Raw genomic sequence first — 72,089 nt, 5'->3', positions numbered from 1 at the left:
TGTCCAGAAGATCTAGCTAAGAAAATTAATGAAGATGGCTGCAATAAACAACTTACTTTAGATGAAACAGATTTACTGGAAGAATATTCCATCTATGACTTTAATACCTACTGAGGAAAAAGCAGTGTCTGGCTTCAAAGCTTCAATGGACGGGCAGATTCTCTTGCTAGGGACTAATATAGCTGGTGACTTTAAAGGGAAGCCAGTGCTCATTTTCCACGCTGAAAATCCTAGGGTGTGATGGGTCCTGGCTGGCAGGATCTGTGTATGTCATGGCTGCTAATGAACAAATACACATGGACTATAGAAATCCTGTGGAAAAAAAGGATGCCATGGCCACTCTCTAAGTGAGAGAGAGGGCCTCAACCCCCACCTAGACAAGCTTTTATTGTTTTCCTGGGTACATTACAAGGAGGGCAGTCCTCATTTACTATGCACAGGTTTGCATTAGGTGGCTACCTTTCACAGACAACAAAGGAGAAGATGTTGCTAATTACATCAAAGAAGGAAGATATTTGCAAATGTAAAGGGAAAAGTGGTTGGATTGTTAACACTTCATACTTGGGAGATTTAGCTCGGATTTTAGGAAGTTGTAGTAAGCCATTTCTGCCTCAATTCAGGGTGAGGGAGTTTTAGTAAAAGCAAGCCTCATATCGGTCTAGGTAAAATGCAGGCCTGATTCCCCATGGGAAAATCTCTCCATGTGCATGGTCCTGTGTGCCAGCTTGCTCCCTACTGGTTTTCCACATGAGTGCTAAGCTACAACTCTGTGACATGTGAAACAGTTCCCTACACTAGGGCCCTTAAGAATTATGCTAATTCTACTCTGCCTTTGCTCTATAAAAGGAACAATAAAGTCTGAATGACAGAACATCTTTTTATAATGATTTACTGAATATTTTTTTAAACTTTATTTATTTATCTTTAGAGGGGAAGGGAAGGAGAGGGGGAGAGAAATATCAATATATTGTTGCCTCTCATGTGTCCCGTGCTGGGAACTGGCCTGCAACCCAGGCATGTGCCCTGACTGGGAATCGAACTGCGATCGTGTGGTTTGCAGGCCCATGCTCAATCCACTGAGCTACACCAGCCAGGGCTATTTACTGAATATTTTTAAGCCCACTGTTGAGCTTAAATGGACTACTCAGAAAAAATGATTCCTTTCAAAATAAGACTACTCCTTGACATGCCACCTGGTTACCCAAGAGGTCTGATGGAAATGTACAGTGAGATTAATATTGTTTTCATAGTTACTAACCCAAAATTCATCCTGTAGCCCATGGATCAAGAAGCAATTTCAATTTTCAAGCCTTACTATATTAAAAATACATTCCATAAGGCCATAGCTGCCATAGATGGTGACTCCTCTGATGGATCTGTGCAAAATAAGTTGAAAACCTTCTGGAGTAAATTCACCATTCTCAATGCCATCAAAAACATTTGTGATCACGGGAAGAGGTCACTATATCAACATTAACAGGAGTTGGGGAGAAGTTGACTACAACCCTTTGGTGGAGGAAGTAACTACAGATAGACTGAAACAGCAAGAGAACCACAATTAGGAGTGCAGCCTCAAGGTGTGACTGAACTGCCGCAATCTCCTGATTAAACTTTAATGGATGAAGAGTTGCTTCTTGATGAGACAGGAAAGTAGTTTCTTGAGATGGAATCCACTCCTGGTGAAGATGCTATGAAGACTATTGAAATGACAACAAAGGATTTAGAAGACTACATAAACTTTATTGATAAAGTAGTGGGTTGAAAGGATTGACTCCAATTTTGAAAGATGTTATATTATGGGTAAAATGCTATCAAACAGCATCACATGCCACAGAGAACTCACTCATAAAAGGGAGAACCAATTGAGTTGGCACACTTCATTGCTATCTTATTTTAAGAAGTTGGCACAGCCACCCCAGTCTTCAGTAACTGCCACCCTGATCAGTTAGCCGCCATCAACACTGAGGCCAGACCCTCTACCAGTGAAAAGATTGTGACTTGCTGAAGGCTCAGATGCTGGCAAGCATTTTTAGCAATACGTATTTTAACATTAAGCTTTGTGTGTGTATGTGTATATTAGACAAGAAAGAGGCTATTACACACTGAACAGACTACAGCTCACTGTAAACATCAGTTGTATGTGCACTGGGAAACCATAACATTTGTGTGACTCACTTTAACTTAGTCTTTGCTTCAGTGTGGTGGTCTGGAACCAAACACACAATCTATCCTCAGTATAGCTGTTCCTCTGAGAGTCCTGTGAGATAATAAAAAATCAACCATTTTTAATTTGGATTAATAACCTCTTCGTGTTTGGGTTCTTTTTATGCAGCAGTATTTACTATCCCTCCACAACCCCTAAAACTGCCTATGAGAGGTAGTACTGGAACTTTGTCCTTCTCTTTAGATGAGCATAGATTTTTCTTGTGGTTTAGAAAATGCTTTAACTTTTTCATGTTATTCTTCATTTCTAACTCACATTGAACTTGAAACATCTTTTCATTTGCTGACTCCCTTAATACAGTTCTTCCTTACACTTGCAGATTCTGGGTCTTAAGTTTCCTTTTCCACACATCCAGATTCTTGGTAATTTATATTTGATACTTTCAATGTCATTAAAATAAACATATAAGGCATTTGGTATAATTTTTGTCCTTATTTTCAAGTCCACAGTTTGTGTGTGTATATTCCACTCCTCTGCCTGCTTTGATTGGCATCAACACCTGTGTTCATCTGCTCTGTGTCAGGAGTTGTCAAAAGGTGGGGATAGGCAGGGTAGTAAGTCAGTGTATGTGGTCTCAGGAGAATGGACTTGGTATCCACTTGTCTCCACCTGTCTACTGCTTCATGCCCCAAGGGATTTTGCCCTGTCCTTCTCAGTACTGAATCAATCCACATTGGGTACCTTAAAGGTACGGACTGAATAAGTCAGGGCTCAGGTATAAAGAAATATTATGACCAATACATATTGCTGCTTACTGATTCTTCTATTGATTAAAGAAAAGAATAAAATTTTATATTATATTAAGGAAAAATATGGTCAAAGTAACTACAATAGAAAGAAAAAAAGATATCAGGTGCCAGTGTTAGCTATGGTAAATAATTGTAACTGTTGTGAGAGATAAATGCTTAAATCTCAGTAGATTAACACAATTAAATTTCATATATTACTTATGCCACAGGTCAGTAAAGACTGTAAATGGGGCATTTGTCAAGGTAGACAGTCTTCTTTCATATAGCTACTTCAAGATTACTTAGGGAAAGTTGTATATTGGACCCTGTCTCTGGTGAAAAGACACGAGAAGAGAGACAGTGTGGAGAAAAGGCATTTACTCACCTCAGTCCAGAGGGGACATACATAATTTCTACTCGCACAATATTGATGAAAACTAGTCAGATGGCACACAGAGAAATGCAGACAATCTGTGTGGGAAAAGAGCAGAAAATATTGGGAAACAATTCCCTTATGGCAGGTAACATTTTCTAAAATGCATCCATATTGCTAGCTAACAAGTCTACAGAATGGGAAAAAACATTTCACAGGTGCACCAGTACCTCCTGTTACAAAACTCTGTTGCAACCTAGTTACCTGAATATAGTCTTTTGGCTGTGGACTGCCATATGCAAAAGGAAGAACTTAAAGGAGGAAGAGTGGAAGTGTTTTCTACTCTTGCTGCGAATGCTTGGCTCTAGAGTCAGCTTCTTGACACCATGGTCCCTTTCTTCATTCCTGAAGCCACAGATTTTACTAAACCAGCATATTTTTAATAACTGCAACTCTTATAATCATTTATACACACATATCACTTCATTATGAAGTACCATATGTGGAAATCTCTGGGAAAATTAATTATCTATGCAAACATTAGCCTTTCTATACAAACAGATTTATATTAATTTTTTCTGCTTCTGATCAGCTATAATGTTCTTTGAGGTATATGCCTGTGAAGACAAGAAATGATATTTATAAATAAATTAATTAATATTGGTACCATGCTTTATTAAAACATTTAGGAATCCCAAAGCTGTTTCTTTTCTCCCAAGAAAGTATCTGAGACTCACAATATAATATTGATAATATTTCCATCTCCCACTTCTAGCCATTTAAACAGCACTGAAAATAGAGAACAGGTTGGTAGTTGCAAGAGATGAGGGTGGGTGAGTGGTGAAATGAGTGAAAATGGTGAAAGGTAAGAACTTCCAGTTACAAGATGAATAAATTCTAGGGCTGTAATGCACAACATAGTGACTATGGTTAACAACATCTATTGCATATTTGAAAGAGAGATCTTAGAAGTTTGCATCATGAGAAAAAAAATGAAAAGTATGTGACGTGATGGTTAAATAAAATTATTGTAGTAATCATTTCATAACACATACATATACCAAATCATGTCATATACCTTAAGCTTATACAATGTAATATATTAATTATATCAGTAAAACCAGAAAAATAGCACTGGATACGCCTACTAAGAAAAATTCATGTTGGATGGTCATTTCTAAAAACCCCTCATAGGTATAGGTATTGCTGGTTGGGAGCCCTTGAATCCTCCTGTGAGGTCCTAGACATGTCATATAATGTTTCTAATTTCACTTTCAAAAGTGTTTTGAAAAAATGTGAAACTAATAAGACCTAACTCAAAGTGTTGTTTGGAAAATCTCATTACATAAATGTAATTTATGGAAACACTCTGAAATGCATGAAATGTTTTTAGAAAATATTTGCTAGTGTAGCTATGTAGTGTGTACTCCCCCTTTTCTTGGTAAAACTATCTGGATTTACACTTGAATATCCATCGGCTCCTTATGCTTCTGGGGAGACTGAGTCTACCCAGGACTCTTGGGGGTGGAACAGCATGTGGCTGCTCCTAAACAAATCAGCGTATCTCTAATCCCCAGTCAACGTTCATTGTTCAGGAGTGAAGGGATGAGTGGCAAGTGACCAGGTTGAAACAATCAGACTGAGGTCCACAGCTTTTGTATGACATAGGAGGAAGGGATTCACTCTTCAAGTCATATGTTCTCAAGGAAGCATTTAGTCCAGGATTGAATGGCAGTAATTTTTGGATTATGAAAGGGAAAGATACTGAATATAGAACCCTCACTAAAGAAGCAGCGGTAATAAATGGAAGAATAAACTGCTTTGGTAATATCATTTAACTATAAACTCTAGCCTCATCTAAAAACCTCTCTATATTTGAACTTCCCAGGTGTATGAGATAATGTTTTCATTATTATTTTAGACAGCTTGGGATTCCCCTCCTGGCAATTAAGAGCATTCCTGCTAGCACAATTGTTAGTGTAGCTAGCTAGTTAGTACTAATAAAGGAAGGGAGCAAATGGCATCAGACATTAAACCTAATGAACTAGGGAGCTGAATTGGACATTAATCCTAATTTACTAGGAAGCCATAACATTCACAGTCTCCCCAGGGAACAGCTGCATCCTCTGCCCTCTGGACTTAATCCCTGAGCAATCCCCAACAGGGCAGGGCAGAATTTCCCCGGGAAACAACTTGCTTGGTACCCAGATCATGGGAGAGGGGGAGCAGGGGGTAAATTCCTTTGGGCCCAAGTGCAGTAGAAACCAAGATGGCACAGGGGGAGGTGAGTGCACACGCAGTAGAAACCAGATGACACAGCAAACCTTTGGGGCACGTGCAGAAGGAGCCGAAATGGGGACATAAAGGGGTGGAGCCTAGCTTGGGAAAAGAATCAGATTAGAATAGGGCACGGAACTCTGAATGGTCCAGGAAAGGGGTTGGGTAGGGGAAGGGTCCAGTGAAAACCTAAAAAAACCTTTGAAGTAGGTTGGATAGTTTGAATGACAGCCTGCTCTCTCCCCAAACCAAGAAAATATTCAGAGGATTATCAAGGATCTTGAGGCAGTTGCTACTAGAGTTGCCCACATCTACATCCTCGAGGGCTTATTATTTCCCTTCACCCCAATAAACCTTGCCACAATGCTTAAAATTCTTCCACCCATGTGCTCTTTGAAATTGCTTTCTTGTATCACTGCAAGAACCAAGTTTCACTGGCAATACAATGTTGTGTAAACATAAGGCATTTAAAACATTACTAACTTGCATGTAGATTAAAGACTGAACATGATAAGTGCATTTGTTTTACAAATGTTTTGTGTTAATAATAATCATTAATTATTTTATATATAATGAACAAAAATTCTGTCATCCTGAAGCTGCTTTTTTGATATGGACTCAGAAAGAAACTTTGACCCTTCACTTGTTTCCTGCCCAAGAGATTGAGACAGAGAAAACTACTTTAGGAAGGAGAACCTCAGGCTAATTTGTATTGACTAGGGTGAACCAGAGGGCTTGAGACAGATGCTCATTAACTGAATACCCGCTGGGTCCCACTGTTTCTGAGTTGCCTGGCAAAGGTTTTCCTGTCAGGTGTGTCCACTCTTCCTTAACTACCTGTAAATCATCTATTCTCACTCCTGAAATCTAATACTCCATTCCCCTACTTCCTCTTTTGTTCAAAAATGTCTTCTATATCAAGTGTTGCTGTGTTGTCTTTGGAATTTTCATGAAATTATTGTGTTTATGGGAATGCCCCATGCACATGTATTAAACTTTGATTTTTCTCTTATTAAACTGTCTCTGTTAATTTGGTTATTATCCAAGCCTGGAAGATTTTAGAAGGTAGAAGGAAAAGTATTCATATTTCTTTTAGTCCCCACAATAACAACAGTAAAATATAGCAATAAAAATAATGACCACTTATGTCATCATCCCCATCACCTACAAATGCACAGTTCATGTCTTAATAGAACATGAATAGACCCCTGGCTGTTGAACTTGTTCCCTTTCATATTTAGAGAACCTATGCTTCTCTTATTCATTATTTAAAACTTTCTCTCATATTTCAGCTTCTTTGTAGGAATCCTAAAAGGGTACCGCCACATTTTTTAGGAAAATTGGTCATCTGGGCTTAATCACACATTTCTAATCCCAATACTTCTTCCTGTCTACAAGTACAGCTGTACCTCAGTACCTGTCGACTTCAGAACTTGTCAAACCCTGTACTCATTGCATTTTGATGAGAAAAAAATGTTTCAGTACTCAGCTCGGCGCTTGCTCGAGACTTGTTGCACTTGCTAGAGCTTGTATGAGTCACGCTGCTGCCTTGCAAGAGAAAATGCTGCCTTGTTCGGTACTCATCAGTTTTGGCACTCAGCTGTAGTTCCATATGATTATGAGGAGTACTGAGGTACCACTGTGTGTATGATCTTTAATGGCACTCCTCAATTGCCATGAATCTTTAAAGTTTTTCCTGAGCTCACAGCAATTTGAGTTCTATGGAGAATTTTTGCTTGTTTTTGTTTGCAAGGGTTCCAAAGCAGAAATTTTTCATAGCATCTTGCTCAGTCATCTTTGCCATGTTGCTTTATGATTATTACTAACAGTTAAGTATCCCATTTGGTTTAGTCATAACTTCTCCTGCTGACATCATAGCTCATTCCTCCCTCCCATACTTTAGCAGCAAAGAGCAATTCTTTTCCATTTTCTGAAGGTGACAATGTAAGCACTGACTCAATTCTCACTCAGCCTGCTTTCTCCTCAGCTGAATCATCCTAATGCCCACTGGACAGATTGAGACTGTCCGGTTTATTTTTAAGGTACTTCTAGCAACAGAGAACTTAAAAAAAAAACACCACCTCTAATTCTAGGTAGGGTCACTTCCTGCCAGGAAGAGCAATATTCTTTCTTCTTCTGAAGCACTAGAATTGTAGTAGGCAGTAAGATAGGCATGAGCAGAGCAAGGGCAATAGACCAGGTATAGAAGGTCACCAGGGCAGAAAGCCCTGAGTGCCTAGCAATGGCAAAACTGGGAAAACAAAGACCTCATCCTAGGGTAAATGTGCCTCTCTCAGCATATCGCTGGCCACGTGCTTTAGACTCTGTGACCTTTTATATCACTTGTCATGCAGTTTGGACCCTCCCTTGACCTTTTGTCCCCTAGCATGTCAATAGCCATGTGGCAGACCCCCTTAGAGGAGGAACAAAGGGGCCAGAGAATAGCTTCATATGACTCCCACACAAGCCCTTGCACAACCCCTCCTTTAAGTGTTAAGCCCTCGAGACAATAAGGTTCTGGCCCAAATCAAATAATCTTAGGAACGAAGGTTATTGTTGATCTTTGGATCTGTTGATCACAGACAGAGTTTTGGTCAAACCAGACATAACAACTAGGCCTCAGTTGTGTTTCAGCTCCAGGCCCAGAAAAGCAGCAAAACCAGAGGGAGTGATGCCATGGCTGACATCAGGACCAGCTGCAATGACTAATGACCCCTCCCCTAACACCAACCAATCAGTAGAGACCAGAACCCTGAAAGGACACACCTGGAAAAGCTGATAAATATTATACTGAGTGCCTCCCCCGGGACCTACCCTAAGATCCCCACCCTTAGAGAGGGGATAAAACCCTTGAGACAGAGGACCCAGCATGCATTTTCTCTCTCTCTCTGGAGCATGTCCATGCCTTTCCCCCGTCTTCTTCCTCTAGACATGTTACCTTTGCTTTGCTTTCTCTTCAGCTCCAAGTGTTCTTCTTTTACCTCTGTAACTTGTTTCCTGAGCCCATGCAGCCCATCTGGCTCACTTCTTCCATGGCTCACTTCTCCGTGACTTTCTAAATAAACTTTTGCTTGTATTTGAGTCTTGACTCTAAATTCTTTCTTGGCAAGAACTCAAGTACTGAGGTTGCCAAACTGAGGTCCAATTGCTGGTAACATTCTGGTGCTGTTCATCACTAACAGAATCCCCAAAGAGAGAGAATGAGTCCCAGGCTTCTCTCACACTGCTTCTTCAGGCGGTCACTAAAGCCCTACTCTTACATTGCTTGCCTTCTTTCTTTGGATGTACAGGTAAAGAGAAGGTCCCAGTGCCTGTCTTTTAGTAGTTCTAGTATCCATTGGGAGATAAATGTTATTTAAGTGGTATAATTGGGAGCCATTTCTGGTGTAAGAGCTAACATAAATTTTATTTTAACTCTATGAGAAAGGCTTTATATCTAAACTGAATCTTTGATGCTATTACCAAGTTCATGAGTTAATAGAAGTATTTATTACAGTTCTCTGGGGGAGGATGATACAAAGTGGGATGAAACCAAAGGATGAATGTCTCATGACTATGTAAGACACCTGAGCTAGGGATGAGATAAGAGGCCTTGGGGCTTCATGAGTTTAGTGCGGGGGGAGCAGCTGGTCAGCCATTAATAGTTATCTCCAAGAATCTTATTATGAGCAAGGCCTCTAATTCAAGTTCTGGGTAGTTAAGGCAGGAACAGAAGTTTCTCTTGAGTCCAGAGCTAAAGTTACCTTTAGCTAGAAAAAAAATCCACATACTGCAGAGGCACATTATGGGGTGACTTGCTCTGGACCCCCATATTCATAAGGCACTTCTCTAGCCATGAGGGTATATTATAAACAAAACAGACAAAAAGAGTCAGTGAGTGAATTACATAAGTAAACATAAAAATTTAAATAGTGTAAGTTCTATAGAGAAAGTTATAGCAGGAGAGGGAGATATGAATTTTGGGGGCTTCTAAAAGTATAATGGAAAGTGAATGAGGACCCAGAGGCTGAGAGATGGAGAGACTTGTTCGCGCTTGGGCAGTGGGTTAGAGCAATGGCTCCTTGACCCTGTGTTCGTTCCTTTACTCCTTCTGCATGTCCCAAGGTCAGAAGCACCCTTACGAAAGTCACTGCATCCTGACTTACATGATGAGAGTCAACAGGCAAAAACTCTAACAATGTCTTTTCTCAAAATATAAATACATTAACCTTGATTTTGATTATAGAGTAAAATTAAATTTACAGGTAAATTTGAGGAGTGGCAGGATATATAAAGAGAATAGCTATGCCTTAAACTTCAACTTATAAATAGAAATAATGCAATGCTTATAATATATATGATTTATAATTCACAAAGCATTCTCCCATTCTTTTATCTGATATTTATGACAATATGAGAAATAAGCAAATTTTTTTCACGTTATTATCCCCATTTTTAGTAAGTGAAGAAACTGAGGCCCATAGAGAGTGAGTGATAAAATTGACAATTGTGTGGGTCTCTCTTTCTCTCTCTGTCTGTGTGTATATAAATATAAATATAAATATAAATATAAATATAAATATAAATGTATATATATCTCCTCCCATCAAGTTCTTCTGACCAGGCTAATAATCAAGTTACCAGGAGGAAATTAGTTTTAATACATATGCATGGGGAATCCACATAGGCATGAATATTCCAAAGATGCTGAGGCAACATTGTGTGTATAAGACATTTTTCAACGAAAGAAAAGGGTGGAGGAATGGGGTATTCATTTTCAGAAATGAGAATGGGCAATTTACAGGTAGTTGGGGAAGAATGAACACAGATGGCAGGAAAGTCCTTGCTGGGTGACTCAGAAACAGCGGGACACAGGGGTATCTAGCTAACAGGCATCTACCTAAAGCCCTCCATTTACTATACTAAATTCAAATTAGGCTAAAGTGACATGCTAAGATTTCCTTCCCGAAGCAGGTTTCTCTGAATCTCTTCAGCAGAAAAGGCAGGTAGGTCAACATTTCTTTGAGTCTCAGTTCTCAATAAACAGCTTAAAATCAATATCCTATAAAGCAGCTTCGGGGTGGCAAAACTTTGGTTCCCTTCACAAAGAAAGAAATATCCAAACCTGTAGGGAATTTTTATAAGATTTTATTTGCACCAAATTGATGACATACTAGGAGCAAGATCTCAAATGCTCCAGAGAATAACAGTTTCTTGTATGCATTTGAAATTAAGGAGGAAATAAGGAAAATTACCTGAGGTGGGATAACACGAGGCGACATTAGATTACAGCACAGTGAAGATTACTGCTCTCTTGAGGGTGTCAGCTCTAGAAGATAGAGTCTGAAAGGGGGCATCGCAAAAGTGTGGTAACCTAGATGCACAAGGCTCTGCTTAAGGCAGAGCTATGCCTTGTACCAAAAATAATTATATGCCTGCCCAGTTAGGAGTTTATGATCAGATCAGCCCGTGAGGTTACTTTTCATAGAACCCCCTTTTTTATTCACAAAACTCATTCTGATAAAGTTCTCACAATAATGAATGGCCTCTGTGGTTGGGGATAAGTCGCTCTCTCCCCTAATCAGTGACTGAGGTAGGATGTGTGCACAAGACTCTGTACCTAAGGCTGTTAACTCATGCAGCCATGTTGCCTATTTGCTCTCATGCACAGAACTGATTGGTGACTAAGTGCAGTCATAGTAATGTGTATGGAGGAGAAGGTTGTATTGGGGAATGGTAACTTGATCATGCACATGAGAGAAAAATTTTCTTAGGATAGAAGGTTGTTACAGAAGTTTCATTGGAATTGTTTGGAGTCTTTTGCCATCCAAACTTAGGTTTCCTATCATAGCCCTGCATGGGAACATGTCCCTTGGAGACAGGACTGAGGAAGGATGGATCAAGCAGAGGTGTCTCCCCTGGCCACCTATCTGCTATTAATTTCCATCTTCATACCAACAAAGAGGTGGGTGTAGGGGAACCGGTCATTCCAATCAGCAGGCAATACAAGTCATTTTGGATTAGGTTTCAATAAGCACCCAATGACAGTCTTCACCCCTGGAAGATGCATACAATTAATTTGGTTTGGTTTATAAAGACTATGAAGTCAGTTTATATTTCCTAAGACTGTTGGGGCCCTGCATGTTTTAGAGCAGTCAGCAGAATATGTGCTGAGCAAGGGTGAGAAGGGGGCTGGAGATGGAAAGTTCACCTTGGAAAGCTGCCTAAGTACGAACTGATGCCTAGGTAATTGACTGTTTTCAGGGTTTCATGAGGAAATATTGTTTCATCACAATAAAGAATTAATGAGCCTCTGAAATGGAAGAAATCTGAGACATCATTTGTAACATTCATAACTTTAAACCCTTCTCTAGTGATTAATAAGTGCAAGCATTCTTTTCTGCTCTTTACATAGAAGAATTCATTCAATGCCCACAGAGAGCTCACAAAGTGAATATTATTATTATTGAACAAGATGACCTTAACATCCCCTTTGAGTTAACTTTAGTTTCGCTTATTTCTGACTCGAGCCCCTTGACCTCCATTTTCATAGAGCATTTACTTCAGAAAACTTGCCTTTGTAAATTCTTCCTTGGCCCCGTTGAGATGTAAGTCTCCCTGGAGACTCTTACCAGTTTTACAACTCTAGGATCTCTCTCTCAAGGACAGAGAGCCGTCTCTGTGAAACATAACCCTTGAAGATTGGCCAACTTTGGGAGGCTAGGAACCTAATATCTGAACATGCCTAGTTCCAAGTTGTAAAACTATCTCCTCTAATAAAGTTATGAGAGAGATTTCCCCTCGGGATAAATTAGCAAATACAGGTATGGCATGTGACCTCTCCTAAGGTCCTCCAGTACTTTTCCATGATTTCCCTGTAGATCTTAAAAATTCTATCACCCTTGCTTCAGCAGAGATGACTTCAGACCTAATTCTGGCCTCTCTTCCCTACTGGAATGGCCATGTAAAAATTCTTTCTAGTCTGCTTAACTTTGGTGCAAATTTTACTTTGACACTATCCACAGTTTATCGATTAAGCATCTGAGGCACAGAAAAATGGAGCAACATGCTGAAGAGCACATGTTAGTGAGTGGAGTTCTAGTCCCACCTCCTCGCTTTACTGAGAAGTAGATGCTGTCATCAGGGCTGTCTGTCTGAAATATTCTTGAATAAACATTACTGCGTTAAAAGCAGTTTCATGCCATTATTTTGTTTGATTCAACCTGACGTACTAGGCAGGACAGGTATTTTTGTATCCTTACTTTACGGTTGCAAATTTAGGAAGCTCAAACACCTTGCCTAAATCACACAGTTGACTAGTGAATGACTGAGGCAAACATGTTTGTTTTCATGAGTTCAGGGCCCCAAGGTTTAGAGTTCGATCCTCTCTGAACTCTTGAGCTGTGAATGTAACTAGAACCAGACAGCAGGGAAGGGCTAAGTCCCATCGAACTGTGGAAACCTAGCCCTCTCCCAGTCAGCTAATTACCTGTAATCCCTTCATCGGAGTTCCAATAGTCCCCCCAACTCCCCTCTTCCACAACAGCCTCCGGAGGCCTTTCTGGAGACCAGAAAAGCCATCTCCTAAAGCCTTCTCCACCCACATTGCTTGGCTTTGAACCAGCCCCCTGTAATGATCCTGCCTTTCCCCAGCCTCTTGGGATTCACTGAGGAACTCTGATTTATAGATGGACACCTGCCACTTTGCCCTGTGAGGCCACAACTATGAGCTCCAGCCTGTTTCCTGCGGGGGTCCTCTCTCCCAAACCGACTTCTCTTCCCTGAAATAGAGCTAGCTTCCCAAATAGCCCAGGATGGCAATGGAATGATGGGGTAGGTAGGAGTAGCCCAGGCAGAGATAAATCAGCTCTGAAACGGTGTTGGTGCAGGAGGACTGGGTGTGGAAACGCTTGACAATCAGAGAAAGGATCTAACAGAAAAAATTCCCCACTCAGGTCTGGGGACCCGACCTCTATCTAGCTCTAGCTGCTGGCATGTGATTTTGGTCACGTTCATTTCCTTTCTCTGGCCCCTTCCGCCGCCGACCCCCGCCGCCCCCCCCCCCCCCTTTACAATCAGACCACTGGGCTAGTCCTTTCAAGCTGTGATATTCTGGGATGTTCCGGCCTCGGTTTTCTCAGCGGGAAAGAAGGGATTTACCCGTTCCCTGCTGGGCTCACAGGGGACTCGGTTGTCCCGATGGGAGGCGGCTTGTCTTGTAAAGAACAGAAGAGCCACAATCTTGGAGCTTTAAGAGGACCGCGGTGGCTGTGCGGCGCCTCACTGATGGAGCGCCGCATTGCCAGGCATCTGATGTGTTTTTCGTAAACGCTGCACGTTCTGCCCCCCCTCCCCCACCCACGGGCCAGAGAGGCGGGCACTGCCCAACCCCCCCCGGGGACTGTTATCTGTTGTCGGGCTGCGACCTGCCCCGGAGCTGGGTCTGACCCTCCCCAGACAAGGCAGGGACAGTCTGTGGCTGGGAGGCTGACAGAGGAGCCCCGCTCTCCTTGGGAGGGAGGTCGAGCCCACGTGCGTGTTGGAGAACCCAGGTGGGACGCTTTTGTTCCAGGGCTAAGAATAGAACCTTCCGCAAACGATTCTGATTCAGCGTCAGAGTTCTTCCGAATCTGCCTGGGAGGGGCCGTGGAGGCTGAATGCGTTGCTTTTCCTCCTCCCTGGCGTTGCTTGTGCCAATGCCGCAGTCGCTCCTCACGGGCTGTGCGCACGGAGGAAGGGAGCAAAGGAGGGAATCTGGACCATACCCCACCTCCAAGTGCTGTTCCCACCTCCCGCCAGACGAGCCTTCAGTCACTCATTCCTGTATCTAACCGTAGTTTCTGGCGAAGCTGAATGTACGGATTGCCTCATTCCGCAGCCCCAACCCGTCTCCTCCACGAGATGGGGTCAAACGTGCTGTGAGTCTCTTGGGCTCTTTGAATGACAAAAGTCGCAGGTCCTTCTGTTCCCTCTCATGAAAAAGATGTCCTTAACGTTCTCCCAGCGTGACGAAATTTCGGACAGGCTTTTTCTAGCCGCTAGCTCCTGATCGCTCTTTAGAGGATTTTATTATAAATCCTTTCTTTGTTCTTTCGAGGTGTAAATCTTCTCCCTGCCTCGTCTGGCTGAACCCGAGAACCCTGTCTCTACAATGTAAACGTGAGGGAAGTTAGTGTCCTGTCTCCCAGTTTCTACGGAAGGGTAGGAGCCTAACTGCAGTGCCGGCGTCGGGGAGACCCTGGCTCCAAGTCGCAAAACTACCTCCTTTCCAGAGGATACCAGAAAGTTTACTTTTTCCTTTGGCTAAGGCCAGCTGCTGAACACAGGTGTCTACGATTCCCCCAGCCCCGCTCTTAAAATCCTGCAGCCTGTTGTTTCCACCCAGATTTCGTCTGAGCTTCCTCCCCTGTTGCTGGTGATAATATAAGAATAAAGTCACCCGCTCTCAGCTCCTGGTAGCTGGTTTTTTTTTAAAATTTAACACTCATCTGGTTACAATTTCCCTCAAATCCCTCTCTTCTAGTCTGTGCTGCTTTGCAACTTATTAAGCAACCAAGTAATACATTACTGGAGTGTGTGTGTGCGCGTGTGTGCAAGAGAGAGAGAGAGAGAGAGAGAGAGAGAGAGAGAGAGAGAGCGCGTCTCTCACTCTACTAAAATTTCCTTGGGAGAGCAATGTACCCAGAAGATGTCTGTACCACATACTACCTGGTAGGGCACTGTCGGTGCTCAAGCCCTGTTTGCTTTCTTTCTTCTCACCCTCCCCTCCCTTTCTAAGACTCACGATACAAGGTATGTTACCCCTGCTGGCTCTGTTGCACATATCCACTCATTTTTAAATTTTCCCACTTTTAAAATTGCTGTACTTCAGCTAATGTCTTTGGTTGATCTGTCAATCTTTCATCTTGCTAATTCACTAATTTTATCTTGTCGATTATCCAATCTTTTGCTGAATAGTTCCATTGAGTTTAATAAATTGTATTTTTCAGCTCTAAAATGTTCATTAATTATTTTCTGTTCTCTGATAAAATTGTCTAACTATCTATTTTCTTCCTTTTCTTGTGCATTTTAGCCATCATTTTTGTGTTCTGACTTGAAACTGAGGGTCACCTGGGTATCTGCTTCTATTATCCCTTTTTACTGTTCGTTTCATCCTATAGTCCCATCTCTTGCTATTGATTATTTTTTTATTGAATGGCAGGAATGCAAGACATAGAGCCCCCAGATTTTGTTATCTTCCTCATGTGAGTGGTCCCCCTTTACTCTGTTAGGCAGGCCAAGTGAAGAGGTTGACTACCTGAAGCAAGTCAGGACTGTTCTAAATCAACGCGGGTTTGCCTTTTTGAAAGTTTTAGTATACCTCTGGTTTGCCATGAACTCAGTTTCAAGCCCTAATGGTTGATGAGACATTTTCCATCCGACACAAACCATGACTTTTAGTTCTCTAAAAAATGGCAAGGTTTTGAAGTATTTTTATTTGTATTGTTTTCTGCCAGCAGAAAATACTGTAAATTTTTGGCAATGGCCAAGAAGAGAAACTCTGAATCCCACTCATCTCTTTTTCTATAAAGATACAAAATTTGGGATAGAGGGAGAAACTGGTTTTAAGGGAGAGGCTTCCAGAATGGAAGGCATTCTGGAATTTGATGGGAGGCACATACGGATGAGTAGAGGCCCAGAGGAAATCCCACTGCGGGTTGCGCTGAGGTTTCAGAGCCTCACCGTGGGATTTGTCCGTCCTCATTTCACCTGAGCCCTATGAGAGCATTCCAGTAGCAACCCTTGTTTCTCAAACTTCATCATCTTTAATTCCTTTGAATGTCTTAGGCGGTGTCAAAGCTTGGAAGAAACTTAAGTCTTTGTCCAGTTCACCACGGTACTCTATAGCACGTATTCCGATACCCACATAGTAGAGAAACCAATGCACAGAGAAACGAAGGGAGGCGCCTGAGGTCTTTCCCTGTGCATGTAGTTTGTGACAGGATCAGGACGTAGATTCCAAGTCTCTCAGCCTGGTCGTCTTTCCCGTGAACCATGCGGCCTTTCTCTAGCTGAGTTCAGGAGGTTGTAGGGCCTGCGAGGAAGAGCTGGATGTTGGAGGCAGTACCGCCTCCTGCGAGAAGGGGTGGGAATTAGGCTCTTCTATGAAGCCACTGCTGTCCGAGCACGCGCTGTTGTGATGGTGGAGCGCACCTGCCATGGGAAGGGAAAGGAAAGAGGTCATACATTTCTGAGAAAATTTGGGGGTATTGGCGTTGGTAGAAACTTTCATACCCTACCTGTTGAAATGTTTCTCACAAAATCAGACACATATGCTTTTGGCACAGGGTTAGTTTTGTGTTTCTATTTATGGGGCTATTTTACTACCCTGTGTGGGGGGGTTACCTTGAAAATTTGTGTTGGATAGAGATGCAAATAATTTCTTTCCAGTGTGATGAGTATTCCCAGAGATTAATTTATTGTATTGTTGGAAATGAACCAGTTTTGTAGGTAGCTGGGCAATTTATTAGTTTGTCTGTTTATAACTAGCTTCTCAAATACTCTTTGGATCAATTCAAACATATTACTATTAACTTTATTAATTAATAAATGAAACTCTTTGAACATGTTTATATTATATTTTCATGAGAGTCATTATTTTGATTTTTGAAAATTGTACTTCAAAATATTTGCCTTCCAAATATACTTGTTACTAGTATATTCTGTTTTTATAAAAGGACATCAATAGCCATTCAGTCACCCAAGGAAAAAACCTGGAAAATTTCTTTCTTTTCTTCACCTCTTGCCTCCTAAACATGAGTCTATTAGTTCTAGATTTAGCCACTGTATATATTAAAAATCTCACAATTCCACTCTTCTTCCCCCTTCATTCCCAGTGTCCTTATCTTATTTCTGGCCATCACATTTCTTTTCAACCTTCTGTGACAGACTCTTGAATGATTCTCCTCCTGCACTGGCTTCGTAACCTGCCTGTTGGTCACACCTCTGCCAGAGTGATCTAAAAGATAAATCTAATCAGATCATTCCTCCATAAAATTTTAAGTGGCTCCCTATCTTCCTAGACTAAATCAAAATACTTAAAATTACACAGAAAACTTTGTTTCATAATTTTATTTCTATTGATCTTTCCTAGTCTTAATTTTGATCTCCTCTCACATATTGTCTTTCTCCCACTAGGCACAGGAGTGGTTTCTAAAGATATGATTTTTCCATTCTGCCCTGCCTTTGAATGTGTTAGCTCTCTAAGTAGGATATCAACATCCTGCTTCTTCTTCTACTTCCCTTCACTACCTTTGCTCTTCTGTCCAGATTCACCTGGATATACCATCTTCTGGGAAGTTCATTTTTATGTCCCCATGGCATTTAATGAAATTAAATCGAAGTAATGGTTGAATTTTTGCCATGTCTTTTACTAAACTAGGAGCTACAAGTGTCATGTGAGGGTTCTTGTTTAATCTGTATAATAATATCCCCTCCGAGTGTGTAAGAAGGCAAGCAAAGCTCAGAGGGTCAGGGCAACTCCATGTGCAGAAAGTGAGGCTTGCTCTGACCCCCGCCCACAGGCTGGGCTCCTGCACACTCAGGGAAGCCTGACTTCATGAAAAGGGCATGGGTTCTGATTCTGAGATTAACTAACTAGTTGCATGATCTTGCTAAGTCATTTTCCTTCTCAAATAGTCTATATGATGATAAGACTTAAGACGAGAGAACATCTATGAAAGTGCTATATACTCACTAGAGGTACTTTCTACCTGCAGGGCTGGGTAGGGGAGTATGGATGAAGCAGGGCCTCTGCTCTGGACATCTCCAGGAGCAATGTTTATATTGCTGTCCACGCGAGTGGTGACCTGCAGTTGCGTGGCCTGACAGCCAACAGCCTTGGATATGGCCTTGGTAGTCCACTGAAATGTTTGAAATCAATAACTCAGAAAATAAGCATATGTGATTCAGGGAGAGATTATCCTTCTGCTTTCCACAGTTTAAAGAATAGGACCGTACAGATAAAGGGAAGGCTAAGTGGGGGTGGGGGTGAGGAGGTGGGTGGGGTGAGAAGATACACAGAGGTGAATCAACAAATACAAATTAAAATTAAGCTTAATTTTCCCTGTTGTGAAAGAGGCTTCATCCCCTCCCCCACCTTTTCTTAAAGTGCGTTTCTTTAGAAAACCTGCAAATTCTTTATTCGTATGCAAATCTTTTAAAAAGGCTCACTGAGCCTCTCACCACCTTTATAAGCCGAAGTGTCTTTCTCAAAGGAAGCTACGGCTTTGAAATGTAATCATCAAGGACCCGTATGGCCCACTCTTCATGGGAGGGCAGGAGTCGGACTTAGGTGCCTGGTTCCAACTTACAAAACTATCTTCTGCCATAAATAGGATAAATTTTATTATTCCTCTGGATAAAGGCAATTAGCGAACACAGTCAGCCACCCTGCTTACTGGGTGAATCTAGGATGAACTGTGCATGGCAAATGGTGCTGTCAAGTTCTCTCACTTGCGGACTAGTTATTGTCTATTTTTTTAAATTTTATTTATTTATTTATTTTTAGAGAGAGGGGAAGGGAAGGAGAAAGAGTGGGAGAGAAACATCAATTTGTGGTTGCCTCTCATGTGTCCCCCACTGGGGACCTGGCCTGCAACCCAGGCATGTGCCCTGACTGGGAATCAAACCGACGACCCTTTGCTTCACAGGCCCATGCTCAATCCACTGAGCTACACCAGCCTGGGCTGGTTATTGTCTATTTTGACCTGTATGTAATGGGTTGTATTTGCTTGGCTGTATAAGAGGTGAGATTTCTTTTTGTGTTTCCAGGCTTGTTCCTGGATTGCCTGGGATGCACATCATATTCTGGTTTAATGTTTATTTAAAAATAAACTGTTTTTCTCTTATACCTTTTTGGAGAGGTTTTCTGGTGTGGAAGAAGATTTTGTTTTAAATTATATTTCCCCAGCAGGCACACAACAGCCCTGGTAAGAATTATAAATGAGGCAGGAAAACAGCGGTCACATTCTTAACAGTGTCCTCTCCCCTTCCCCTCACCCTTTATCTAGTAGTTCCTCTTCAGAATTTATTTTGGTATAAAAATAACTATCTGGTGCCATTGTGTATAGAATGGGAAACAATAAAAACATACATCATTGGAGTAAACGATTTAATTCCCATAAAGTGCTAAGAAAAGTAGTGTCTAAAATGTAGTGAGCATTGTACATATTTGTTACTGTTAATATTATCATACAGAAAAACCTTACATTGAGGAGCCAGCCTGTAGCTATCTGGCCCACAGGGGTTCCACCCAGTGCAAGCAGACGGCACTGAGTCACCCCCTATGGGATTATGTCACACTAGTTTCCTCCTTTATCTTATGCTCTGCACCAGCTTCCCCACCTAACCCTGCCTGTCTCTTCTCTCGCTGCCACCAGAAGAGCTGACCATAAAACGAAACCTTCCATCTTCATATATGATCACTTTACAAACAGAGTATCTGTTGGCCCCTGCTACCTCAGATCTGGTGAAAGAAAGAAAGAAACAAATAAACAAAAAATAAAAACCTCCTTGGCCCTGCCTTTTATAAATGTGGTAAAGGTCAAATGGTTTACATTTCAGCAATAGGGCACCGACAAAAGAATTTGAAGTTCTTGAGCATGGTGCATGGGATGAGGGACGATGAGGGTCATCCTGCCCCAGGAACTTGGAGGAAAAGTAAGACTTCTTCTCTGGTAGAGACTATGCGATGGAGTGCGAGGGGAGAAAGCTGCTGGCTGGGGACCAGATCCCCTTTTAACAGAAAAGGTGCCCTTGTGCTGATCACAAAAAAGCATTTACTTTATGTAGTCGAATTAGAAGAAAAGAAGGTACTCTGTCTGAGAAGATGAAGACCCTTGAGATTTTTGGTGGTAAGCACCACAGAGCCCATGGTCACCGAGCGAATGTGAACCCATGGTCACCTCCCTAGGGGGTGTCTCTGTGCATTGTGAGGACTGTGCAGGCCGGACACAGTGGCTGCTCGGGTTCTGCTGCCACTTCTCACCCGAGCTCACACCCCTCCATGCCTGATAATCAGTAGTAGGTTGACTTCTGGGACTCGATACAGAAATCCTGGGAGATAATTCACCTTTCGGAGATAATTCCAGACCCTGAAAGAGGCAGATTGGGGCTGTTTGTCAGTAGGTCTGAGGGACTGCCCCACTGGTCTCTGCCTTTGATGGTGGTACGTGAATGCCCCTCTCTCCCATTTCTCTCAGTCTTTAATCTTGGCAGTACTGAGCTGTTTTCATGGCTGCTCCCTACTTCTTACGAGCTCTTAAAGGATGACAAGGAGTGGACTGAGAGAGATAATTCCTGGCTTTGTGAGAAGATGATTAGACAAACTTACAGAGAATTGGAAAGATTTGGGAACCGCTGGGATCCCTGTCTTGGCCAAAGGCTGGTTGTGAAGAAGAGATCTCTCTTTCTCCTAGAGAGGCATGAAAGGAAAATTGGTGGAATCGCTGGGGACACTCAGTGCATTTAATGTCTGAAGTTACAGTGTTTTATTGAATCTTATAAGCCTTCATTTGTAATACATAACTATTTCATATTCCACTAAGGAGGTCCAAAATTTAGACACTTAAATTGGCTGACAATGCCAATTATTATGATGTATTCTATTTGAGAGATTAACACGTGGAAAAACGTATGCCTTAGAATATGTGAAATACAGCATTTCTAACTGCTACCTCTCTTGCTGTAATGAAATCACATTGCCATGGCAGGAAATGAAATCTAGTAACTTATTTGAAATATATAACCCTTAGAAATACTTCTCCCCCGACCCCCTTGTGAGCCCCAGCATAACCATCTAGTTTGTGCCCTCGCCTGCTTGGGGTGGTGGTGGTGGGGGGGCATCTTGGTATTTTTCTTGTGCAAGACTGACATCTGCTGGACAGATAACACTTGAGCAAAGCTCTGTACAGTAGTCCCCTGCTGTCTGTGGTTTGGCTTTCTACCGGTTCAGTTACTCAGGGTAACAGCAGTCCGAAATATTAAGTGAACAATTCAGGAAATAAACAATTCATAAGTTTTAAACTGTATGCTGTTCTGAATAGCATGCTGAACTCACTGTCCTGCCCTGTTCTGCCCTGGGTGTGAATCATCCCTCAGACCCCAGTCTCCACACTTTAAATAGTCCCCACCCATCAGTCACTCAGTGGCAGTTTCAGCTATCAGAGCGACTGTCAGGGAATCCCGGAGCTTGTCTTCAGGTCATCCTTACCTTACTTAAGAATGCTACATTCCCATAACTTTCATTACAGTATATTGTTATTATTGTTCTAGTTTATTATCTGTTGTTGTTACCCTCTTACTATGCCTGATTTGTAAATTACACTTTATCATAGGTGTGTATTAAAGGAAAAGCACAGTATGTATAGGGTTCGGTGCCAGCTGTGGGTTCAGGCACCCCATGTGGGTCTTGGAACATAGCCTATCCCCAGGGTGTGTGTGTGTGTGTGTGTGTGTGTGTGTGTGTGTGTGTTATTCTCCTATTTTGTAGGATGAAACTCAAGTGATTTCTTCAAGGACTAGTATGAGGTATGCCATTTGGTTCCACATCTTAAACCTTTCCACTACACATAACATAGGCTGCCTCCTGACGTTTGCCCCTGTTGTGAGTGAGTAACTGCACACACACGGTCTGTGCACTTGGGGGTGAAGCTAATGGGTCAGAGAGAAAGAGGAGCCACTAGGCTCTACAACCACAGAGAATTGGAATGAAAAAGTCAGAATTGTGAAAATATTTGTGACTTTGAACTGGTAGCACTGAAACTGTGGAGTAGTGACCAACAATCTCTTGCGTTAGGAGGTGCAGTGACCAGTACTAAGACGTGCAAAATGAAGGGAACTCTAAGTCAGATGAACCTTGACTCATTTACTTCATTCCAAAAAGGCTTCAATTTCTACTATCTTGGAAAAATCATTATCCCTGGTGCCATCTTCTCAGTGGTCCCAGGATACAGGAAAGAAAAACTAGAGGAGATTAGTTTTCACTTAGTTTGAATAATAAATCTTTAGCCAAAATGTTCAAAGGCACGGGGGATACCTCTGAAAGAGCTGATATGCAAAACTCACATCCAGAGGAAAGACAATGTGGCAGCACTAACTACCCACGTGCGATTCGTCGTTTTTTTGAGCAGGGGGAGGGGAGCTACATACACCAAACCCTCATTGCAGAAAGGAACTCAGAGCCTAAACAAACAAAGCTATGAGATACACGGAGGAGCCTCCCCTAAGTCCTATGACGTGAGCTGATTAGAAAGTAGCACAAAAAGTAAGTGCTGGCCTATAAATCTCCATGGTTGGTCCCTACCTGTTACAAAACTTCTATAACAATGCTTCTCAAACTTTGATGTGCAAAAGAAATCACTAAGAATCTTGCTATAAGGGTGACTCATCAGGTCTGGGGTAGGGGCTGGGGTCCCCAATTTCTAACAAAATCCCAAGTGACATTAATGCTGCTGGCTTGCGAGTCACATTTTGACGGTTATACAGAGTTTCTCCTGGAATGGCGGTTCTCAGACTGCGAGTCAGCCCCACAGCATCAGCCTTACCGGGAAACTTGCTAGAAATGCAGACTCGCAGGCCCTAACCCCTATTTAACTAGAAACTCGGGGAGTTGGGGCCCAGCCATCTGTAGTTTAACAAGTTCTCCAAATGATTCTGATGCTAACATCTGAGAACCACTGCTTTAGAGAATTATTTATCCAGCCATAACAGAGTTACCCTGGGAGCTTAAAAACAAGATATCAGCCACTGGTTTTCATGCTAACTCAATTAAATTGAAATTTTAGGATGCAGGACCCTTGATTGTGAGTATTTAAAAAAATTTCCCAGGTGATTATAATGTGCAGGCAGGTATGAGAACTATTGCCAGAGAACAAGAGAGAGAGAGAGAGAGAGAGAGAGAGAGAGAGAGAGAGAGAGACTTACTTTTTGAGTCTTTGTCAACAAAAGTCTGGTGAAGGTGAGGGAACCTGGGTCTGCTGGCCTGGTGGGTCTCCTCCTCCTTACTGTTGCTTTGCACCTGTAACCAAGATCCAGGCAGAACGAGTCAGAGCTAGTGGTGGGGAAAGGTGCAGGGTGGCAGGCAGCTGAGGGGGAGGGAGGCTGAGTGTACTTGAGGGTCTTCTCCTGTGGCAGGAACCCCTCGGTGAAGAAGGAAGGAACTGAGGTGCAGCTCTACATTCAGTGAGAGGTGACACAGGTGCAAATGATATTTTGAATCCTAACAGCTTCTCTTTGTAGCAAAGACTTGAGAGCTTTTCCAGGTCACCCTTAACACTTGGTGGCAGTACTATAGATCCAGGCAGGAGGAGTCCTGAGTTTTTCAGAGTCCATGGGATAAAGAATTAGTGGACCTAGGGGATGTGTTCATCTGGATCTTATGCTGCCCCTTCTAGACTGTGCTCTGGTCACCCAGGATCCCAAATGTGCTGCTGTTATGGCTCCAAGCCTGCTTCAGTGAACTGCACTGGTTTTGCCTGGTATCTGTTCTCTCAAGCGCCAACTTCTCTACTAGTATATGCACTCTTGGGTCTGAGTGATGACCAATGAATGGCCATTTGTGTGGTAGGAAGCATGAGGCATTTGGATATGCAGGCTGGGCTGTTCACACACTTGCATAGGAAATCCCTGATGGTTCAGGATCGATCTCAGCATGAGAAGAGAAGGAGACAGGCCAGGGGCTGGGGAGTGGCTCTGCCCACACTGCCATGTTCTAGTGCACAGGTCCTAAGAGCCTCCTAGTTTTGAACCTGGACTTGCAGGTCTTTATGGTTACATATTTGTCAAGGTAGAAGATAAGCTACTTTGTTTATAGTAATAGTCCTCAGCTTATTGTATAGCTGACATTTACTCTTGTGTGGATCCCACAAATGATAGGGGTAGGGATGCTTGATGAGAAACTTCCAGAGATTAGATCAGATGAGGAGTTAGAAAAGCAGTTTTGGACACCTAGATGCTTTTAAGAAGCCAGACCTATTTCTTTCTCTCCTTTTATATTAACCCACTCCCAAAGGTTTCTGAATATAATTCAATAATCAGTACATCTGATGAGGACAGAGAGTCAGGATTCCCTTTACCCAAGGTCAAAAATTTAGGACCTTTCTCTGCCAGTCTCTCCCTCACCTCCACCCGACTCACCTCCTCCAAGTCAAAAGTGTCCCATTGCTGCTGGCTCAGAGACCGGCACAGTTCTGGTCTCACGTAGTTCTGCTTCCATTTCTGCTGGATGATGGACAGGTCCAATGATTTAACCTTCCTGCCTGTGGGATTCTTCTGAAACAGGCTCTTTCTCGCTCTGCTCTTCCTTTTCCAGAAAGTCTCATCCTTGGCCAGATGGGCTTCCTTATTGGTGGCCTGTAGACCCCACAGCTCTCTCTTGACCTGTGCAGGGTCTGTGGTCCACTGCACATCTGCTCTGGGTAATGAATGTGTGCAACAAGGCATCTCGGGGTTAGAATGCAGAGTTTGTGATGGTACATGCACTGTGGACATCTCCTGCTGTGTCTCCCCTTTAGGGCAGCAGACACATGAACAAGAAGTAGGAAGCACTGTACCATTGATGTAGGACGCAGGACCTTCCTGTGAGCCTGGCTCGAACTCAGAGTCTTGCTGGAGAACCAGCTTGTCTCCTCTCACTCTGTCCATCACTTCCCATACCACTTGGTCCAAACTGTTCCTTAGGGGGGTATTGTGGGGTGGGGATAGCCGAACTCGGGGGCATGTGTACAGGCACATTTTGGAGATGGCTTTCCGCAGGCGCTCTCTGGGTGAGTGAGGTTCAGATTCTGGAGCCAGAATCTTGATGGATGGCATGTCAGTTGGGTTGCAATTCCAGAACATGTGGGATGGTGTGAACTTCTGGACAGGCGTCTTAGACACATAAGAGTAGAGACAGAAGAAGGCATCGGCGGTGACAGCCAGTGTTTGCACCTGCTTAAACCTGCCTGGGTACAAGGGTTGAAAGTGGTGAGTCTGGTGGCTTATCAGCAGATTAGTTCTTGAATTGCTCCTTTCAATAGCCTTCCTAAACTTAAAATGAGAAGAAAGGCACCAATTTTTCCACTTAGATTTCTGACACCCAGGATCCCCTTCCTTGACTTTCTTGATTTCTTTTTTTATTTTTATTACATTTATTGGGGTGACATTGGTTAATGAAATTACATAGGTTTCAGGTGTACAGTTTTATTACACACCATCTGTATATCATACTGTGTGTTCACCACCCAGAGTTAAGTGTCCTTCCACTTTCTTGATTTCTTGACTTCCCATTCCAAGTAGGTATTTTACTTTAGTCCAGAAATCAATTCTGTACAGATTGGAAACATTTCTCTATCCTGAGTTAGCATATCTTTCTACTGTCAGTATAGTCTAAGCAATGGCCTCCATCACTGTATTTGCTTTAGATGACAAACATGATAACAAACAACACAACATTATTTTCTTAGTAACAAAAATTTAGGGTTATAGAAGACTTCTTGATAGCAACAAATTTGAGGGATAAGGATGATTAGGCAATGGACTGGATTAGAGAAATTTAGATGGAGTCCATCCTTTCTCTTAGACCTTTGCTTCTCAAAGTGTGGTCAGCAGTGCAGTAGCAACAGTGTGGTGTGGTACCTTGTTATGACTGCAGAATCTCAGACTGTACCTCAGACATTTTAGCAACATCCTTGGGTAATTCATGTGCACATCCCTGTTTGAAAAGTGGTTTGATCAACCATATATCTATTAAATTGTAACCTTTCTGAAGGCAAGAACTGTATACCTCTTGTCTAGCTATTGTTATTACAGAATTTAACACCTAATTATGCAGCTGGCACATACAACGAACTCAACAAATTATCCTCAAGCAAGTGTGACAAGAATCACCTAAGAAATGAATAAACTGCAACTCAAAATCCTTGTTTCAGCAGGTGGCGCTCAGGAGGCTGGATTTACCAAGATTTTAAACTGAATCTGATACAAAGAATAGAAAACAACACTATTGGAAACACCAATATGTTTTGGGTGTGGTAGAATAGAATTTGGAATGTATTCTAACATAGAGAATCAAATAGTCTTTTATACCTCATCAAGGTGGAGAAGCCCTCTCATATCTTTCCTTAGAATTAAATCAGTGCAACTGAAATTATTGTTGCCCTAGATGTGGTCTAAGGATTACGATTACGCATAAGAATCATCTGCGTACTTGTTTTAACCTAAACTGATATCCCTGAGCCCCTCTTTCTCTGGGGGAAAACCTATAAATATGAATGCTTTGTTAATTCCTTGGGCAATTTAACATACTGAACCTTGAGAACCACTGTCTTAAATGGAAATGATTTTAATGCAATGGCTATAAATAGGAGCATTTAAGAACCCCAACTGAGAAGTAAGAAATGGGATGAAATACAAAGATGTTATTCTGCATTGAGATGACCTATAAAAAACAAAGGTGATGTGAGGTCTCTTGAAGAGTATTTCAAAGGACAGAAGCAGATGTCGAAGTTCATCTTCACTGAAGACAACATAAGAGAAAGTAGACACACGAGACAAAGGACCAAGTGAAGCCAATCAAGAGAAAGTAGGATTTGGATCCATTAATCCTCAGCTGGAGCCTCGGAGAGAAGCAGAGCATGGATCTTTGGGAACACTCACTGGCCAGCATGAGGCAAGGGTCCTCCATCTCCATCCTCCGCACCTGGGCCTTCAGGAAGAGCTGGAAATCAATGCCTCTGGCCTGGGAGGGGTTGGTGAAAAATCGGGCAGGAATCCGAGAAGTGTCTTTATGGTCCTCTTGGCCAAAGCCCAGACTGAAGAGGACATCTTCTGCATCTTCTTGCACCTTGTCCAGAATCTCAGAGATGCTAACAAGAGGCAGTTTGGGTAAGAAGGGGCAATTCTGAGGCACGGGGTAACCCAGAGTGTCTTTGACTTTGAGAAAAGCTTTCACTTTTCTGAACCTAAATTCTCTGTCTGAAACAAGGGAGTGACAATGTAGCTCTGGTTTAAAAATCAAATGAGATTCTGTCATCGTACTTTGAATAACTTTACTAGGAGAGGATCTGCACAATCAAAAGCAGTACAGATGCAAAGAAACATAGTTGTATTATTAACCAGTCAGTTCCTGCTTGCACATAGCTGGCTTCTGCCAAGTGCTTTGCATCTTGCCACGCAGTTTGCCCTTATGGTTGTGTGGGACAACTAGAGAACATAAAACCCATTTTATTCTCACTTTCAGGGTAAAAGATTTCAATATGGTAGGTCCTCACTTAACATTGTTAATAGATTCTGTTACTTTAAACAAAATAATATATAATGAAATCAGATTTTACTATAGGCTAAATTGTTATAAATAACTGTTATGTTCCTATGGCATCTCATCAGTGTTGTAATAAAGTGGCATTGAACGGAACAGCATTATCTGAGAACCTGCTGTGTAGATACGTTCAAAACCTGATTTGAGAGGTAGACCCCTTTGTAGCACCATCTTCAGTGCTACTGGCCTGCGGGATACATTTTGAATATTAAGGTTATACAGAGTTTCCCCTGTATTGGAGTACAGAAGCCCTCTCTTTTTACGGCACCAGCATGTAGCTACATCTGAGCCTGTATTTCACCAGGCTGGGAGACACAGAGCTCAATAACTATGCATCCCAAACAACAATGGGGGCTGTGGATTACTTGAGAATTTGAATAATCACTGTCACTTTCTTCAGAAAAGATGGTAGGCGTTTGATCCAAATAGGTACCATCTTCTTTGATTAATAACTGGATAATTAACTGGAATCCCTGGCTCTATTTTTATGTTTGTTACCTAAGTGCTGATTGTATTTCCATGGTCCTAGTTTTCCTTATATGAATTGTGGGTCTAAATCTGGATCATTGGTCCTCAATCATGGGCGCATATTAGAATCACTTTGGGAGGGCGCTTTACAAAACGCAGACCTCTGAGTCTTATCTCAAGAGATGCTGGTTTAATTGATTGGAGTGAATTGGCTAGGCCTGGGGCTCTGTAGAAACAAATCACTAAAGATAGTTATATGGCTAATAAGTCTCAGAAGCAGATCTCAAATTCAAACTTTGACTAAATTCAAGGCACTTTTAATTACACCACACTAGTTTTGATGGCTTTCCATCTTGTTTTAACATTATTTGCATGCTATTTTGTTTGCCCTATTGGGTTTTCAAACTCCTGGGGCAACTTCGTCTTTTTCATCTTTTCAAATTCTGTACAGTCATTGCCTGGCCAGAGCTTAGGAATTCAAAATTGCCTGAATGAATCAATACTTCATTGCTTCATTCAACCAACAAATCAATCAATTAACCAATCCATGTATGGGCTGTTTATTGAGCACTCAGTATAAGTCCAGGAGCTGTGATGGTACCAGTGCTGTATCTCCTGGGTTACAAAGTTCAGTGGAAAGAACCGAACTATTTTGCACATAGCATCCAGCTCTGAGCAGTAGAGTCCTCTGTTTTCCCCACTATTCTTGAAGCAAATATGTCATACTTTTCAAGTACATGGCTGCATAAAATCTTCAGTAAGATATCCCAGGAAAACTGGGCAGTAGGTTATCAGTTCTGTTCTCTTCATCTTACCCATCCTTCTACCCCTGCCAAACTTGGTACATACCTTGAACTAGTCTTGTTGGTCCCACCAGTCATGCTGCTGGAAGCCAAACTGCAGCCAAGATCTAGTAGCTGGCAGGGCCGGGCTGTCTCTAGGAAATGCCTGCGGGGATCAGAGATGATGTCATACTAATCCTGTAAGCAATCTGCACCCTGGCTCCAACACATGCCTGCTGGTCATCGTCACTCCCTGTGAAAATTCAGTCTATGACTTCATTCTTAGTGGCAAAATCTCATTCTCCTGTGAATTTTCAGCTCTTTGTCTTTCACTTCTTTGGCTCTGACACTTACCCTAGTTCAGCAGCTCCTAAAGGAGAGACCCTTTATCCCAGCTGAACATTACACTTACCTGGAGAAGAGTTTGCCATTGGCGGCCAACAGTGTGGCTGGACAAGGAACAGAAAGACAAAGAGGAAGTTATAAGGGAAAATAAAAATCACCTAAACTGCCCTGCCCCTCTGAACTTAAAACTCAGCCCCCTCCCTTCCTCTCTGCAACTACTGCAGGATCACTGAATTTGGTTCAGTGATCTAAAGGTTCTCAAACACAGATCTGAAAGGGGGACAGACATGGTGGGGAACAATGAACCCCAAGCCTCTGAACTTCTGGACCATGACTGGTTTCTAGGCAAGAATTCCTCTGTCCTGAGAAGGACAGAGTCATTCAGCCCTCCAGGCCAGACTCCCTACCCCACCACAGGGGTCTCTACAGGTCCCAGGAGACACTAGTAGGTTGTTATACCTCCATCTTTTACGCAAGCCCTTATTTTTCTGCAATGCAGTCAGTCTCTTTCACGCCCACTACTGAGAGAGACTGCATTGGGTTTCCTACACAAAAAACCATTTTGAAGATGTCTGAGCAGCCAATGTTACTGTGATTTTGTATGTTATATTCCCAGGGTCCAAAGTAAAGCTGCAGTGGTGAACCAGTAGACATCTGACAGGCTGGTGCAGAAGTATTTCTGGGCACATGATACTTTCTGAGTTTCACATTAGATCCTATTGAGACTATTCTTTCCCTGTGGATAAGACCCCAGGGATGTCTTTTCTGCAGTTATCCCCTTTCATTCTATCCTTATTAATCCAATATACAGTTTCTTACTTGATCTCAACCTCACAGAGCTGTGCCACTTACCCTCTGCTCCAAGGGTCAAGTCATCTTCAAAGCTGGTTCCATGGCTGGGACACCCTGTCAAATAATGAGGCAAAGGTCACATAAAATCAGGCTTGGACACACACACACACACACACACACACACACACACACAGTCACATCAGACATCCACATGTTTGCAAACCTAACCCCAGCTGTATGTACATATACTACCTCAGGAATCACATTCATATTTTGACTCAGAAAGAATCACATGCACACTCATCTATAATTAACCTGTCCCCTACACCACATAGTCACACACACAATCTTCTGCTAAATAGCACATGGGGTTGTTCACACACACATAAATACACATTTTATAAAGCTCTTTTTCTGTAGCAGTGATTGTTAGCTGAGTAACCACTAATGGAAGATAACCTTGGAGTACTGTTGAGCCAGTGGGCTCTATGCCAATGCTTACTTTATCTTCTGGACCTTTCTGACTGCCTGTCACCACTGATAGGTGTTTTGCAGGCAGTTACGAGAGAGTCAGCCTTCTGGTGGGTGCACATGCCCATGCATACACACACACACACACACAGAGCCACATCACTGTCCAGGTAGATGAACAACAGAAGGAAGAAGACCCTATACTCACCATTATAGATCGACTGTCCCGCTTCCTCAAAAAACCCTTCTTCAGAATATCTAAAAACCAAACATACACTTATAGGTCCAAATCACCACATTTTCCAGGGGGCTTTCCTCAAATATGTCCCACAGGTTTATGTAATTTTCCAATGAGAATCAGCAGTATTTAAGCTGATTTTATGTTGAAGAAAGCAAGACAGGGTGGTTATTTGACTGACAAGTTCATGGAGGTAGTCAGGGGGAGCTGGAATTGGAGGGCTGTCGTTGCACTGACCACACTGTCTAAAGTTAGCTTAGCAATAATTCTCCAGATGAGTTCCTAGGTAAAATAGACAGGATAGGAGCAAAACTGGAGAGACATACATTTATAGAAGCAGGGCTTTGGGTGTATAATTTTCACATTACAAAAGCAAATACAGAGATTAAAAAAAAACTTTTAGTGAGCCATCTTTTCTATCCAGACCCCTTTTCTTGTCTCTGAGCCATAGTCTTGCAGAACATTATGTCTCAGGAAGCAGCAGAAACTGTGTCTTGGTTAGAGATTATATTTTTACATTTTGAGATATGGGCTTATCAAACATTTACCATCTCCAGAAGAAAAACAGATGGAAACCAGCATAACTGGTAGTGAGAAACAACTCAGTTTTATAAACAAGGAAGAAATTCTCTAAAACAGATGAGTGAAATAATCTGTGACAAAGCTTTGGATGGGGACCAGAGCACCTGGATTCTAGTCCTGGCTCCTTGCTGCTGCTATGTTCTCAAACATGACATAGGGGATCAGATGGCTAGATATTATTGTTAGTTAAGTCTACTTCAAACACTGCTGTGTTGTGAGTTGCGTAGAGGTTGCTTCCTTGAGGGCTTGAAAAATGAAGTTGCACATGATGCTCTGAATGTAGTCTCCTGTGGAGGCTGGAGCAGAGGCTTGTTGAGTGGGTTAGCAGGGAGGGACTGGAGTGAATCTGTTCCACTGGAGTGATCTGAAATGAGCCTCCTCCTGTTTCAGTCTCCAGCAATGCAAAGAAATCTCAGGCTATTGAAGCATCATTTCATGAAATGTTTCATAATGGCAATTGGTTTACTAATTGAACATCTGTAGATTAGTTGTGTTTAAATTTTACAAAATAAAGCCTTGTATATCGTATACTGACATCTTTTACTGGTACTTTGCTTTTGATAGTAAAAAAAATCCCTGTTTTCCCAATTCTGTATTTTTATATGTCCTTATGAAAAAAACTGGACATCGAGGTATGATATAAAATGGAAATAAAACAAGACAAGTAATAATGAGTGTTGGAGAGGTTGTGGAGAAAAGGGAACCCTCATTCACTGCTGGTGGGAAGGTAGACTGGGACAGCCGCTATGGAAAACAGTCTGGCAGTTCCTCAAAAAATTAAGAATAGAGTTACCACATGACCAACAATCCCTCTCCTGAGTACCTACCTGAAAAACTTGAAAACATGTACTCGCAAAGCCATATGAACCCCTATGTTCATTGCAGCACTATTCACGGTGGCCAAGACATGGAGAAAACTGAAGTGTTCTTCAGTAGAGGACTGGATTAAGAGGATGTGGTGCATATGTACAATGGAATACTCCTCAGCCATAAGGAAAGACAAAATACTGCCATCTGTGACAACATGGATGGACCTTGAGAATATTATGCTAAGTGAAATAAGTCAGTCAGAAAAAGGTAAGCTGAGTACTCACATGTGGGATGTACGATAAAACTGAAACTCATGGACACAGACAGCAGTGCAGTGGTTAACAGAGGGAAGGGAGTTGGGAGATGGGTGGAGGGGGCCTAATATGTGGTGACAGAAGATGGTTTGACTTTGGGTAGTGGGTATACAGTGTAATATACAGATCTTGTCTCATATAAGTGTACACTCAAAGCCTATACAATCCTATTAACCAATGCTACTTCATTAAAGTTAAGAAATGTGAAATGATATTCCCAAGCTAATTAAGAACCAGTAACTCTAATACTACAACTTGAACTACAAATATATATTTTTCTTTCTAGTATATAATATTATACATAAACCATTATTTTATTATATATATAACATTATTAAACAAATGTATTTTAATATAATACTATAGATATTTGTAATATATAATATTACAAATATTAATATAATTTAATATTTACTATTACTGTAAAAACACTGGTAACTAATATAATCAACGACTAGAATATTGACATTTACAATTGCATTTAATGCTTGTGCTGTAGCTACATAGTGATGCAGCTACTAAAGCCAACTATTATCATAAATACAATAAGAACACACTACTACTGTGCTTCTGGGTGTGTGTTCAATGGATAGTCATCAAAAGAAGTGATTTTCATAATATTATTTTCATAGTAACCCACAACTGGAAGACCCAGATCTCTGATTATTGTAAAGTGGGTAAATTGCAGGATGAATATACAATTTAATGCTACATAATAAAACGTATGACTGATTGCTGCTTGTAAAACACGAACATCACAAACACAATGCTGAACAAAAGAAACACATGAAACAGTTCATGTTGTATGATTCTACCTATATAAAGTTAAAAAACTGGAAAACTCATCTCTGATGTTATAAGTCAGGTTACTGGTTACCTTGGGAGCTGGGTGATGAATGGAAGGAGACAGATAGGAGCTTCTGGAGTGTGAGTGGTGTTCCTGCAGGTCTTATAGGTGTGTGTCCGCTGAGAAAATTCCTTGAAGTATGTATTTAATACTTGTTCATTTTTCAGTAAATACTTTATACTTCAATACAATTTATATTATTGTTATTTTGGCAACTTTATTGAGGGATAGTTGATATACTGGGTTGCCCAAAATATACATACGGCCTTTTCCATAAAGTGAAATACACGGTTTTTATTTTCACCAGTAACTTTATTCATTTGGATATTTTGAATATGTTGGGTAACTCCCATGTGGTATTACATTGATTGTTCTCAATTAATGTCCCAATTTGATTGCTATCAACATCAACTGGTCTACCTGACTGTGGAGCATCGTCCAGTGAGAAATCACTAGCACGAAACTTCACAAACCACTTTTGACATGTTTGATCAGTCACAGAACCTTCTGCACACTGCACAAATCTTCAGTTGCATTTTTACCTTTCTTGAAACAATAAAGTATAATATGCCAAAAATATTGCATATTTTCTTCCATCTTCAACATTAAAATGGCTACACATATATTCACCAATTTTGATGTTTTTTAAAAATGCATGATGATATGACAGCTGTCACAATACAATCTAACAAAAACTTTTAAATGAAATGAAAGACAACCGAGTGCTACTAGAGCCGTCTTTCATAAAAAACCAAGTGAACTTTTTGGCTGACCCAATACAAAGAACTGCACATATTTCATGTGTACAGTGTGATGAATTTGGATATACGCAGACACCCGTGATACTGTGACCAACTGAGCTAACAGACACACCCAACAACTCCCAGTTTCCTTTTTCCCCTTTGTGTCTTTTTGAAGGACACTTAACATGAGATCTACCCTCTTAACAAATTTTAAAGTACACAATACCACATTGTTAACCATAAGCACTACACTGTACAGTACATATCTAGAACTTATCTAGCATAACCAAAATGTACACCTGCTGACTTCTACCACAATTTATGTTAGAAAAGAAATTCTACTAATATTTATGCTCTACTTCAATAAAATTTACATTAAAAATAGCACTGATAAAATTCCTAGTCTGGCCAGAGACAAACTTGCTATTATTCATTAGACACAAGTTTTTGTGGAGTGTTCATCCTGTATTTCTCTCTATAGCTGTGCCCTGGCAGGCATGTCCTTATTTTCTGTATGAGGACCAGCCCAGGGAGACCCTTGGGGAAGTAGGCTTCTCTCTGTGCATGTGGGATCTACCACAGTAGATATAGAAGTTTAAATATTGATTTTTTTTCAACATATAGAAAAGTAAAACATTTTTGACAGATAATCTTGCACCTGGATGATAATCCAGATGTGGGCCTGGATTTATTGGTGCCTTTTTATTGAGCGTGTTGGTTTGAAACTTCATGTCTATCACCCAAGTCCCAGGCCTTTCATGGGTTATCACTGAAGATAACCCATGAAAGGGTTAGATCCACAGCCGCACCCCTCTCTCCACCTTTTCATTGAAAGGTCACTTAGCATCATTTCAGGTCTGAAGTACAAGAGCCAAGGTGCCATTCTCCTGTACACTCAATTCATAAAGAAAGAGTAGGGAGGTGGATTGGACTATGAGAAGAAGCATTTGACTATTTTTTAGCTACTTCCAGCAACTTCCATAGGCTCTGTTTGCAGAGATTTTAAACTAATGTCCACACAGATGGTTTTTGGACTCCTAACCCTACCCCTGATGATTCACAAGTAACATATTCATGACTCAGAAAGTCCCCCGAGGGCTTAAGAAGGGAAAGAAAAAGGAGGGGTATAGCTTGTGAAGACGTACAAGATGTACAGAAGGGTCTGCTACTAGATTCAGTCACCCCGAGAAACACTGACACTTACCAAGGAACTTTCTTGGAAAGCTTGCCATAAAACAAAGCCCCTTTGCTACCAGAGGGCGTTTGGCATTGAAAAGAAATGGAAACTATATGGTCTTGAAATAAAATTTGAAAGGTGCCTCCCTGGGCACCTCCCAACAGAGTGGACAGACAATCAGTGAATGTGGGTTTCTTGTCCATCTTCTTTCTGCTGTGGTCTCTGCAGCTTAAGAATCAAAGATGGTAGTGACATAGAAGGTCATATTTTTTTAAAAATATTTTAGAAGGTCATATTTGGAGTACATTTCATCTAAATCTTCCTCGAAGTATTTTCTCACTATCATCAATAATCATTTTAATTTTTTAAAATTTTCCATATAGTTAAAAAGTATTACATACTTATTTGGGAAGATTAGAAAATAGAGAAAATTGGAAATATTTTATGAGCTTACTAGTTCCCCTTCCAAAGGCAAATGTAAGTATGCTAATAGATTTCTTTGTGGCCTTTTTGAAGTTTAAATATTGATTTTTTTCAACATATAGAAAAGTAAAACATTTTTGACAGATAATCTTGCACCTGTCACTCTGTTTTCACACATGTAAATATTTTGTCATATTTGCTTCAGATAAAAATAAAAATGAATGAAATGTTAATGATATAACTGGTGTCTCATTTTACTCCCATTCTTCCTCCTTTCTTCCTTCCTAGAGATAACCACCATCCTGGAGGTGGTGCGCACCACTTCTGGACGTATTTTTTGATATAGCAATAGAAGACAGACAGGCAGATAGATGATAGACTTATTTTGTGAAAATTTAAAGTAGCATAAAGCCCCTACTTTATAAGCCTTACCACTCACATATTACTACAGAGCATTACAGCACTTGTACGTACAGCATAGCATTTAAATCTTTGAAAACTTTTGACACTCTTATTCTAGTTCTCCACTTTATAGGTGAGAAATCCGAGATAGAATTTCAGCTGTTTACTTACAGTTTACACAGACAGATAGCAAAATAATTAGGCTCAAATCTTGGAGTATTTTCATTTACCAGTCTACATTTTCAACATATATTTTGTATCAGGGTTTATCTTTGTGGAGTACAGGTGGGGAAAGGTGATCTCTGAAGTTTGTGATCTCATAGCGAATTTATTCTTTTCAACTAGAATGTAGTATGTTTAAAGCCAAGAAGCATATTTTAAACTATTTAGCACCTCTCTAGACTATTTAGACAATCAGACAGTTAGCAAATGCACAGTTAGTAATTGTTGATGTAAATTGATTAAGACTCAAGAATAGTTAATGAGATGAAGACATAACTGAGACAACTTGTTCTCCTGAACAAATCTGGTGAAGCATTTTATTTTATTTTTATAATTTTTTAATTTTAAATTTTAAAAGATTTTATTTTATTTATTTTTAAAATTTCATTTATTTATTTATTTATTTATTTACTTATTTATTTTTTAGAGGGGGAGGGAAGGAGAGAAGGAGAGAAATATCAATGTATGGTTGCCTCTCATGAGTTCCCTGCTGGGAACTGGCCTGCAACCCAAGCATGTGCCCTGACTGGGAATCAAACCGTGATCGTGTGGTTCGCAGACTCCTGCTCAATCCACTGAGCTACACCAGCCAGGGCTATTTTATTTGTTTTTAGAGAGAGGGGAAGGAAGGGAGAAAGAGAGAGAGAAACATCAATGTATGGTTGCCTCTCACATGGCCCCCACTGGGGACCTGGCTCACAACCCAGGCATGTGCCCTGACTGGGAATTGAACTAGCAACCCTTTGGTTCACAGCCCATGCTCAATCCACTGAGCTACACCAGCCATGGCTTAATTTTCATTTTTTACTGAATTTATTAGAGTCCCATTGGTTAATAAAACTATATAGATTTTAGGTATACAATTCTATAAAACATCATCTGTATATTGTATTGTGTGTCCACCACCCCAAGTCAAGTCTTCTGTTACCATTTATTGCCCCTGTACCTCTTCTTCCTCCTCCCCCCTCCCCCCTTTTCTCTGTCAGTGGTGAAGGATTTAAAAATCTCAGGACAGTTTTCACACACTAAAACTTGCAAATGTTCCTATTTCTACATTACTTTATTTTTCTATATTTCAATTACCCTTAATTGACTTAGAATTGTGAACCAATTCTAAGTTCGAACTAGTCGAACCTTGTTCGACTATAAGGACAATATGTTTTGTAAACAACAAAAACACAAAATAAATCCCTCCTGGCATTACCTTCTGGGTCACAGTTGAACTAAACAACGTTGGATTATTCAGTGCTATTTATTTCCTACCAAATAAGCAAGGGTGGGTTCATGTATATGTTAACAGATGAGTTTAGATTAAAGGCTATATAAAGACTGAACCATTCCTGGAGGGGAAATAAAGAGCAGACAGGAGTTATAACTTCTGAGAATTCATTATCACATGAATGATCAGGCTTAAACAGGTCAGAGGAGCGTTCCCTCTGGGTCTGGGTAGACTTACTCTAAAACAGTATAGGCTGTGGGGTGTATGGTCTCATATTTTAAATGTTTCTGAGGAAAGATACTACATTTTGCCCTGAAGTATCTGCTGAAATTCTTCACTACTTGGAATGTTTGGAGTATAGAGTAAGCCCTTAGCCCCTTGTCCTGTGTTCTGCAGTAGAAGTAAACAACATAGTGACAAATTACTCCGATCAGAAGAGCAATTAGGTTTCTCACCTCTTTCGTGACATAGTGTTAGGCTCTAGCCCGAAGGGAAAGGCAGTAGAGCGGGGACCTGGGTCTCAGCCCAGCCATTCCCCAAAGCCGCAGATTTCTGTCATTCTTGGCTTCAGACTAGATCCTGCCTGTATTTCCAGGCCTCCACATGAAATTAGTCTCGTCCCAGAGTTGCACTTGATTCGCAGCCACCATGCCCACACTCACCCCAAGGCTCCCCTCCCCTCCCCTCCTTATTTCAACCCCACTTCGTATCCTTAGGCCCAATTCAAACCCATTCCCTTGTTTCTGAGTTTCCATGAGTCAGTGCCTGTTAGCGTATCCAACCATGCACACGTTCAGTCCCACTGCCCCTCCAGCACTTACCCACAGTCCTGCAGCCAGTCTTCGATCTTGGTGATTGGATTCCCTAGGAAAGTCAGACATCAGATCAGTTGGGAGCTGAAGGGAGCAGACTCTCTCCTTGCAACTCACCCCATTTTCAAGTTTATCCTTATATAAATCTTGTCACAAATCCTTCCTTTCCCCCATAAAACTTTTCTTTAAGATACAAGAGGAGTATACCCAGGTATACAAATAGTGTATATTTCTTCTCTCTTTCCCCTCTGTCCCTTTCTTCCAAGGCACCTGGAAAATGCCTAGGATGGTAAGCCCACGGCTCTCTTTCCCCCATGCTTTGGGAAAAGGAGTGGATCCTCCCCCTAAAAAAAAAAGCAAACCCAAAATAAAACTAGAAAAGCACAGTATTGCATTTGTGATTTTTGTTTACTATTAAATAAGCAAAACTGGGTTTATTTATAAAAGATTCCCCCCCCCCCATGGCTAGAGTCACATTTGAACCTCAAAGAAGTTCTGAGAAGGATATTGAAAAAGTACTAACTATTACACAATTTAAATGAGACAACGATGTCTTAGAGCTGAGTGACTTGCCAAAGGATACACAGCTTGTCAGTGACAGAGCTGCAGCCAGAGCCCAGGCATTTGGGCTGTGATCTCCTTACACACACAAAATGGAAACATCCCAAAGCATTCACAGAGCACTCTGACGCCACGCCCTACAGACAACTTCTCTGGATGACACACAAATATGTTTTTTTCTGTTTCCCAATCTTATGCCTTTCTTTTTCTCACATAATTCATATTTTATATTACTTTATCCTTCTTCCCTTAAACTCATTTAAACCAGTCAAAATGAGCCTCCCTGAGGGCCTAGCCTAGACAAGGGACCTACCTACTGCCCACACAAAGTGGGCCTGTGCCTGCTGCCCCATTCCCCTACTAAAGGCGACGTGGAAGTCTGTTTGGTGTCTAACTGCCTCTTACCTTCCTGGAAAACGTCATCCAGGCTGGCTGGCTCAGGATCTGGGACATCCTGCAGGGCAGCTGCAGCCTCCTCTTCTAGGACCTGGGTCTGCCAGTGACGGCTCTGGCGGATCCAGGCCCGGCGCTTCTCCCAGGACGTGGGGCTCAGCACAGAGCCCTCCATGGCCCTGGTTCAGCCTTCAAGGTCTCCTGCGACAGTGGTGCTGCCCTGAGAATTGAAGTACAGTGGTACTCCCTCATCCTCTACTCGGACACTTGTGGGGTGCCCCGGACTCCCCGTCTTTGTGGATCCCCACAAAGGAGCGTGACTCCTGCACCGATTTTTGGAGATGCAGAAAGGAAAGACATGTTTAGCCCTTCCTCCATCTTCAAGAAAAAAGAGTGCTCTGAAGAATCCAAACACCAGGGCAAGGCTTTCAAATCAGTAAGTGTGGAAACTTCAAACATCACATGCTTTAAGGAGCTCAATTCAAAGAGCTCTTCCTACTTAAAGAGGAGCTGCTTTCCATGATTACAGAAGTCGTGTATTAGAAAACATTTTTCTTTAATCCTTAATGATTTTGTCTCAGAATCTTCCATTGACATTGAACTATCTATGAATTTGCAACTTATAAACTTCACTTTGTTTGATTCTCATAAAGGCATATGAACAAGTCTCAGATCTCAAAGGTTGAATGACTTTTCTAAGGTCCACAACCAGGAATTCATTTTAACTGCAGTCATTCTGAGTTTGCCTTGTTTAGTTTCCTCATTTGTATATTAAGGGTTCACATAGGATTTCTTTTGGGGTGGGGGAACCTCACAATAAAAACAACAAAGAGATGTTGCCTTAACCAACTGCAGCTACCACCTTAAGGATCACCATTTTCCACGTTGTGTCCATGGCTTTCTCCATAGCTATGAGTTCATTCCCTGGCTCACCCATGGGTTTGTATTTCTTTTAGCACTGCCTAATGTATTGTTGACACTGCCTTGTCAACCCCTTCGTATTCTTCCAAGAGGTTCAACCTGATGGCACTAGCCATTTATTCAAAGAGGAAGAAAGAGGAGAGGAATCATTTAGTTGTCCAAATAGAGCTTTAAAGACTCAAGGCCAGTGAACATTTATTGGTTTATGCTCTGTTCTCCTGCCTCTTCCTCACTTGCTGCACTCATAGCAGTGAGTTAGTGGCGGTGGGACCACTGCTCTCTACTGCCCTGTCCCTCCATTCCCTGGAGCTGCCACACCAGCCCCATCATCTTAGCTGTACTTCTCACTGTTGGAGTAAAGGGAAAGAAAAATAAGGAGAGTCCCAGTTTCCAGAGACTTCTGTTCTTCAAACCTTTAAAAACAAAATCATTTGTGAGGCATTCAACAATTTAGGCACTAAAATAGCTATTTTTGAAAGGAACAAATTGAACATAAAACACATTCCTAGGATGATAAAATTGTTTTGAATGCTTCTGCTTGCTACAGGAAAACTTATCCAGAGGAAAATAATACATGATTACTGTGGTCTGATCTAAATTCTTCTACTTCAGGTCTAACCTAATAATATTTTTCTCCAAGGAATGACAACAGTTGGAATGATGAAATTTTGTTAACCTAGCCTTTTGTCCATTGCTTGTGCCTTTAAGGGGAAATTAAATGGTTGATTTAAGCTTGTGACATGGGGAAGCCACAAAAAAGGGGTAGCAGAGATAATTTGTCCTTTGGTCAGAGTTGTTGTGAAGTGATAAAAAGAGGATAATATTGTAACTAGAAAGATTTTAGGAAAAGAATCTAAAAAACCTTGATCAGTTCCATCCATGCTGTTGCAAAGGGTAGAATCTCCTCTCTCTGCTGTGTAGAATTCCATTGCGTAAATGTACCATTGTTTTTGATCCACTCATTTGCTGATGGGCACTTAGGAGGGGGGAGGGGACAGTGGGGAGAAGGGTTTTCAGGAACTACTATAAAGGACACATGGACAAAACCAAGTAGGAGGGTGGAAGCAAGGGAGGGAGGTGGGTTTGGCTGGGGTGGTGGGGGAGTGGTGGGAAGAAAATGCAGACAACTCTAGTTGTCTAGTTGTCTAGTTGAACAACAATAAAGTAATTTAAGAAAAAGCCTTGATCAGAATTTATTTACCTTATTAATTCTGCACCTCCAAAATATTTACTAGGTTGGTGTCAGTGAGCCCAGAAAAGAAAACGTCAGACATTGACTTGCCTATTGTCTTTAATTCCCAGAGCAAATGGACTTCCACCTAAAGCTTGTGAACTCTTCTTTTCATAAGAAGAATGTTTTTGGTGATTAGGAGAATTTAAAAGGAAGCAGAAAGATAGTAGGGCAGGAAGAGAGAATGAGAGAAAGAAGGGAAGAAAGAGAGAAAAAGAAAGAAAAAAAGAAAGAGAAAGAAAGAAAGAGAGAGAGAGAGACAGAAAGAAAGGGGGAGGGAGGGAGGAATATTTGACTTTCACTCAATTCAGCAACTTGCTAGTGGTATAGGTTGGAAAATTCAATCCCTCTTTCTAGTCTCATTTTCTTAATAAGGACACTCTAGCTTAGCACAGTGCCGGAGTTTCACTTAGTGAGATGGTAAACGAAAGCCTCTACTTGAGTTTCAACTTACTCTGTGATATGAATCTATTCTATATTCTTCCCACACATTTGAAACTACATCACACTCATACATGCTAATTTTTCCACTGCCCCCTGAAAATGCTTATATTTTTATTAATTCTAGGTTGTTCTCATGTTCTTCACTCATTTCCCTTCTTGTCTCTCAACGTTTGGCACACTTAACCTGCAAAACTCAGCTTGTACCAATATTCTCCATGAAGCCCCGCCTGGCTTCTACAGCCTACAATAGTCACTTTTCACTGAGTCTATTTCCTGCTTACTTTTCTTCTTCATTATTACCACTAAAATACTCTATATTTTATTTATTAATCTAGTTTGTTGTTTCCTCTTCTGATTAGAATATGAGCTCCATGAGGACAGAGATTTTTATCTGGGTTGTTCAGTGTTGTGTCCCTAATGTCTAATACAGAACTTAACTTGTCACAGTTGCTTAGTAAATGCTTATTCTCTAAATCAATGAATAATTAGTAGGTGACTGACTATTCCCCAAAGGAGGTCAGTGTTTTACAGTCATAATAGACATGTGTAGGGAGATTGGCTGTAAAACTGTGACAATAAGCTTATAATTATATGTTTGCTAAGCATGCAAAAATGTTTTGGGCTAGATGTTGGAGAAAGATGAATTTGAGGGTTATTCTATGACTTGTTTATAATCTTAGAGTTCCTATAATTGTAAGCAGGAGCTGTATTTTTTCTTAACTACTTTTATTTGTTGTTCTGCCCTATGAGGAAAAGTTTTACTTAATGTAAATACTTAAAGAAAAAATCCCCATGGAAAGAGATCCTCAATACTTAATAGTTCTGAAGAAAACCTTACAAATACATGATTATTATAGTTATGACAACAAGAAGGCTGGAAAAGTTAAGGACTCTATTGCCTATCAAGAATAACAGTCATTTTCTAAGCAATTTGGGTGAAAATTGCTTTTCTTGAAAAAGTAACAATGGTCTCAAGTCTGAAATAAAAGATGCAAGAGATATGTAAGCCAATCTTTTCAACTGTGGCAAACTGGACATGGAACCAGGGAATTGAATAAGCTAATTTTCCTCAATTTCTGTCACACTTGGGTTATAGAGACCTATTCATGGGGTATTATAAGTACAGTGATATTATGAGGCAGGGAAACATAGAATTGACTAGTTAATGGTAACAGGAGGAAGCTGTGCTACTGGGAGATAAGAAAGTGGGTATTCTTTGTGGAAATCTAGAGGAAATGGCAAATGATTATCAGGCAAGCACATCAGCAGTAAGAGTGTTAGAAAGAATTGAAGGATTGGGGGGGGTGCACACAGCTGTCCATATGGCACCTTTGAAGGCCATGGGGCCCCCTGTAATAGAGAGAAGGGTGTGGAGATATTTTCTCCAAGCAAGCCATACAAAACATACATCTATATGCACAGTGGGATTTGGTGCAGTGAAAAGAGCACTGACTGGGAATCAGGAAAGTTGGGCATCCTTCCAACCTTTGTGTCCAATTAATTGACTTCTGGCACATCATTTAGATTTTCTTTTCCTTTCTTTTTTCAAAAGCTCCTTTTAGTTACAGTATAGTTGACACACAATACTATATTAGTTTCAGGTATTTAACAGTAATTTGACATTTGTATACCTTAAAAGTGATCACCATGAAAAGTCCAGTATCCATCTGTCACCATCACCAAGTTGTTGTGATGTTGACAGTATTCCTTCTGTTGTGCTTTACATCCCCATGACTTATTTATGTTATAACCATACATTTTTACCTCTTAGCCCCCTTTACCGTTTTGCGCAACCCCTACCCACTGGCAACTATCAGTTTTTCTGTATCTGTTGTTCTGTTTATTTTGTTTGTTCATTTTAGTTTTTTAGATTCCACATACAAGTGAAATGACATTTCACTTAACATAATATCCTCTAGGTCTATCCATGTTGTTGCAATGGCATGATTTCATTCCTTTTCATGACTGGGTAATATTCTTGCCCACACACACATTCAATTCTTCTTTATATGTCCATCTATTGATGAGCCTCTAGGTTGCTTCCATATTATGGCTGTTGCAAATAATGTTGCATATTATGGCTGCTGCAGTGAACATAGGGGTGCCTATATCTTTTCAAATTAGTGTTTCATTTTTCATCAGCTAAGCACTCAGAAATGAAATTGCTGGGTCCTTCTTTGTCTTTTGTTATAGTCTTTGTTTTAAAGTTATTTTATCTGATATGAGTATTATAATTCTGGCTTTTTAAAAATTTCCATTTTCATAAAATATCTTTTTCCATGCCTCTCCTTTCAGTCTCTGTGCGTCTCCTGACACAATGTGAATGGCATATAGGCAGCATACTCAAGGATCTTGTTTTTCATCTGCCCAGTCACCCTATAGCTTCTACATGGAGAGCGTAGTCCCTTTATATTTAATTATTGATAAGTATGTACTTCTTGTAATTTTAATTGTTTTCATACTAGATTTATAAGTGGTTGGTATTCTACCTTCTACTAGTAAAGGTTTGCCTTTACTGGGGTGGTTACTTTTTTCCATATATTTTCTTATTTACAGTTTTGGCCTTTTCTTTTGCACTTAAAGAATTCCCTTTAACATTTCTTGTAAACTCCTTTAGCTTTTGCTTATCCGGCAAAATCTTGATCTCTCCTTCAACTCTGAATAATAGCCTTGTGGGGTAAGGTATTCTTGGTTGTTGATCGCTGAGTATGTCATGCCACCTCCTCCTGGCCTGTGAAGTTTCTGTTGAAAAGTCAACTGATAGTCTTGTGGGCATTCCCTTGTATGTAACTAGTTGGTTTTCTCTTGCTGCTTTTAAGATTCTCTCTTTATCTTTAACTTTTAACAATTTAATTACAATGCTTCTTGGTGTGGGTCTCTTTGGGTTCATCTTGTTTGGGACTCTATGCTTTATGGAGGGAAAAGGAGGGAGAAAGAGAGGCAGAAGAACATCATGTGTGAGAGAAACATTGATCAGTGTCTTCTCAAGCACACCCCAACTGGGGACTGAACCTGCAACCCAGGCATGTATGTGCCCTGACCAGGAATTGAACCAGTGACATTTCACTTTTTGAGACAATGCCTGAACAACTGGACCACATTGGTCAGGGTTAGGAACTCTATGATTTGAATGTTGGTATGCTTGATGTTGTTCCAGAGGTTCCTCTTTGCTATCCTCATTCTTTTAAATTATTTTTTTCTTTTTGATCTTTCAGTTGGGTAATTCCCACAATCCTCTCTTCCTAATTGCTGGTTTGTTCTTCTGTATCATCTGATCTGCTGTTGTTTTCCTCCAGTGTATTTTTCATTCCAATTGTTACATTCTTCACTTCTGATAGGTCCTTTTAAAAATAATTTTTACCTCTTTACCAAAGTTTTCATTGAGTTAATCCACTTGTATGCAGAATTTGATGATAATTTTTTAAAAGTTAATCTTTACTTGAGGACATTTTCCCCCTTGCCTTTAGAGAGAGAGTAAGTGAGAGGGAGAAACATCAATGACAGAGAGAAGCACCAATTGGTTGCCTCTTGTACACACCCAGGCCCAATGGTGAAATCCCCCTTGTCATCAGAGTTGGGTGCTCCAGGGGTGTTCCCTGGGTGGACTAGCATTGCCTCCTGTTGTGGTTGGGCCTCAGCTTCTATGGGCACACTGGCAGGAGAGGCTGGTCACTGGTGCAGCTGGCTGTGAGGCCTGGCCACAACTGTTGCAAGCATGCTGGTGTGCAGGACAGGCCTTCAGTGAACTGGCTGTGAGGCCCAGCCATGCTATTGCAGACACACTGCTGTGTACTGGTGCTGGCTGAGGCCACCCACAGGGTGTGGCAGGGCAGGAGCTGCTTTGGAAAAGTGACAGCCCGGATGAGTCCTCAGGGAAATGCCAGAGTGAGGTGCATAGTGGTAGCAAGGTTAATGGAGAGTGTCAGAAATGGCTCCTGCCAACATCAGACCAGTTAGGCAGAAGGAGAGTAGAAGAAGGGAGAAGAAAAATGGTGCCCACCAGCACTTCTGACTCAGGAGAAAGTTCCAATAGGTCCCTGTCCCTCCAGCACATGCTCTAAAATTAGTCAAAGTATCGCCTTCATGGGTGACCTCGGTGCTTTTTATACTGCTGCTTCTGTCCTGGGTCTCAGAAAGAACACAATCTGGGTTTCCTATAGCCCTTTGGTTTTCCCAAATGTAATCCCCACTGGTTTTCAAAGCCAGATGTTATGGGGGTTCCTCTTCCTGGTGTAGGTCCCCCAGGCTAGGGTTCAAACCTCTCACTCTTTGGGGATGACCTCTGCAGTTATGATATCCCTCCCACTTGTCAGTCACCACACTGGGGGTGGGGGTGGGGTTGGGTGGGTCCTGACAAGACTTAGTCTTTACCCCTTCTACCCATCTCAATGTGGCTTTTTATTTATATATGTAGCTGTAGAAAATCTGTTCTGCTAGTCTTCGGGTTGTTCTCAGAGATAACTGTTCTGTATGTAGTTGTAGTTTTGGTGTAAACCAGAGGAAGTGAGCTCAGGATCTTTCTACTGTGTTATCTTGAAATTGAAGCCAGGAGGCTTACTCTTGAATACCAATTTAGCTTGTCCATGAAATGTCATTTCTTGTGGTTGGTGCATTGCTCTCACAACAAATGTGGCTCCAGATGAGATCACTGAGTTACTCCAGATTTTCTATTACGGCATTGGTTTTATTCTCTTAAATGTGAATTGATGGCCCTGGTTGGTGTGGTTCAGTGGATTGAGCATCAGCCTAGAAACTGAAATGTTGCTGGTTCAATTTGTGGTCAGTGCATATGCCTGGGTTGTAGGCTAAGTCTCTAGTTGGGGGTGTGCAAGAGGCAACCAGTAAATGTTTATCTCACACATTGATGTTTCTCCCCCTCTCTTTCTCCCTCCCTCCCTCTCTTTAAAAATAAATAAATGAAATCTTAAAAAAATAAATTGATGGGACTCAATGTATAAGTTTGCTGCTAATACCAATGTCTAAATGCTTATGAATTTATTCTAGTTGACTTTGAAGTACGTGTAGGAATAATACCTGTAAAAATGCATTTGTATAGTTTTTTCCATAAGGATTAGAAAATGGTCCAGTTGCCTCTGAAATTACTTCCTATTTTGCAAATTCCCTTTCAAATTAACAGTGACTTATTGGGTTCCTGACCCAACTTCCAACTTTCACTGACCCAGGAAAGTAGGGAGCCCAAATAAGCGAGGCTGAGAAGGAACCCAAATGTCTATGATTCAGTCAGGTGTTGCTCACTGACCTCCAGCCTTGAATTTTTCTTTTTGGTTTAATTTAAACAGATCCATCCACTCTTATCTATCCAAAGAAATTCTATTTATCCTTTGAAGGCCTACATAAGTCATCTGCTTTCTATTACTTACCTCTAACATCTAGCACACCTGTTATATTCAACAAGAGATAAGTATTTACCTTTCTCATTATTCACCACTTTTTGTAGCTTGTCCCCTGAATCTTATTTTAGGGCATAGCAAGTACTTTGCAACACAAAAGTGCTCAGTAAATACTGTACCTGCAGAGTAAGAATCACACTGGTGCTGAAAAATTATCCTTATATGTCACAAGACAGGTGCTCCTGACTTTCCCTATGGAAAAAATGGTCTCAACTCCTAATATATATATTTTGTATACCTTGTAGGGAAGGGGGGAAAGGGTTGGGGCATAGTCATGCCAATCCTTTGCTGATATAATATGAAGGTCACAATAGTTTGACTGAATTTATAAGCTTAAACTATCAAATTTTTCTATCTTAAAAAATTTCCCCTGGCTGGTGTAGCTCAGTGGATTGAGCACAGGCCTGCGAAACAGAGGATCACAGTTCGATTCCCAGTCAGGGCACATGCCTGGGTTGCAGGCCAGTTCCCTGCAGGCCAACTCCCAGCAGGGGACGCACAAAAGGCAACCATACATTGATGTTTCTCTCCTTCTCTCCTTCCCATCTATCTAATCCTTCCCATCTATCTAAAGATAAATAAATAAAAATCTCCCCCCCCCCCCCAAAAAAAAACAAAAAAAAATTTCCTCAAATTCCATTCTAAGTTTTCATTCCTTGGTCGAAAGTTCTTTCTGAAATCTGAGTACCATCTTTCTCGATGTTTATATTATAATATTATATTTAATCTATCTCCTATGAAGATAGAAATCTGAAGCCTGCTGATATCTTTTCTATGACATTCCCATTAACCACCCCCCCCCAACAAAACAAAAACAAAAAAACCCTCTACAACGGATCAACAGTTAATTGCCTAAATCACCCCAAAGTCTTATTTTTTCCCTCTGCTGTCAACACCAGCCCTTTTCTCTTCTTTACATTTCTCAAAAGACTCACTCTGTAGATATTTCTCCACAATCTGTCAAGTGCTGTGAAAACTGACTCCAACCAAGTAGAGTAGGAAAGAATTCTCTGTTCTGAGGATGTTACAGTTAAAATCAGAAATTGCAGCAGACAGGGTTGATGTTAGGCATGAGAAATTACCTCTAGTGGTTTAATGTTAGGGCATGGTTTAAAAGCTTTGAAATGAAAAGTTTTGAACAAAGATCATCACCAGAAGCAGTAACTTTAGTAGCAAAGAAAATATTTGTGGATATGTTATTATTACTACATTGAGAACATCACATACTTCCAGTCTGTTTTCTAAAGGATATAGTTAGAGCTTCTTTTTTTAAAGATTTTATTTATTTATTTTTAGAGGGGAAGATAAGGAGAGAGGGAGAGAAATATCAATGTATGGTTGCCTCTTGTGTGTCCCCTGCTGGGAACTGGCCTGCAACCCAGGCATGTGCTCTGACTGGGCATTGAACTGCGATCGTGTGGTTTGCAGGCCCATGCTCAATCCACTGAGCTACACCAGCCAGGGCCAATTAGAGCCTCTTTACATAGTAACATGGGCAGGTCAAAGCAATAGGTACTCATAATAACTCATAATACATCATAAGATGTATTGAGTACCTTATATTTATTCATAAAACCTTTCCAGAAACTATCTCCCTTGGTCCTGACAATCACCTTTGAGCTAATTATTATTATCTGAAGCTCAAAGAGATATGTGACTTGTCCAAGGTCATCATATATTTAGAATCTTATAGTGTTGAGATTTAAACTCAGGTTGGTCTGACTTTTGGTTTATGCTGCCTCTTCTCTATAAGGGAAAATGGAGAGTTTATGTAATGTGAAATGGAGATTTTACTAAAATAGTTTCTCCTTTCATTTATCCTAAATTGTATTTACTACTAACATCTAAATGGTGATCTTAGGTTATTTTTTATTCTATTATTAGTAGAAAAACTGCACCACAAGTCAGACCAACCTGAGCTATGACAATCTTGATAAGAGAGGAATTGCCTTGTTTGGTTACTGGCGTAGGGTTGCCTCTTGACTCCAACCAGGTGATTCCCAAGCAGTGCTGCCTTCCTCAGCCTGACAGAGTGGATTAGCAGCAAGGGCCCAACTAAGGTCTAGTTGAGAGGGAAAGTCTGTTCAGAAATTTACTTTACTTGTAGATTATTGTGATATTCAGAACATTTAACAGTGGTGATAGGATGGAACAGATCCATCAGGGTTGGCACCAGCCATTGCCCTGTGGCGGAGTCCTACCAGTGTATGGCTGGCGAGGCACTGAGTGTTCGCTGCCAGTCTTGGGAACCTTGTGGGAAGCAGGGTTGGTCGTGGGTACTCAGAGATCTTGGAACAATGGGTGTTTATCATAATTTGGTGTGGACATATTTTAATATTTAACAACTAATGTGGGCCTACCAATTTGTACCTGCCAAAGATCAGCTCCGCTTAGTTACTTCACCATGGGAATATTTCCAAGAGGCTCAGGAAGGATGGTCAACCCTTGAGAAGAAAAACCGGAGGGAGCCTGGGCCATGAAATCAGAGTCAGTTTTGTTTGCAATGACAGTTCTGTCTCCTTACTTAGTAAAATCACTCACTGCCTCTAAACCTAGGTTTCTTCATACATAAATCAGATGACATATCAAACTTGTTGAGCTATTGGGGGTTAAAATTGTATAATATACAGAATGGGGCAAAAGTAAGTTTACAGTTGTCCTTATGAAAAATAATGAGAATAATAAGTAATAAGTGACAGTAGATAATTATTTATTAATAATAAATATGTATTATGAATAAACAATAATAAAAGAACACACTCTGTGTTTCACGCACTCACAGCTGTAAACCTACTTTCCCCCAACCCTGTATATTAAGTCCCTGCTGTATAAAGCAAGTGCTTGATAACTGATAGCTATTATTAGTGGTAATCTCTCAGTCTAAACCACTCTTACTAAGCTGGAACATTTTCAGGCATCAGGAAAGAAGGAAAGCGTGGGCAGCAGTGGACAGTAGTGTGTGAAATCCACATGGTAGGAAGGGGGAGCTGCCGTTAAGCACAGATGAGAAGTATGCAGTGACTGGGTCCTTTGTTCTTACTAATGTCCAAAGGGATCTGGGAGATCATCGAATTCTCATCACTTATTTTGCAGTGGAGGAAAATAAAAGAGCAACAAAAAGAGATAGAGATATTAAAAGAGAGAGGCTTATCTGAAGTCATGTAGAATATTAATGGTTATTAATGGAACTCACGCAAGTTCTGAGTCCTCAGAACTTGCTTTCTTCCTCTATTCTTCCTCTGTGCTTCCTGTGTGCTTTCTTGCTCTATGTCAGATAGCCTTCCTCGTGCCACTCTTGGTTTCCAAGACTATGCCCCAGGTTTTTGTTTAACACTCTAGGCCGCTCAGGGGCATGTATCAGACAGATCTCTCTTCTCGACTTTCTGTATTGTTCCTACACCCCAAGCAGTGTCTGTGAATTGGGACTGAGAGTAAAACAAGCGTGGGAGGAGAGAGAAAGGAAACAGAGTTTCCATATTGGGGCCCATAAGACCTTCCACATCTTATCTGTATTTACAACCAGAGCACACATCACCACCATTGCAAAGGGCTATAAGAAGTCCCAGGACAGCCAGCATTTCTTTGTTTGTGATGGGACCAACTCCACCTCAAGCCAGAGTGACCCCTGCCCCCATTCTACATACCCCAACTGCAGCGTCCTCTCCTATTGTCTTCATAGATAGAAAACTTCTTCCTAATATAGAATTGTCCTCTACACCACGGCAGTTTGTGAAATCATCAGAACAAAAACTACCCGGGGAATAGCATTTGAGCATTATGAGACTTCTGTGGTCTAAGGCAGCAGTTCAGTCCATTTCAAGGAAAAAGGAAGATGCTATCTGATAAATAATACCAAGAAAAATGTCAATATAACTTCCCCCCTTTCTTTTTGTCCCCTCCCTCCTAAAACAAGTCCAGCTGAATAAAGACTAAGAGAAGACTGTCTAAGACCTCTTGTTCTCTCCTTCTTTTCTTTCTTACTTCTACTTCCAGGATGTAAATGAGTTTTAAGGAAGGCCTTTAAATTGCTACAGAAAATATTAAAGTTGTACTTTCGCAAAAAAGTGATCCTGTGCTCTGAGTGTTGGGAGACACTCTATTTTATTTATCTGCGTAGGCTCTAAGGCATCAAAAATAGGTTACTGAGTGTTGGGGAGGCTGTGGAGAGAAAGGAACCTGTATGCACCGCTGGTGGGAATGTAAACTGGTGCAGTCTCTATGGAAAACAGTATGGAGGGAGGTTCCCCCAAAATTACAAATACAATTACCATATGGCTCAGCAACCTCTCTTCTGGATATCTAGCCTCAAAATTTGAAAACGTTTATTTGCAAAGATATATGCACTCCTATATTCACTGCAGCATTATTCACAAGGACCAAGACCAGAAACAACTGGAGTGTCCTTCAATAATGATTGAATAAAGAAGAAGCGGTACATATATACAATGGAATGTTACTCACCTGTAAGAAAAGAGGAAATGATGCCATTTGTGACAACATGGATGGACCTTGAGAATATTATGGTGAGTGAGATAAGTCAGACACCAAAAGTTAAGAACTATATGATTCCACTCATATGTGAAATAAAAAACTGAAAGTAACAGGTGAACAAATAAAAACAAACAAATAAAAACTCACAGACACAGACAACAGTATGATGGCTACTGGAGGGAAGGGGGCTGTGGGGAGCCATACAGAATAAAGGGGGTCAAATATATGATAATGGAAGATGATTTGACTTTGGGTGGTGAGACACAATGCAGTATACAGATCATGTATCAGAAATGAACACTTGAAACCTATATAATCTTATTAGCCAATGCCACTCCAATAAACTTAATAAATAAACACAAATACTTAAAGGGGGAAACATCAATTCATCAGAACTGGTTTACAGATACCTTAGCCTAATATGTGAGAGAATGAGCAGATTTCATAATTGTTTAGTTCTATGAATTCGTATCTTGAATTCTTCATTTTTATTTTCTTGGTAATGAAGCACTTTCCGTGATGAACTAGTTTTTATTCTTCCTTCCTTTTCTTTCACAATATCTGAATCTTGTCCTCAGACTCAGAGTCTGCCCCAGACTCTTTTTGCTTTAGGCCTGGGCTTATGCCAGGTACAGAGTACGCAGGGGTATTGGGATGCCTACTTTGTTCTCGTCCTTTAGGTGAAAACAGAAGTGGTCAGTTGTCAAATGGAAGTAAGTGTCTGATCTTTCCCCCTTGCTGCAGCCCCGAGTGGGCCCTGTGAATTATGATCTGAGCTGGGACCAAACTTTCTCCCCATTCTCTGTTAGAACGCTAATCCTGAACCTTGAATTAAAAATGGCTGTGTTGGTTCTTTACGGCCACTACCTAATGCATCACCACTGGATTCCATTTAACTTTCAGAGAACCAACAGAGTTCTGAGAAAATGTTCTTAGTGTGGTTGTAAAGAACTTGTAAACTCCCTGGGGTGCTGGAGAAAAAGAAATCCTTTGTTAGATCTCTTCCTGCCCCTTTGTTATATTTTCAGTTGGTTATCTCTGATAACATGTGGAAATAGGTAATAGACCTGGCTTACTCTCTTTCTAATAATGCTTCACATTACAGGAATATCACACCAGATCTTTATCTCAACTCACACAAATCTAACAACTGGTAAGTCTGAAGCTTGAACATGTGAGTTGAAAGCTTCCAACCTCCAACCTCCTATCCTCGGCTCTGCTGCGTACTGTCTAGAAAGTCCCTGGGCCTCTCTCTGAAAGGCCACCTGTGGCAGACGGAGTCACTATTACCTCCCTGGGCATTGCTTCCAAATCCTCATGGTCTTGTCAAACCACTAATGTTGGACTCTTTTATCTTGTCCTTGTTCTGCATTGGGGACCCACCTGTTCTCCTTTACCGACTGGTAAGCTCGGTAGCAGAGTAGGGGCACGGGAAAACCCCAGTATAGTAGATCTTTCCACTCCTCTACCCTCCCCAAAACTCATGTAGGTGGTGACATGCTCAGCCTGGCTGCAGCTGAGATAAGGATGTTGGAGAAGCACAGAACCTGTCCCCACCCAGGATTGTGTAGGTCATTAGGCAGTCAACGCATTCATCTCTTCATCTCTGCATCTCTGAGACGCACAGCTGAAAAACCGGCCCTGACAGGCAGTTATCTGTCTCCAGCTTTCCAGTTAATTTGGCCTGGTATTTTTCCATTGTGTAGCCTCACATGTAGCCACAATCTGTCTTTGTTCCATGGCTTCTGAAGAAAGTTCATACCCACAAAAAGCGAAATTAATTTAGGCCAGGTAGTCTCCATCGTGGGAGTTACGGACACTAGAGGGGACCTGCAACAAAACCGAGAAACTTTTGTCCTGAAGAATCTTTCAAAGTGAGAGTTACATTGAGTTTACAGTAAAAGTGAGTACAGCTAGACAGAGATAAACTCAGTTGAGAGAGGTAGAAAATTCCTAACTGATAATTTAGGCCATCAAAGGAACCCATGTTGTATGACTCCAGAAAGAGTACTTGTCTGGTGATGGGAAGGAAAAAAGAAAGTAAAGGGACCCCTTTCTTCTGAGAGGCACAAGGATGAATTTTTTAAGATTGAAGTCAGGGGTGTGGGAGATTTTTCTCTTGGCTTTTTCCTTTTCTTCACAGCCTGATTTTTCTCTGACCTGTTTCCTCTGGTCTCCCAGCATCCCCCTAAATCAGTATAGTCTTAAATTGAAGTGGAAGTTGCACTCACCTGGCTGCTGGTAGAGAGCTGAATTTGAGGCAAAGCAGTTACCACGGCTGGACCAACCCTTTCCCAGGCAGTGGGAAGGCAGCGAGGGCAGTGAGAAAGTATCATATTGCATATTGCACCTTTCTCTCTGTCCTCATTACACTGCTGTTGCCAGCTTGAAAGGGGAAGCGGAAATGAGAACACACACACGCACATATACACACAGATGCACAGTCCCCGCCTCTGACCTGGCCACATCCTTTGCTCTAGCTCAGGAGGCTGACTGAAGAACAAAGTATCTGACGCAGAGCTGAGCTCGCCAGCAGCAGTGAGGCCCTCCCGTCAGAGAGCTGAGCTGCCTTGGTCTTTCCAAAACAGCACACCTCTTCCTATCAAGAAAGTCTTCCTGCCGTGTAACTAAATCCACGGCTGCAAATACAGCTTCCTGTCCCCAGGAGAAGTGGTGTCTCAAAACGATGATAAAACTCGCTCTGGGAAATTATTGCACATTTATCTCAGAGAAGATGCTTACAGCCTTAGCACACACTTGAGAGGCTTGGAGCCAAAATGCATCTATTTTCATAACTCCTTCACACACTGGTAAATTCCTCAGAAGTTTGTTTTCAAATACTGCAGATCATCGTAAGCCACTTTTTTTTTTTCTGGATTGACTTCTTAGCACTTTGTTTCTATGTTCAAATCACTTCAAAGTTTTCTTTTCTTTTTGTAAATAAACAATTCCCTTGTCAAGGAACTTTTAAAGCTGGATGAAAAAAATCTGTCACACCCTGGAGATGTCTTCAATTTATTGACTTTCAGTTCCAAGAAGCCTATTAAATGCCAAAAGTTTTCCCCCAATCCTCAATCACTTCCACCCTGACTGATCCAGCAGGGCTGACTATCTCACCCCCCACTCCGATATCCAACAATACGATCTCTTCTTTGTGTGAAGTGGTACCATTCCAGCTATCTCCTCTCTCTCTTTCCTTTCTCTCTGCTCTATTTCCTTCCCCATATCATTTATTTACAGGTATTCATCACAATATTTATTGTGTAAGGCACATCTCCAGTGTGCTCAGTGTGGTGGATTTTCACAAGTTCATTCTTTTCTTTCTAATTTCTTGGTTATAGCTACAATTGGATTTCTTTTTACCACGTCCCCGAATTCCATTTCCAGCTGCTAACAGGATGGTTTCATTGGAGATCCATACTGTAGCTCTGGTATGGTGGAAAGAAGCCTAACTAAAATTCCTGCATGGCAAGGTTAGTTTTATAAACATTATTTTCTTCAAGGATAACATAAGTAAAATAATTGTTTTCTGTCTGGTTCTCTAAACACACACACACACATACACCCCACATTCATTTATGTGTAGAGATGAAAATGTCTAACATATATTCCAGTATACAGTAGGTGCTAAAATCTATGCTTTTTGGGGGTGGGAATTACCTGAAAGTCAACAAGTAAAAAACAAAACCTGGCCCTTTCAACCTGGCCCTTTCTTGGCCTCTTCATTACTATTCTGTTCCGTACAAATTAATTGCAAATACTAAATGAATGGAATGCTTAAAATTCTTTCAAACCCTAACTTTCTGAAATTCAGTATTTTTTAAAGGTTATTTTCAGTGTGTTGGGGATAGGGAGAGTACAACTTCTAGAGAGTTTGTCAACGTGCGAGGGCATTTTAGTTTTCAGAGTGATGGGAAGCTGCTTCTGCTATTTTGTGCTCGAGGGCCAGAGACACTGAGTGTGTTTGAAGGCTCGGGACTGTTCAGCGTAAGAAGCAATTGTTCTGGCCAGAATGTCAGCGTTCTGATAAACACAGGTGGGTTCACGGAGTAGACTTCAGAGTCAGACGCTGCTGCTAGGTGGCGCTGTAGCCCTAGACACATTAATCAACATCTCCAGGCCTCAATCTCCTTGTCTGCGGAATGGGGATAATCTACACGGAAGGAAGGGTTGAAAGCTATATTATAAAGGAATGTAGTTTTTAGCCAAGAGTCTAACTCATGGCAAATGCACAACAAATTGCAGCTGTATTTAAGGCTCTTTAATACAATGCTTTCAATGTTTTCTAGCATGCCATACACCAAACATGACCTCATTCAATAAAGAAGCAGCTTCACAAGCAACTTTCTAGAGATTTTTTTGTTAATTGAAAAATTGCTGTTTTGATTTATTTTTTAAAAAGAAATGTTTTTTCTTTTATAAGTAGTCGCTGAAAGATGAGGATGAAAACTGCAAGATTTCCAGGAGGTGAAGGAAATCCAGGGGGTTTTTTTGGTCTCCTTCCTCAGTTGTAAAGTATCTTTCTCTCTCTCTCCTTCCCTCCCTCACTCTCTTCCATCTACCCTTTGTTTACCTTTGGAAAATATCAGCTGTCTCCCTATTGCTGATATGGTAAAGTTCTCTGATCATATATTCTACATGCACCATGAAAACTTAACCAATTGCCCTCTTGTGCAAATGCAGTTCAGAATTTCAAAAGATTTTCATGAGACTTTAATACCTGCCCTCTCAGTTAAAAATTAAAATCATGATGCTAAATGAGATGGTGAGTTAACCCTCTCCTGACTGTATAGATTCATCAGCTTAGAGCCTTGTCACATGGCCAGTTTATTATTCTGGGGAGCCCTCCTGCGTGCTTTATGGAATTTAGTAAAACACTGAGCCTGTGACTTTAACACTCCCTGTATGATACTTAATTTCACTGGGTTTCAGCGTCCTCTTCTGACAAACAGAGAAATATTTTCTGAGATTCTCTTGCTTCTAGAAATCTATAACATGTAGACACACTATTTTTCCCTGCTCTTATGTAACTTTGTGTATTTTATTATGGAAAATGAAAATATCAAGTGACATCTTTGGTAAGGAATCCTGATAAAGGTAATAAAGAATGCATTAGGAAAACACACTTGTCCATTGAAAAGTCAAATAAAATTGCTTTTGAATGATATTATTCTTCAGATGTGTAACCTGATAACACTGATAAAAATAGCGTCTGAACACAGATGTGTCCATCAGACAGATGAACTGGGTTGGGCATGTGTTACTTCTTACAGAAGTAAGAGCTGAGCTGGCAGGTTGCCTAGCCCAGCTGGGGCAGAGCCAGGACAGCTGCCTAGAGGGGCTGTCCCAGGACAGAGAGGTAGCTGCTCACAGCCTCTGCTCTGAGCTGAGCAGCTGGCCTGTCTGTCCAGGTCTAGACACAAGTGATCTACTTCCATTTCTGTTCTCAGCTTTCTCCTTTCACAGACCCTGGGTTTGCAAATGCTCATTTCTCATTGAGCCTGTTCCTTCAAATTGCTGCTGGGAAAGTTCAAGGGAGTTTGTTTCCTTCCCGTATCAAAGGCTCAAATGTGGGGAGAGAAAATGGATGGAATCCTAGGTGAGGGTTCAGTGGTGGTTTAGCTAATCAAAAGTTTTCTGAACTTTCTCGACAGAGAATCATCCATCAAGGTCACCCTGTTCTCTCTGCTTCTCGTTCTGGAAGTAAATAATTCCAAGAAATGGGATTTGCTAACTTCTAACACTCCCATTCTCTTGAATCATTCAATGCAATTGCTGGGAAGTTCTTCCTCTGGTTTTGCTGTACCTTCCTTATTTGCAAGCCCAGTAGAATTGAAAAACAGCCTGTCACAGGCCTCTGCAGAGGGTACTTCTTTAGAGGTCTGGAACTATAGTTCTATCCAAATAGTATTTTATTGGGCCTGACTAACTGCCAGAAACAAGCTAGATCCAAGGGACATGAGCAGAAACAATATAAAATGATTTTAGAGGGCTTATTTTTATGTGATCATACAATTTTGGTAAATTCATGATTAACAAAAGATACACCTGATTCTTTCTTTTCCCTGTTTCGCTAACTTTATTCCCCATGTTTGCTTACCCATCATTTGTTCCTAAACATCTGTTTTCTGTCTTTACATTACATTTATTGGGGTGAAATTGGGTAATAAGACTACATAGGTTTCAAGTGTTCATTTCTATGATGCACGATCTGTATGTTACATTGTGTGCCCACCACCAAAGTCAAGTCCTGTCACCACGTATTTGACCCCTTTACCCTTTACTATCCCTTACCCCCTTTCCTTTGGTAACCACCCTATGGTTGTCTATGCCTATGAATTTTTGTTTGTCCTTTTGTTGCTTTCAGTTTTATATCTCACATATGAGTGAAGCCATATGGTTCTTGTACTTTTCCATCTGACTTATTTCACTTGGCATGATATTCTCAAGGTCCATCCATGTTGTCACAAATGGCGGTATTTTGTATTTTTTATGGCTTAGTAATATTCCATTGTATATCTGTACCACATCTTTATCTATTGAAGGACACTTTCAATTGTTTCCATGTCTTGGCCACCATGAAAATGCTGCAATGAACATAATGGTGAATATATCTTTGCAAATAAATGTGTTCAAAGTTTTTGGGTAGATACCCAGAAGAGGGATTGCTGAATCATATGGTAACTCTATTCTTAACCTTTTGAGGAACCTCCACGCTGTTTTCCATAGTGGCTGTACCAGTTTACATTCCCACCAACAGGGAGTGAGGGTTCCTTTTCCTCCCCAACCTCTCCCATACTTGCCATTACTTGCCTTATTGATGACACCCATTCCAACAAGAAGAAACACTTGATTTTTTAAGGCACAACTTCTTGGAACTTTTGACAAACTGATGTGAATCATGACTCTTCTAGGAGAGAGTTTATATTTCACAAGCGTATTAGTCTATTTTTCTGAAGTGCATCTTGAGGAAATTGCTTTTGGGAAAAAATGTCTTCCACTACAGACACTTCAGTTCTATCTTTTTTATGCTAAAGACTGGCTTTTCTGTTATCAGTCTCAGATGATTTGAACACAAATTTTTGACTCTCTGGTGAGCCTATGTTTTTTCTTCTGATGAAGACTGTTTAATTTAGAAGCACAGTACCTCTCTGGGGTCTCAAGGTGAGTGTTCAGGGTTTTATATGACTACCTAGGTGGGAATATCCAGGGCCCTGGAGGATGAGCTTATAAATGCTGTGGAGGAGGATGGATCTGGGGATTTAGTAGGATGGCGCAAGGACAGCCTCATGGACTTGAGGAACGTGAAATGTAGAATAATTTTTAGCTTAGTCCTCCTATCTAGGAGAAAAGAGGGCTTCAGGTAGGGCTCCTCTTTGTAGCAGGTACCTGGTACAAAGCAGACACTCAGTGGTGGTATAACTGGTGGTGGGAAAGAACGAGGGGGATGACAGGAAAGCAATAAAACATTTTGGAGGAAAGAGCATTTCAAGTGGGTTGAGCCTGGAGAAACTATGTAGCAGGCGCAAGGGGTGAGAGACCTCATGGATTTGGAAATTTAAAAAGTGGGGTCTTTAGGTATGTCCAGCCCTCTAAAGTCTTAAAAGGGCAGGCACTAAAAGCCACAACAGCATGCAGAATTTGGAGGCTGCTATGGATTTGGCGTAAGGGGGAAAATGCAGGGTGAGTGTGGGTGAGGGTTTGGAGGCACAGCATGAGATTGTGGGTTGCATGCAGTGAGAAAGGGCAGGAGATCAGGGATGGCTCTTTTCTAAGCCTTATCCCTCTGTTATCTCTACAAAAGGGGAACCTTGATGCTCTTAGGCCATCCCACCAGACCGCATTCCCCAGCCGGTGAACTGGAGTCCCTGGCCGGTAGAGTGAACACAGGGACTGGAGATGGTGTGGGGCAGAACCCAGGGGTGAACTGCAGAACAACAGAGCAGGGTTTCTGGAACGCTGTAAAATGTTTCATCCCTGTTGTGTCAGTTAAACAGAGGAAGTGGGATAACTGTCACCTTCTGAGCAGATCAGAGGAAGCGTGGCAGCAGGGGAAGAGGGTACACATGTCAGCCCAGCGCTCGGTCGTTCTCTTTGCTTGGTTTAGAGAATCAGAAGGAGGAAGAAGTAGAGGAGAAGAAAGGAGAGAGAGTGAACTGGAATGATGCAGAGAGAGGAGCTGAAAGGAAGTGATTTACACGCAAGGAAAAGTGAAACTAGAGTGAAAAGTGAAACTAGAGTGTAACCACCCAAACTGTGAAAGGCAAATCGGTCATCTTCACGGAGGAAGCATCTCATTTTTTGCAGACGCCTGTTCCTGCCACAGCCACCCCCTGCCCCACTTCACAGAGGGAATATTCTCACCCCTGAAGTCCCCCCTGCCCTTGCCTACTTGGAACCAGTGGCTTGCCAGGGCTGCTTGAGAAAGGAGCAGTAAGTGAGAGGGTGGGTATGGGTGAGATGTATGTGTTCTACAATTACACACCATCATTTTTGTCATACTCATAATGAACTTGTTTCTTCTGACATACATTCGGTAAAGGAGCGAGGAGTCAAAAAGTCTGTCCTTGAGATCTTGCCTTATATGACTTTTGGATGTCAGGTTCCTTAACTGTAAAATGACAAAATGAAAATAACTGGTCTGTAAGGTTTTTTCCAGGACAATATTTTATATTTCTAACAATACTAGCTACTATTTATTGAGTGAACATTCTGTAAAAACAATAATATATTTTAATTCTAGTCCTCAAAACCTTTCATTAATTGCATATGGTAACCTACAGATGGATTGAATGAGACTTTGAGCAGAATCTTTTTTTTCATTCTGCAAACCTCTTTGCTCACAGATGCTCTTCAAATGAATCTATAACGACCACCAGGTGGCAGTCTACTCCCATTCTCTGAGTCTGCTTGCTAACTCAGGAAAAATCGGAGACGCCCACAGCTCAGAAGGCTGACCTAACCCAAATTGATGAATTAAGCCAGGAGACTGGATGGGTTTGGGGGCTGAGTAAATGAGGATTTACTTCCTTGGATTGGCTGATTTTTTAAAAATTAAGGATGGCCAGGGTTGAAAGGGATTTCAAAGGTTAGGGAGTAAAACGAAGGCTGTCCTGTCCAAGGAGTTCTGAGTGAACACAAACACCACGGTGGAAAAGAGAGGGAGTACTGGGATGTTTGAGAAAAGTCAAGGAGCTCAGTGTGGCTCTCATGTAAGTTTTATGATAGAGAGTAAGTGGAACAGAAGATTGTTAAGACAGAGCTGAGAAATCTAAGAAATCCTTGAATGTCACGTTTCAGGGTTTGAACTTTTTTTATTTTGTAAATTCTTGTTTTGAAATAATTCCAAACTTATGAAAGAATTGTAAGAAGAATGAAGAGAACTCTGGTACACCTGCCACTCTGATTTACAATTGTTAGTATTTTGCTTTATGACACTGTCTTTTTTTTCTGAACCTTTGAGAATAATTTGCAGATTTTGTACCCCTTTACCTAAAAACAAGGGCAATCATTTTTACAGTTAGTGTGCAATCACGAAAATCAGAAAACTTAACGTTGATACAGTGTTGTTGTCTAATATACACAACTTATTAAAATCTAATTATTTTCCCTTAAAATAATGCATAGAATCATACCCTGCACATGGATTTCACGTCCTTTGTCTCTAATCTGGAACTGCTACTCAGCTTCTCATTCTCTTTTCAGATTGACATTTAAAAAAAATTCCTCACCCAAGGATATGCTCGTTGATTCTGGACAGAGAGAAAGGACTGGGGAGAGAGAGAAAGAAACACCCGATGTGAGATTGATCGGTTGACTCCCCTATGCGCCTGACTGGGTATAATACCCGCAAACCGTGGGTTTAGGAGATGGCGCTTCAACCACCCGAACCACCTGGCCAGGGCGAGATTGGCATTTTCGAAGACCACAGTCCTTCTCTTCTGTAAATTGTCCCTCAGTGTGGTTTGTTTGCAGTTCCATGTGACTAAGTCGGATTAGGCGATGTTTTTGAGATGGTAAATGTCATTGTGTACCCCTCCGCTCCAATGCATCACATCCAGCAGCACATAGTGTCAGTTTTCCCATCATTAGTTACATAGGTATTCTTCTTTTTTTACTGTAAAATTATCATTTTCCTTTATATTTATTTAAATTCAGTCTTTATTGTATTTTTTCCTTTACCATTTAGTTCCCTCAGCAATCCTCCCCCCAGCAATCACCACACTGTTGTTCGTGTCCATGAGTCCTTTTTCTTTTATCCTCAATCCCTCTAACCCCTAACTTCCTCCCTGCTAGGCTGTCCCCATTTTCCTTGTTACTTCAGTTTGTTCATTAGATTCCACATATGAGTGAAATCACATGGTATTTGTCTTTCTCTGACTGGCTTATTTCACTTAGCATAATGTTCTCCAGGTCTATCCATGCTGTTGCAAAGGATAAAATTTTCTTCTTTTTCTATAGCTGAGTAGAATGCTGTTGTGTTAATGTCCCATAGTTGTTTTATTCACTCATCTACTGATGGACACAGGCTGCTTCCACACGTTGGTGATTGTAAATAACACTGCAATGAACATAGAAAATTTTTATGGTGCTTTTTAAAATTTATGCTCTATGGAACATAGAGGTGCTTATGTTCTTTCAAATTAGTGTTTTGTGTTCCTTCAGATACGTCTCCAGATGTAGGATCAGTGGGTCGAAAGGCAGAACCATTTTTAAGGTTTTGTAGTATCTCCGTACTGCTCTCCACAGTGGCTGCACCATCCTGCAATCCCCCAACAGTGCAAAAGGGTTCCCCTTTCTCTACATCCTTGCCATCACTTGCTTGTTAATTTATTGATGATAGCCATTCTGACAGGTGTGAAATGGTAGTTTTAATTTGCATTTCCCTTATGATTAGTGATGTTGGGCATCTTCTCATATGTGTATTGGCCACCTGTATATCCTCTTTGGAGAAGTGTGTATTCAAGTCCTTTGATCATTTTTAAAATTATGTTGTTTATATTTTTGGTGTTGAGTTTTAAAAGTTCTTTATAAATTTTGGATAGTAACCCCTTAGCATACGTATTGGCAGAAATGGTCTCCCATTCTGTGGGTTGTCTTTTTATTTTGCTGATGATTTCCTTGCTGTGTAAAACCTTTTTAGTTTGATGTGGTCCCACTTGCTTATTTTTTCTTTTGTTTCCCTTGCCTGGGGAGATATATCCAATAAAAGTTTTCTATGAGAAATGTCTGAGGTTTTGCTGCCTATGTTTTTTCTAGGATTTTTATGGTTTCAGGTCTAACATTTAAGTCTTTGATCCATTTTGAATTTATTCATGTGTGTGGTATAAGAAGGTGGTCTAGTTTCATTTTTCTGTACATATCTGTCTAATTTTCCCCAAACCATTTATTGAATAAACTATCATTAGCCCATTGTGTGTGCTTGCTTCCTCTGTCATATATTGACTATGAAAGTGTAAGTTTATTATTTCCGGGCTCTCTATTCTGTTCCATTGGTCTATATGTCTGTTTTTATGCCAGTACCAGGCTGTTTGAGTACTATGGACTTGTAGTATAGTTTGATACTAGGTAGCATGATTCCTCCAATTTTGTTGGAAATGTTTCTATTTTCTTTAGGTAAGCCTGTATTGCTATGAACTTCCCTCTCAGGACTGCCTTGGCCGTGTCCCATAAGTTTTGGGTTGTGGTGAGTTCATTTTCATTTGTTTCCAGAAACTTTTTTATTTCTTCCCTGATTTCTATCTTGACCCATTCGTTGTTTAATAGCATACCATTCAGTCTCCATGATTTTGTGTGTTTTTGGTTTTTTCCTGTGGGGTTAGTTTCCAATTTCAGTCCCTTGTGATCAGAGAAAATGCTTGGTATGATTTCTATTTTCCTAAATTTGTTGAGACTCATTTTGTGTCCTATCATGTGGTCTATCTTGGAAAATGTTTTGTGTGCATTTGAAAAGAAAAAATATGGAACGCTTCACGAATTTGCATGTCATCCTTGCGCAGGGCCATGCTAATCTTCTCTGTGTCATTCCAATTTTAGTATATGTGTTGCCAAAGCGATTACGATTCCTCCAATTTTGTTCTTCTTTCTCAGTATGGCTGTTGCTATGCAGGACCTGTTGTGGTTCCATATAAATTTTTGAAGTATTTGTTCTAGTTCTGTGAAATACATCATTGGAATCCTAATAGGAATTGCATTGAATCTGTAGATTGATTTGGATAGTATGGACATTTTAATGATGTTAATTCTTCCTATCCATGAACACAGTATGTGCTTCCACTTATTTGTATCTTCTTTAATTTTTTCTTCACTGTCTTATAATTTTCGAAGTGCAGGTCTTTTACATCCTTGGTTAGATTTATTCCTAGGTATTTTATTCTTTTTGTAGCATTTGTGAATGGGATTGTTTTCTTAACTTCCATTCTGTTAGTTCATTATTATCTTATAAAAATGCAACTGATTTCTGGATATTAATTGTGTATCCTGCTACTCTGCTGAGTTTATTTATCAGTTCTAGTAGTTTATTGGTGGAATCTTGGGGTCTTTTATGTACAGTATCATGTCATCTGCAACCAAGTCAGTTTTACTTCCTCCTTGCCAATTTGGATGCCTTTTATTTCTTCTTGTTGTCTGGTTGCTGCTAGGACTTCCACGATCATGTTGAATAAGAGAGGTGAAAGCAGACATCCCTGTATTGTTCCTGATCTTAAGGGGAATGCTTGTAGTTTTTGCCTGTTGAATATGTTGCTGGAAGTTGGTTGGTCATATATGGCCTTTATTATGTTTAGGTATGTTCCTTCTATTCCCACTTTGCTGAAAGTTTTTGTCAAAAATGGGTGTTGGATATTATCAAATGCTTCTTCTGCATCTATTGATATAATCATGTGTTTTTTATCTTTCTTTTTTTATGGGGTGAATCACATTTATTGATTTGTGAATGTTGTACCAACCTTGCATTCCAAGAATAAATCCCACTTGATCATGGTGTATAATCTTCTTGATGCATTACTGTATTTGGTTTGCTAATATTTTGTTGAGGATTTTAGCATTTATTCATCAGGGATATGAAGATAACTTCCCCAATTATTTATAACTTCCCCAAATTATTTCCTATAATTTTCTTTGTTTGTATTGTCTTTGTCTGGTTCTGGAATTAGGATAATGCTGGCCTCATAAAATGAATTTGGGAGACGTTCCTCCTCTTGAATTTTATGAAGTAGTTTGAGAAGAAGAGATTTTAGATCTCGGAATGTTTGGTAAAATTCACCCATGAAGCCATCTAGTCCAGGGCTTTTGTTTACTGGGAGTTCTTTTGATTACTGCCTAATTTCTCTAGGTGTAATTTGTCTATTCCCTGAATCTTCCTGATTTGGTTTTGGAAAATTGTATATTTCTAGGAATTTATCCATTTCATCCCAGTTTCCTGTTTGTTGGCATGTACTTGTTCATAGTATTTTCTTACAATACTTTGTATTTGTTTAGTGTCAGTTGTTATATATACTCTTTCATTTCTGATTTTATTTATTTGGGTCCTTTTTCTTTTTTTTTTATGAGTCTGGTTAAAAAATTGCCAATCTAGTTTATCTTTTCAAAGAACCAGCTCTTGGATTCATTGATCTTTGGTATCATTTTTTTTAGACTCTATTTCATTTATTTTTGCCCTGGTCTTTGTTATTTTCTTTGTGTTACTCACTTTGGGTTTTGTTTGTTGTTCTTTTTAAAAATATATATATTTTGTTGATTATGCTATTACAGTTGTCCCATTCCCCCCCCTTCATTCCCCTCCACCCTGCACACCCTCTCCTACCCATGAAGCGACTTCATGAAGTTGCTTCAAAATCACCACTTCGCTGGATCTGCCTGTTGCCACCCTGTGCCTGGGGTCTGCCAGCTGCTGCCTGGGTGCCTAGGGTCTGCTGACTGCCATCTTGTGTGCCCAAAGTGCCTTTTGTGCCTGATGCCACCACATTTTGTGCCAGGACCCCTCTCTGTCTGGTTGCCTGACTCTACCCTTCCTATCTGTTTGGATAAATGCATCTATTTTATCTCCTTGGTTGTCTGACTTCCATACAGTTCAATTTTCTGTCAGTTCTGGTTGTCATTTTGTTTCTCAATTGCTGTTGTCCTTATTTTGGTTGTGGGAGGAGGCACAGTGTTATCTACCTATACCTTCATCTTGGCCAGAAGTCTGTTGTTCTTTTTCAAGTTCCTTTAAGTGTGAAGTTAGATTGTTTATTTTAGGTTTTTTAAAATTTGAGGTAGGCCTGTAATGCTATGAATTTCCCTCTTAGGTTTGCTTTCCTACTGTCCCACAGGTTTTATATTGTTATGTCCTCAAATTCATTTGTTTCAAAGTAGCTTTTGATTTCTTCCTTGATCTTATTGTTTACTCATTCATTATATAACATGTTATTTATCTTCCATGTTTTTGTGTGTTGTTCAATGTTCTTTTTGTGATTGATTTCTAGCTTCATAGCAGTGTGATCAGAGAAGGTGCTTGACATTATCTGAATCTTCTTAAATTTATTGAGACTTGTTTTGTGTCCTAACAGGTGATCTAGCTTAGAAAATGTTCTGTGTGCACTTGAAAAGTATGCGTATTCTACTGCTTTGGGGTGAAATGCTCTGAAGATGTCATTTAAATCCTTGTGATCTAGTATGTGGTTTAAGGCCCCTGTCTCCTTTTTGATTTTCTGCCTGGAAGATCTTTCCATTGAAATCAGTGGGGTGTTAAAATTCTTGACCATGACTGTATTTCTTTTGATCTCTCCCTTTATGTTCATCATGATCTTCTTCACATATACAGGTGCTCCTATGTTGGGTGCATAAATGGGTGCATTTACTAGGGTTATATCCTCTTTTTGGATTGTTCCATTTTTTTTATGTAGTGTCCTTCTTTGTCTCTTATTATAAACTTGGTTTTAAAGTCTGTTTTGTCTGATATAAGTATTATTACTCCACCTTTTTCCCATTTACATAAAATATCTTTTCCCATCTCTTTACTTTTAGTCTGTGTGTATCTTTTTATCTGAGATGGGTCTCTTGGAGACAGCATATAAATGGTCTTGTTTTCTTATCCATTCAGCTACCTTATGTCTTTTGGTTGGAACATTTAAGTCATTTACATTTAACTTAATGATTGTTAGATAAGTAATGCCCTTGTATTGTTAGACTATTTCCTTCTGTTCTTTTCTTTCTCTTTTTCTTCTTCTGATTCTTAAAGCAAGCCCTTTAACATTTGTTGCAGTACTGATTTGGTGTTAACAAACTCATTTAGCTTTTTCTTGTCTAGGAAGCTCCTTATTTTGCCTTCAATTTTAAATGAATTTGCTGGGTAAAGTAGCCTTGCTTGCAGGTCCTTGCTTTTCATCATGTTGAATATTTCATGCCATTCCCTTCTGGCCTGAAATGTTTCTGTTGAGTAATCAGATGACAGTCTAACTGGTAATCCTTTGTATGTAACTACCTGCTTTCCTGTACAGCTTTTAGATTTCCCTCCTTGTTTTTAAGCCTTGCCATTTTATTTATTTATAAGATTTAATTAGTTTATTTTTAGAGAGAGAGCAAGGGAGGGAGAAATAGTGGGAGAGAACCATTGATGTGTGAGAGATACATAAATTGGTTGCCTCTTGCACACACCTATCTGGGGACCTGGCCTGTAGCCCAGGCATGTGCCCTGACTGGGAATTGAACTGATGACCTCTCAGTTCACAAGTGGCACTCAATTGACTGAGCCACACCAGCCAGAACTAAGCCTTGTCATTTTAATTATGATGTTGAGTCCAACTCATTTGGGACTCTATGAGCTTCCTGGACTTGTGTATCTTTTTCCTTCACCAGATTAGCCAAGTTTTGGGTCATTATCTCTTCAAACAAACTTTTGATTCCTTGATCACTCTCTTCTCTTTTGACGGTCCCATGATGTGAATGTGGTTATGCTTCATGTTTTCCAAAATGTCTCTTAAGTTCTCCTCATTAAATTTTTTTTCTTTTTGCTGCTCTTTCTGGTGTTTTTTCCTACTTTGTCTTCCAAATCACTGATTTGATCCTCTGCTTTATCTAACCTACTGTTTATTCCTTCTAGTGTATTCTTTATTTCAGATATTGCTCTCTTTATTTCTGACTGGTCTATTTTTATGTTTTTTATGTCTTTTTTCATGCTGTTGAGTATCCTTTTAATCATTACTCTAAACTCTCTATAAGATAAATTGCTTGCCTTCATTTCATCTACTTCTTCTGGAGAATTCTCTTATTCTTTCATTTGGGGTTGGTTTCTTTGTCTTCCCATTTTGATTGCTTCTTTGTCTTTTCAACCTCAGTTGTTAAACGAATCACTTGCTAGGCCAATCAAGCTGTAATCAGCAGCCTGGCCTAAACACCACAGGGTGGGGCAGAGTAATTCCTGCAGGCAGTGCTATGCTGCCCCTCAGGTGATGTCATTAAGAGAAGAGTGCTCTGCTGAAGAAAGATGGCCTCTGCAGTATGGGGAATGACTCAGCACAGGATCCTCATAGTTGTTCCTTCAGAGCTGTTAATTCTCTCCCCAGAGCCACCAACCCCAGACTCTCCTCAAGCATCTCTAGTCCACTCTTCCCTCCCTCTGCTGGAGCCTAGGGCAAGTGACTTTAAATAAATTTTTTTGTGTTGGCCCTTTAAGAGGTTCTCTGCATCTCTAGCCATCTCTCCCTGTCAGACAGAAACCCTGCTGCTTTTCATAGCTGGATGTTACCTGGGGTACTTTCTGGCTGTGGTGGTGTAGTCTGGGGAGACCAGCTTAGAGTTTAGACCCCACACTTCTCATGGGGAACTCCCTGGCTGATGAGGTATACCTCCAGAACTTCAGCTGCCATCTCTGGGTGCCCTGCCAGCCCTCTCATGCCTCCTCCACTCTCCCTACCAGTCTTGTTATGATGAAATGGTTTCTTCTGTCGATCTGTGGTTATAAGGCTTCTCTCTCAGTTGGTTACTCAGGATGCTTTCTCTACAATTTAGTTGTAATACCAGATTGGCTCTGGGAGATGGTTAGTGTAGCTTCCACTCACTTCTCCAACATCTTGAATCACTTCACTGTTGTTTTCCTTTTTTAAATAAGTGCTTTTAAATATTTTACAACTATGTAAATATCCTATTCTTTATCCAATTTTCAACTGTCACCTGCCAGTTTTAGTATTTTATTTTCTTAATGGTGGAGATTAAATATATCAAAACAACATTGAGTAGGGCAGGGAGTTTTCAGAGGCATGTTTAGAAATATCATCATGGAAGGCGTGTGTATGTGTGTTATGTGTGTGATGTTCCTATCTCTAGCTCCTATACACTGAACTCCTTCTGCCTGGAGCTCTGGTACTGGAGTCTCAACCTGCTTCAGGAAATCTTTACTCTTGAGCCAAGCACATACAAATTTTGGTAGATCGGAGGGCAAAGCAGACACCCTTCTTCTAGGCCAGTGCAGCCTGGTCTCGAAGTGCACCCTGTCTTCCCCAGTTATATTTGTGTCTTTGGAACGGTTCTCTGTGTAAGACACAACCAATATAGTCATAAGCCCAGGGGTCTACAGCTCTGGATTGATTTAGGGAGCATTAGAATCTGGGAGAGGACAAATATGTATTAAGCTCTCATTACCCACCTGCCGCCTTTTCAGGTATTCCATTATATATCCCCTCCCTTAAATCTACAGCAACCTGTCAAGGCAGGCATCAGTATTCTCAATATACAGATGAGGAAAATGAGTTCCAGCAGTCTCAGCAGAAGGCCAAACTTTCATCACTGATCTGTCTGATTCCAATTCTGAAACTTGTATCTCACCTGCTACTTTATAGCTCCATTCACTGTGATGATAGCACTGAGAGCAAGCATTGCCATTGCCTCAGTGAATGACATTACCAGATTCTTGATATACATTTTCTTCTCACTCTCACAACTTTGTTAGAAATACAGAGCAGAAATTGTCTCATTTTGTGGATGAAGATGCTGCTAGTGGCAAAACCAAACTTTTGGGTTTCTAATCAAAAGCTCTTTCTAATTATAGCATGCAAACTCTTCTGAGGAGATAGGGAAGGATTTGGGGGAGTGAGGGAGAAGATAAGGAATAGATTATAGGCTGGAGGTTAGGGGTAGGGAACCTGTGAAATCAAGGTGCCTCTTCTAGCTTCCTGGACCTGGCTGTGGAGCCACCTGGTGGTGTCTGCAGGCTCCAGGATGCAGGGCACATCTGTGCTCTTTTTGGCTCCTTTTGCCAGGCCTTGAGATTGGCAGAGAGCCTAGAGAAGACCCACTTGTGGTTGTAGCTATATGCTGACCAGCTGAGCAAGCAGGGTTAGGCAGGCAGGGAGGGCCAGCTCCTGCAGCTCACTTGGCTTTTCCAGAGGCCCTGTGAGCATAGTCTCTCTCTTATCCTCCTTTGGGAGAAGAAAGTTGGCTTCCCTCCCTTCTTATTCACAGTGGCTCTCTAGGTTCCAGAGGGAGGACTTTACCTGAGAAAAAGAGAGCTGAAGGAGTAACAAAACCTCAAATTACAAAAGAAGAGGAAGAACCAGGTTAGTCCTCTATGTCTCTCTTTTAAGACAAGAGGCCCCTGGGATAGGACAGAGAACAAATAATTTTGCAAGGGAGGGGAAAGGTTAAAAGCCACAAGGAAAGTTAACTCTGAGGGTGAAGGAAACAATCCCCAGAATATAGTTATACATCTTCTAATACCCCAATGGACAAGCTGAAATTCAAGTGGGACTGGTTGAATACCCCATCAACTCTCAAGCTCAAAATAAAAAGATTTCTGTGGCTCTTTAAATTTTATGTCACTTCACAGGGTGACTAAAATGCACAGATCCATCTTGGACCCAGAGGGAGGGGTATGGTGCTGCCTGAAGGAGCAGTGTGGTTCACAGGGAGACAGGGATTAAGAGATGGGCTGCCTGGAACAGGATCCCTGCTCTGTCTTTAACTAAGTGTTTGAGTTTGGGAAACCTACGTACCTTGATGTCTCAGTCTTCTCACGTGACAGGGGACAGGAATAGTGCCCATCTCAAGGTGTTGTCGTGGGAGTGTGGGTAAGGCTATGTCACCTGGAACATAGTAAGTGAGCAAAAGTAGCTCTCTTTCTATGCTTTTCTTGTAATGAAAAGAGCACTGGGTTGAGAGAGAGGAAAACTGGTTTTTATTTCTATTTCTTTCAAGATATCCAGTTTTTATTCTGGTAAACAAATTTCTTATTTCCCCTTTATGCTCTTTGTGCAGAAAGGCAGTATTGTGTGAGAGTCAAGTTCTATCTCCAGTTGTGATATTTACTCACATTTTGAGCTAATGCAAGTATGTCAGTACTCAGAGCCTCAGTCCCCATATGTAAATGGAGAGGATAAGACCTATTTGGGGTTGCTGGTTAATAGCATAGTGTTTAGAGTCAGACAGACCTGATTTGAATCATACCTTCAGGCCTTACTAGCTGTATGACTGTGGACATCATATTTAATGTCTATGAGCCTCAGTTGCCTCAATTGTTAAGGTATTCATAAGGACAACTTAAAACAACAAAGTATAAGCTGCTTAACACAGACCCTAGCACAGAGTAAACACCCTGGAAGTAAAATTAATAACTGGTAGCTTTTGAGTATAAATGAAGTATCCTCTTAATCATATTTCTTTGCCTATGACAAAAAGGAGAGAATGAGTGTGTGAATTTAAAAATCTTATTCTGTTTTCCCCTTTTAGACAGACCGATTAAACAAATATCTAGGAATATTTGTCCAGAATTTAGCTCTAACCTGTCCCAATGCCCCCTTACCCTTTCTTCCACAGTAACCAACAAGGCCCATCCATCAACTCTCAAGCTCACCTTTGTCATGCAGAGTGGACTAGCCCCTAGCCACAAAGCCCTCTCTCCCTAAACACATCAACATAACATGCACAAACCCATTCTGCACACCACACACATAATTTCTCAAAAGCCAAATTAAAGTCACCTTCCATCCACTGACAGAAGCCTTTTTCTTATTCCCTTCTCCCAGGGGAATCTCGCTGTCCACTGACATCAGCCTCCCCCATACCCCAACCTCCAACACAGGCACAAACCAGTCACCATCC

At 40.9% G+C, this 72,089-nt stretch overlaps 1 protein-coding gene and 1 non-coding gene across 2 annotated transcripts; both read right to left on the bottom strand.

The window, feature by feature from the left end:
- Window positions 1-16,037: 16,037 nt before the first annotated feature.
- On the bottom strand, window positions 16,038-54,405 carry TESPA1 (thymocyte expressed, positive selection associated 1). The gene is made up of 11 exons (XM_037030235.1): window positions 54,248-54,405; window positions 39,531-39,738; window positions 38,574-38,616; window positions 30,984-31,033; window positions 30,365-30,418; window positions 29,580-29,616; window positions 29,235-29,333; window positions 27,257-27,465; window positions 24,758-25,563; window positions 23,546-23,639; window positions 16,038-16,774 (listed from the first exon to the last, which is right to left on the bottom strand). Exons 2-11 carry the CDS (start codon window positions 39,691-39,693, stop codon window positions 16,629-16,631), a joined length of 1,701 nt encoding a protein of 566 aa, XP_036886130.1. The 5' UTR covers window positions 39,694-39,738; window positions 54,248-54,405; the 3' UTR covers window positions 16,038-16,628.
- Window positions 54,406-63,970: 9,565 nt separating this feature from the next.
- LOC118976026 (U6 spliceosomal RNA) lies at window positions 63,971-64,076 on the bottom strand. Its single transcript, XR_005064179.1, has one exon. It is a non-coding gene; the product is annotated as a U6 spliceosomal RNA (small nuclear RNA).
- Between the last annotated feature and the right edge of the window lie 8,013 nt (window positions 64,077-72,089).

The sequence above is a fragment of the Sturnira hondurensis genome, unplaced genomic scaffold (genome assembly GCF_014824575.4).
Source record: "Sturnira hondurensis isolate 20B ecotype Veracruz unplaced genomic scaffold, ASM1482457v3 Scaffold0020601, whole genome shotgun sequence".
In the NCBI taxonomy this organism is placed as follows: Eukaryota; Metazoa; Chordata; class Mammalia; order Chiroptera; family Phyllostomidae; genus Sturnira; species Sturnira hondurensis.
The sequence above is the reverse complement of the archived record's forward strand: the minus strand, read 5'-3'. Positions and strand labels throughout refer to the sequence as shown.

Coding starts and splice junctions, on each gene's coding strand:
- TESPA1 (XM_037030235.1), bottom strand. CDS start 39,693: ATGGAGGGCTCTGTGCTGAGCCCCACGTCCTGGGAGAAGCGCCGGGCC. Junction 27,466..29,234: donor ACCAACAAGACTAGTTCAAG/GTATGTACCAAG, acceptor GCCTCTTGTTAG/CATCTCTGAGATTCTGGACA. Junction 16,775..23,545: donor TGTTGACAAAGACTCAAAAA/GTAAGTCTCTCT, acceptor TTCCCATGGCAG/GTGCGCTCCACCATCACAAC.